The following is a 72,089-nucleotide window of genomic DNA, read 5'->3' as shown; positions in this document are numbered from 1 at the left end:
ATGACTTCTATCTATCCTTGACAAAGTTAAAGGTTAAAGGAAAGTTAAGGAAAATCAACGAGAGGAAATAGGTCCAAAGGTGAGAAGTAACTATCCAAAGATGCTACTCTGTTCAAACAGTTCATCATACTTTTAGTTTGTTTGTTTAGATGCACAATGGTAAACAATTCAGTCACCCTGCTTCTTACATCTCTTTGAGTGAAAAGTTGAACAGGACTACCTTGGTTACATCACTAGCTCATGGTCTTAGTAACAGTATTTTTGGTATTTCTACATACTCATTGTATTTATGAAAATATGTGAGTTAAAAAGCAAATATCAGATAAAATCGGTCACAGATTTTGCAACACTTGCCTGCCAATGCAGGAGATGCAACTGATATCCCTGGGTCAGAAAGATCCTCTGGAGGAAGGCAAAGCAACCCACAGTATTCTTGCCTGGCAGGCTACCGTCCACAAGGTCGCACAGAGTTGAACACAACTGAAGTGACAGTATGCAGCATGCAGGGTAAGAATGCACAGATGGAATAAACTTATTTACATAGCCACATAAAGGGAAGATTTAGGAAAATAGGTGAAATGAGTATCTGCACTTTTGAGAGTTAATCTGGTGTTTCAGGTGTAAAGGAATAGGGTTTGATCTCAGTAAACCACGGAGCTGTCTCAATACTTAACTGTCTATCAACAATACATGTCTTTAATCAATCTACTTCAGGAAGCATAATGCACATAGTGTGATTTTGGCAATAATTTTTTATTTATTTTATAGAGTTATTTACTATCCTCATAATGTTTATGGGATGAGTAGACCAGTAGTGATGAATTCTCCTTCATTTCTGATTTTTCTAAATTGCATCTTCTCTTTTCTTCTTAGCCTATTTAGAGTATCATTGCTTTAATTCATTTTTTTTAACAACCAAATCTTGGTTTCACTGGTTTCTTTTGCTATCTTTCTCTGAATTCTACATTTAATTTTTGCTATAATTTTTGTTATTTATTTTCTTCATGCTGCTTTAGGCTTGAATTGGTCTTCATAATATCTTTTTTAGTAAAGTAAACTTATTACTGCATACTGAGGATATCATAATGTACTTCTTGAGATTCACAAAAGATAAAAATCTACCTCCAGTAGATTTGAAAACTCTCCTTTGTCACTCTAATACACAGTGTGATCTGGAGTTGAACATGAAAGGAGACAAGTTTTCTGTGTCTAACTGAACTTGCTTTGCACTAACCATCAGAAAATTTGATTTAACTTGGTCCATAATCATCACCTTTTTATGGTCTCAAGGTCCTGTGAAATATCTCCAACTGCTAAATACCTAAAAAGCAGTCCTACTGCCAAACTGTCATTACTCTGAATAAAAGGCAAAATGCTTAAGTAAATATTGAGTTCCCTGATCTGTTACTTCCTATCACACCCTCTTTGTTTTCCCTTTTCAGACAGCTTCTGCAGAAGGATGAATGGATCTCCTGAATAACAGATCAAGTGTTTCTGAGTTCATTTTGGTGGGACTTTCTACTTCTCAAGGAACTCACATATTCTTTTTTGCAATCTCCTTGCTGGTCTATGTCGCCATCCTAGTAGGAAACCTCCTCATTGTCATCTCTGTGATAGCTGATAACCATCTTCACTCCCCCATGTATTTCTTCCTGGCAAATTTATCATTTTTTGATGTATGTCTTTCTTCTGCTGCAATTCCCAAAGTGACTTCAGACTTCCTCAGAAAACACAAGACCATCTCCTGGTGGGGTTGCCTGATCCAGATGTTCTCTATGCACTTCTTTGGGGGTGCAGAGATGTCTCTTCTGATAGCTATGGCCATTGACAGGTATGTTGCCACATGCAAACCCTTGCACTACAAGACCATCGTGGGTCACAGGGTGCTCATTGGGCTTCTACTGCTCTCATGGGTGATTGGGCTTATCCATACTACAAGCCAGATGGTTTCTACGGTGGGTTTGCCTTTCTGCGGTCCCAATGTATTGGACAGCTTTTTTTGCGACCTCCCCCTGGTCATCAAGCTTGCCTGCACTGATCCTTACATCCTGGAGCTCTTGGTGATCGTGAACAGCGGGCTCTTGCCCTGATCTGCTTCATTCTCTTGCTCGTATCTTACGTGGCCATGCTGCTCACCATCTGGCAGCACTCCTCCAGTGCACCCTCTGAGGCTCTGTCCACACTGTCTGCTCACATCACTGTCGTCACTCTCTTCTTTGGCCCTGCCATCTTCATCTATGCTTTCCCATTTAATAGTTACTCTGTAGATAAATTTCTGTCTATGTTGTACTCTGTCATCACTCCTCTCCTTAATCCAATTATTTATACTCTGAGGAATCAGGAAATGAAGGCAGCCATTAAGAGACTGAGCAACCAGTACATTGGTTCCTGGTTCACCCCCTAAATATTGTCTGCTGTATACGATCATTTTTTGTTCCCTGCAATTGGGGGGTTGTTATTGTTACTGTTTAGTTGCTCAGTGTTGTCTGACTCTTTGCAACCCCATGAATGGTAGCCCAAGAGTCTCCACTGCCATGGAGTGGATTACTATTTCCTCCTCCAGGAGATCTTCTTTATCCAGGGATTTAGCCCATATTTCCTACACTGGCAAGTGGATTCTTTATGGCTTAGCCACCAGGGAAGATCATTTAAATATTTCTTCAAATAATTGAAATCAAATGTTAAATAATATTAAATTTATACCTTACTAAATGTGAAGAAAATAAGGTATCTTTTTATTTTATTGGAAAATATTCTTAGCACAAATGTAATACATCAATAAGCTTGCATTCATTGCCTCCTTGAACTCCTTGTTTTAGAATTCAAGGGAACTCTTATGAATGTTTAAAATAAATGATACACACTCGTGGTTATCACACAACACTGCTCTCTGCCTTGCAGAGTAATGAGGAGGCATCCATATTAGGCGTGGTGATGTTAGAAGATCATGTTAAGAAGTCTTCACAGAAAAGCATTAAAAAAGCTAAAGAATAGACATGTGAGTGGGAAAAAGAGCATTCCAGGCAGAAGGAAAAGTTTATATGGATATTGTAAAGTGAGAAAGTCATATTAGGTACCAAAGACAGACGTTTATGAGGGAGGCTGATGACTAAAAGGAAGAAAGACACGTGCAGAGATTACATAGAAAGGTAGAGACCAGAGTATTTAGGCCTCCTGAATCCTAGTTTTTAGCAACATAAAGCAATTAAAGAGTTTTGAGAATGGGAGGTTTGAGAATAGATTCAACATACTTCTAAAGTGTCATGAAGGTTTGTCCTCTTAAGTGGAGAATAAATTGTAATAGAAATGAACACAGAGAAAATAGTGGGCTATTTGAGGTTACAAATCTGAATTTATTAATGATTCAGTGAGTTTATGGAAACATTGCAAAGAGTCTTTCTAAAGATGTATTGAAAACCTAAATTACGCAAACATCTTCAGGATCAACTCTTTTGATGTATTTTATTAACATATTGCAAAACAAGGAACCTGGAATAAGGCATATATTCTCTCATTTTCACCTTGTTTTTTCCCTTGTGTTCGATTGTATCTGCCTGTAGGGAAAAAGCAAATTAGCCAGGATGGCATGGTCAGGCTCTCTCACCCTACAGCCTCACGCTCTTGCCCCACATTTTGCAAATAATGATTATGTAACAGCTCTGATCACTTGGAGCGCTGTGCATTCACCTCACCAGGTGCTGCTGGCCTGTGGGCTACTTTGTGTGATACAGATATGTGAACTCCACCTAGAGAGCAGTGGCATTACTGCTGCATCACGGCTGCGTCCGTTGGGTAAGCCACAAGAGGAGAGAAGACAGCGTGACTGCTGCTACCACTGCCGCATCAGCCAGGAGAGAACACAGTTATGACCGCTGTGCCAGCCTAGAGAGAGGTTGTGCTGTCGTTTTCTTCCAGCTTCCCCACTTGCACCTTCTCTCCCATGGGTTCAATGAACAGAGAACATAGTATGAATTGGCATCACAAACAGGATGAGAAGCAATACACCGCCCTGTTTTAGTTTGACCTTAGACATTGTGCACCAAATATTTCAGTTTATTCTGAAAAATTAAATGTGTACAATCCTTAACAACTGGTATGGGTAATCTCATCTGGATATCAATATTGTGCTCATATTATCCTTCTAATTTCTATTTTTAAGAATGCTCGGCTCTCTTGCAAACATCTCCTCCAAGGTCATGCTATGTTGAGGTGTATATCTCCTTAGCTGAAATACTTTTCTAATAGCATTCTAATTGCTGGCAGTTGCCTGGAGAACTACATTGAAAAAAATTCTGAGGTTCAGTTAGAAAGAATAAAAAAATTATTAGCAATATTTACTATGGGCTTTGGAAATGAATCATATTTATCATATATTTACAACCCTCGTTTTCTTGTAACCTTTTCAAGAGGATTTTAATTGAGGAGACATGGCAGAGTTCAGTTCAGTTCAGTCGCTCAGTCGTGTCCGACTCTTTGTGACCCCATGAATCACAGCACGCCAGGCCTCCCTGTCCATCACCAACTCCTGGAGTTCACTCAAACTCACGTCCATCGAGTCGGTGATGCCATCCAGCCATCTCATTCTCTGTCGTCCCAGTCTCGTCCCACCCCCAATCCCTCCCAGCATCAGAGTCTTTTCCAGTGAGTCAACTCGTTGCATGAGGTGGCCAAAGTATTGCAGTTTCAGCTTTAGCATCAGTCCTTCCAATGGACACCCAGGATTGATCTCCTTTAGAATGGACTGGTTGGATCTCCTTGCAGTCCAAGGGACTCTCAAGAGTCTTCTCCAGCACCACAGTTCAAAAGCATCCATTCTTCGGCGATCATCTTTCTTCACAGTCCAACTCTCACATCCATACATGACCACGGGAAAAACAATAGCCTTGACTAGACGGACCTTGGTTAGCAAAGTAATGTCTCTGCTTTTTAATATGCTATCTACGTTCGTCATAACTTTCCTTCCAAGGAGTAAGCGTCTTTTAATTTCATGGCTGCAATCAGCATCTGCAGTGATTTTGGAGCCCAAAAAAATAAAGTCTGACACTGTTTCCACTGTTTCCCCATCTATTTCCCATGAAGTGATGGGACCAGATGCCATGATCTTCATTTTCTGAATGTTGAGCTTCAAGCCAACCTTTTCACTCTCCTCTTTCACTTTCATCAAGAGGCCTTTGAGTCCCTCTTCACTTTCTGCCATAAGGGTGGTGTCATTTGCATATCTGAGGTTATTGATATTTCTCCCGGCAATCTTGATTCCAGCTTGTGCTTCTTCCAGCCCAGCGTTCCTCATGATGTACTCTGCATATAAGTTAAATAAGCAGGGTGACAATATACAACTTTCACGTACTCCTTTTCCTGTTTGGAACCAGTCTGTTGTTCCATGACCAGTTCTAACTGTTGCTTCCTGACCTGCATACAGGTTTCTCAAGAGGCAGGTCAGGTGGTCTGGGATTCCCATCTCTTTCAGAATGTTCCACAGTTTATTGTAACCTCCATAATATTCTTTTAATATTGTTGAGCCATCATGAAGTTAAACATAATTGTAAGACTACATGAAATTCCAAATCTGCTAAACTCCATTAACTAATCACTTATTGAGTACCACAAATCATTTTGATCACCCTGGTGAAGGCCAGGGGTTTCCCTGGTGGCTCAGACAGTAAAGTGTCTGCCTTTAATGTGGGAGACCTGGGTTCGGTCCATGGGTCGGGAAGATCCTCTGGAGAAGGAAATGGCAACCCACTCCAGTACTCTTGCCTGGAAAATCCCATAGATGGAGGAGCCTAGTAAGGTACAGCCCATGGGATCGCAATGAGTCAAACATGACTGAACGTCTTCACTTCACTTCACTGGTGAAGGCCTCCTCTGCTTGTTCTAGCTCCTGAGTGTGTGTGCTTCTTTCTCTTTCTCTCTCTCTTATTCCCTTGCAGAGTAAAAGGAAAGTTTTCTCTGTGCTAAGAACTAGTCTATAGTCTATGAATTTTCTTACATGCCTTGCTCTGTGTGTATCTATTTATTTTAATTCTAATTGAATAAATGCATTCAATTATCAAATTATAAATATTCAGATTGTAAAGCCAAATGAATAGAATTATAGTTTTCTGAAGTCCATCATCTATGGTAGATCCATTTTCATAAATTTGCTTACCCTCTACCAACCAAAACACTTAATGCTTTTTTTCTGGAAAGCACTTATTAGGGAGACTCCACACAACTCATACACTTGAAGGATTCATAATCAACTTAAATAATGAGAGACTAAGTCCTTACTCTGAACTCTAGAGACAACTAACTAGCACCTTTACTCTAATAATTCCCTCTGGGCGTTAATCACTAATCTACACCTTATGTATGTGTTTTGTGTCCTTTTTCTTTCTGACCTGCAAATGATTGTCGTGTATATCCACAGAGGCATAAAAGATAAATATATATTCAGAATCTTACTGTGTCTACGTATCTTTGAAGAGGCCATTCCTCAGCTAGAACTGGTAGGTTTAAATAGCAGTGCTAATAACGTAGAGAAACTGTATACTTTAATAAAGGAGGAAACTTTGTATACAAAACCTAGAAATTAATGAAAACCAGATTATTCTGATCATGAAGGCAATGGTAAAATACAACTTGGGTCAGATAGCATCTGGACAAATTTACCCAGTTTTAATAAGAAGAAAGCCAGTCTGTGATGGAAAAATACCACTGACATACTGATCTAAAGGGTCAGATTTATAATTTGAGTTTGTATTTTGAGAACATAAATTTGAGTTTGTTTATTGTTTAACCACTATTGTATAAAAAGACAAAATAATTTAGAATGTGGTAAAATAACAAAAAATTAGTTTCATCCTTGGCTACATTTAACATCTTTAGCCAGTCCAAAATATAGTCTAATAAAAATTGCATATCAAGAAAATGTAAAACATTGACTTATTTTATTTTATGTTCATTTAATTCTTCATATTTTTACTTTCCTACATTGGATATTTACTTCAACTGAGAAAACACTTATGGAATTCTAAATTAAATGTGATTAATTTAAATGAATATCTAAAAGATTTCCCCTCAAGTCTATATTTATTTTTCTGAAGTAACAAACCTTCTATTCAATATGATTGTCTAATTATACTGCTAATATATTTGTTTTGGTGATTTTGTAACCTAAGGACTATTTCCAATTTTTCTAAACTTACCACCTTTTTCTACCTACATTTATAACAAATACATACTTTAATATTTTAGACTTGATATGGGAAAAGAGTTCTTTGGGCACATATAATGTTGGAACTTTTCTACCAACTGTGCAAGCTTATTTTTTAATTAGGAAAATATTTATAATGGTTATTTTGGCAGAAAATCTGACTGTTCACGTCAAACATTTTTTGTGATAAGTGAATATTACTCATGGGTTATCTAATCCATACACAGCTTAACACTATGAGGATAAATAATCATTAAAAAAATTCAAGATCAATACAAACTTCACAGCCTTTATTACTTAACAAAAGAGCTTCCAGTTACATATCTCCACATACATTAAGTGCTTTTATGAAAATGTGTAGAAAGGCTTTATTACTGAATATAGACACAGAATATTAAACATAGTTTTCTTTCTTCAAGTTTGCACCATAGATGAACTAATAATTCTTACTCATTTAGTCACATAAACAGCACAAAAAGAGCTAGGCTCCCCAGTCACAGGTAACCATCCCATTCTCAGAAATTTCTGCTAGAGAAAAACCAAACCTTGCCTGATTGAGCGTTATTCAATTATTTTTTCATTCCTTTTCAGTTCAATATTATTTGTATAAATACATACCACTCAAAAATTTAAACTTTTTACGTGAGTTTTAAACTGTGCCTCAAGTTAGCAATAACTGTATTATTTTTCTGATTCTAACTTATTTTTACCTGTGTCTGAGTAGAAGAGTGAGTATTTCAAAAATATTTCACATTTGATCATATGTAAAAATTGTAACGGAGAAGGCAATGGCAAGCCACTCCAGTACTCTTGCCTAGAAAATCCCATGGTTGGAGGAGCCTGGTAGGCTGCAGTCCGTGGGGTCGCTAAGGGTCGGACACGACTGAGCGACTTCACTTTCACTTTTCACTTTCACACACTGGAGTTAAGGAAATGGCAACCCACTCCAGTGTTCTTGCCTGGAGAATCCCAGGGACGGGGGAGCCTGGTGGGCTTCCGTCTATGGGGTCATACAGAGTCGGACAAGACTTGAAGTGACTTAGCAGCAGCAGCAGCAGCAGCAGCAAAAATTGTAAAAATGAATTATTTTGTATCATAACATATTTGAATCATGTTTATGTGCATTTAGATGGATATATTTTACAAATATGCTTGTAATTTTTTTAAAAGCATAAATTAATAAATATAATTTTTGCTTTTAATTTTCCAATTTTACATAATAAACTATAAAAATTACTTTTAGGATTCTCCTCAAGGTTTTCTTCTATTAGTATTTTGAGATCGAAGAGTGCATAATTTTGATAATTTCATAACTATATGTAGATTTTTTATTGCATTAAATATAATACCAATGATGATGACAACAACTCTTTTAAAATTATCACATATTTAATAAGGAAAATCATTTTCATTAACACTAAGTGTACTTTACCAATTCTTGCAGAGTAAAAATCCTCCTGTGGTCCTTATTGGTTTGAGTATCCTCACAATCACCAGGAAACAAGATAAAGTTAACGATAGAATTTGGGGAATGCACATAGGTATTTAGCACCTATGTGTAGAATAAAATAACACAAAAATAGATCAAAATCCTTCAAGCTAGTCTTTAACAGTATGTGAACCAAGAACCTCTAGATGTATAACCTGGATTTAGGAAAGGCAGATGAACCAGAGATCAAATTGCCAACATCCATTCAATCACAGAAAAAGAAAGGGAATTCCAGAAAAACATCTACTTCTTCTTCATTGACTATGCTAAAGCCTTTGCCTGTGGAAAATTCTTAAAGAGATGGGAATACTAGACCTTCTTAACTGTCTCCTGTGAAATCTGTATGCAGATCAAGAAACAACAATTAAAACTGGACAGGGAACAATGGACTGGCTCAATATTGGAAAAGGAGTATGTCAAGGCTGCATATTGTCATCTGGCTTATTTAACTTACATGTAGAGTGATAGTGACAGTGAAGTCACTCAGTCGTGTCTGACTCTTTGTGACCCCATGGACTCTAGCCTACCAGTCTGTAGCCTACCAGGCTCCTCCCTCCATGGGATTCTCCAGGCAAGAATACTGGAGTGTGTTGCATTTCCTTCTCATGTAGAGTACATCATGCAATATGCCAGGCTGGATGAAACACATGCTGGAATCAAGATAGCTGGGAGAATTATTAATAACCTCAGATATGCCAATGACACCATCCTAGTGGCAGAAAGTGCAGAGGAAATAAAGAACCACTTGATGAAGGTGAAAGAGAAGAGTGAAAAGGCTGAATTAAAACTAAACATTCAAAAAACAAAGATTATGGCATCTGGTCCCATCACCTCGTGGCCAATACTTGGGAAAAAAGTGGAAACATTGACAGACTTTATTTTCTTGGGCTCCAAAATCAATGTAAGTGGTGACCGCAGCCATGAAATTAAAAAATGCTTATTCCTTGGAAGAAAAGCTATGACAAACCTAGACAGCATATTACAAAGCAGAGACATCACTTTGCCAACAAGGTCTGTATAGCCAAAGCTATGGCTTTTCCAGTAGTCATGTATGGATGTTAGAGTTGGACCATAAAGAAGGTTAAGTACCAAAGAATTGCTGCTTTCAAACTGTGGTGCTAGAGAATCTGTTGCAAGTCCCTTGGATAGCAAGGAGATCCAACCAGTCCATTCTAAAGGAGATCAGTCCTGGGTGTTCTTTGGAAGGACTGATGCTAAAGCTGAAACTCCAATACTTTGGCCACCTCATGTGAAGAGCTGACTCACTGGAAAAGACTCTGATGCTGGGAGGGATTGGGGGCAGGAGGAGAAGGGGATGACAGAGAATGAGATGGCTGGATGGCATCACCAACTCGACAGACGTGAGTTTGCGTGAACTCCGGGAGTTGGTGGTGGACAGGGAGGCCTGGCGTGCTGTGATTCATTGGGTCGCAAAAAGTTGGACACAACTGAGCAACTGAACAACAAAAACAAGAAGTTGAAGAGTAGATATTATTTTATTTTTATAGAAAATTGTATCAATTTTGAAAAGAATTAATGAGTATGTTTCCCTGGTACATATTAGGGCAGGACTAAAATTTGGTTCTTGACCCTTGGTTCAGTGTTTTGTTTTGTTTTTCCAAGTTTTGATAACTGGACTAAGCAATAACTTCTGAATATTTTGTGAACTATAAAGAAAAAAAAGGGAAATTCAGAGTAAATTCTCCACATTCTGTCCTTGTACTCTAGAAATAGAACTTGGTATAAGCATATGTGTGTATATCTGTGATTCTGTCTCTGTGTCTGTGCAGCTGGTATGTGCCATTAATAGTTTTTTAAAGGAAAAAAAAAAGAAACAGGAAGATGGGGCCAAAAAATCTAAATCAAAGAGAAAAATAGACAAAAGTAAGCCACCAGTGCCCACTCATTGTGGAAAAACTGTACAAGTATCAAGGATATTTGAACCAGGAATTATCAAGAATCAGTCTGGACACAAGTTTGAAAAGTCAGAGGAAAGCAATCATCACCAAAAAGTAAGCATTTAGGAGCCAAGGGGAAAAAAAAGCACTACTTGTGAAAGACTTGATTGTTTAGAGATCATTTACACAGAGAACGCAAAGAGACAAGAAAGAAAACTCCAGCCAGGAATCCAGCAACAAGAGAGTCAGGGAAATAGACAAAAGGCAGAGGCTGAGAGTTTTATTCATGAACCAAATATGAGATACAGAACACAACTGAAAAAAAAAAAAAGGAAAGAAAGAAAATAGAAGGAAGGAAAGGAGAAAGGGAAGGAGGGAGGGACAGAGGGAGAAGGAAAGAACAAAGGAAGAGAGAAACATTAACACAGAAATATTTACGTTCTTGTGCAGAAACTTCGTGGGAAGCTTATTTTATTATTATCTGGGGGAGGTAGGGACACATGACAGACTGTAGCCAGTTTAAACCTTCAGGAATAAGTTAAAGCATTTGGTATATATATTTGAGATGAAAGGGAAGGGTGAGAATGTAGTATAGGTGAGAGAAGAAAGTACTGTAGCAATTTGCTATGAACATATCTGAATATTTCAAACTAGGAAGGTGAAAAGGGTAAAAGATTGAATACTAGTTGCCAAAAAGTTACATGACTATATTCTAATCCACTTGAATTAATTTATGACCAAAGACCATTTGATTATTACATGATCCATTAAACTCAGGGGTCACAAATTCATAAACTCATGGTAAAAACAACAAATAAATGTGAAGAGAAAAGCTATACCCACAAACTATATTTACAAAATTTTACAATAAATTTCCCTTTTGTGCCTTTCTGTTTGATAATAAATGCAGTAATGTGAAAGTATATATGGGAAATATGCTTGCATTAGTCAATTAAACTGTATTTTTCAGAAATATCTACCTTTTCTTTTTCTGTAGGAATCAAATACTACTTTCTATATGCCCATACCTTCAAAACTGTCACAGATTAAATCATCACTTTTTCTGGATTACCTTCATTTTAAAGACTTTCTGAAAACACGTACACAAACTTGATGAAAACGATGAATAGCTCAATGATATCTGAGTTTGTTTTGTTAGGACTCACTAACACTTGGGAACTTGAGCTTTTCTTTTTTTTCATATTTGTATTGGCCTATGCAGCAATTATGGCAGGAAACCTTCTCATTGTGGTCACCATAACCTTGGACTCTCATCTGCACTCCACACCAATGTACTTCCTCCTTGGAAACCTCTCCTTTCTTGATATGTCTATTTCTACAATCACAACCCCCAAGATGGTTGCAGATTTTGTCAGGGAGAATAAAACTATTTCTCTATGGGGCTGTATGGCTCAGATGTTCTTCCTTCACTTTTTAGGGGGTAGTGAGATGACACTTCTCATAGTTATGGCAGTTGATCGGTACTTTGCAATATGTAAACCTCTTCACTACACAGCCATCATGAACCACCGGGTACTCAGAGGCTCTGTGCTGCTGTCATGGGCTGTTGGCTTTGTGCATACAATGAGCCAGATGGTTTTTACCATCACCTTGCACTTCTGTGGTCCCAACATAGTAGACAATATTTTCTGTGACCTCCCGCTGGTTATAAAGCTCGCCTGCACCGAGACCTATGTTCTGGAGTTGCTAGTAATTGCTGACAGTGGACTATTGTCTTTCATCTCCTTCGTACTCTTGCTCATTTCCTACACTGTCATTCTGGTAACGGTTCCACATCGACCCTCTGGTGGTCTCTCCAAAGCTCTGTCCACACTATCTGCTCACATTACAGTGGTCACTCTGTTCTTTGGGCCGTGTATCTTCATTTATGCTTGGCCATTTAGTAGTTTTTCAGTGGATAAATTTCTTTCTGTGTTTTATTCAGTTATCACACCTTTACTGAACCCCATTATTTACACTCTGAGAAATCAGGAGATGAAAGCAGCCATGAATAGTCTGAGGACCCAACATATGAGCTCCAGAAAGACCTTCTAGGCAACAACCATGATGACAAAGATTTATGGACCATAATCCATATATAGTACCTCTTGGAATAAGTTGGTATTAATTTGTCTTTTGTGGTTTTTTCAATATTCATAATGTATTTTAAACCTACCAAATGCTCCATCATCATATCTCTATAATTTGTTTTATTGAAAGAATAATTTTTAATTGAATTCAATTCAGCTGGGATTAAATTTCTTAAATAAAGAAATAAGGAGGAAAAAAACAACTGACTCACTAACTATAGTGGGAAACCCAGAAATGTTCAAGACTGAACTTCATTAAATAAAGAGAAATCGAATATGAACTGGTCCACTTTTAAATTCAAAATGAGGGATCTTTCAGCTAAATTCTCCAGTTGCCCAAATGTGCATACAAAAGTATTAACTCACAAGCACATACACACATAAACTTACAATTTTGCATATAATACATATAAGAATTATTGCTTTTTTGACAAGGAAAATTTTCTATAAGTTGATAGATCAAAATAATAGCTGTCTTCTGCTGGCAAGAAGCACATATTTAATTCTTTTTTTGTTGTTGTTTTGTTTTTTTTTTTTTAGGTAATTAATTTATTTTTTATTGGAGGCAAATTATTTTACAATATTATATTGGTTGGTTTTGCCATACATTGATATGAATTTGCCCCGGGTTTACATAAGTTCCCCCTCCTGAACCCCTCTCCCACCTCCCTCCTCCCTTTATCCTCCCTCTGGGTCATCCCCGCATGCCAGCCCCGAGCATCCTATAATATGCATTGACCCTGAACTAGTGATTCGTTTCACATATGACAACATACGTGTTTCAATGCCATTCTCCCAAATCATCCCACCCTCACCCTCTCCCATAGAGTCCCAAAGACTGTTCTATACATCTGTGTCTCTTTTGTTGTCTCGTATACAGTATACTAACACATATATATGGAATTTAGAAAGATGCAAATGAGAACCCTGTATACGAGACATATTTAATTCTTAAGGAAAATAGAAATTCTACCCTAACATAATGACCAACCTTGATAGTATATTAAAAAGCAGAGACATTACTTTGCCAACCAAGGTCTGTCTAGTCAAGGCAATGGTTTTTCCCGTGGTCATGTATGGATGTGAGAGTTGGACTGTGAAGAAGGCTGACCGCCGAAGAATCGATGCTTTTGAACTGTGGTGTTGGAGAAGACTCTTGAGAGTCCCTTATACTGCAAGGAGATCCAACCAGTCCATTCTAGAGGAGATCAATCCTGGATGTTCATTGGAGGGACTGATGCTAAAACTGAAACTGCAATACTTTGGCCACCTCATGCGACGAGTTGACTCACTGGAAAAGACTGTGATGCTGGGAAAGGTTGGGGGCGGGAGGAGAAGGGGACGACGGAGAATGAGATGGCTGGATGGCATCACCGACTCTGTGGACATGAGTTTGAGTGAACTCCGGGAGTTGGTGATGGACAGGGAGGCCTGGCGTGCTGTGATTCATGGGGTCGCGGAGAGTCGGACACGACTGAGCGACTGAACTGAACTGAACTGAACATAAAAGTTACATACAGTTCATTTTACCTTATTCCATCATTCATGTTTGTATTCACAGGTGTTCTCATGTATCTATCAAGAGTCAAGTGAGAGCATTAGTACTATTTCAATCCACATGGAAAAGGAAAAAATAAAGAAACTCTCTATATTCAGTTATTTACTTCACAATAAAACAGAAAGTATTCAAGCTACTTGCATTGCATGAAGTGTGCCAATTTACAAGTTTGATAAACAGCTCGTGGGTATTAGAACACAAACACATTCTATGATCTCTTTGGCATCAAATTGAAATGCTCTGCTTTCCCCAGACATTCAGTGATCCTATTGTGGGTATCTGTCCAATACTTTTCTTCATTGCCTCGAAACAACTTGTTGTTGTTCAGTCATTTAAGGAGTATCTGACTCTCTGCAAGCCAAGGGACGGCAGCACCCCAAACTCCTTTCCTCCACTATCTCCCAGAGTTTGCTCAAATTCATGCCCATTGAGTTGGTGATGCTATCTAACCATCTCATTCTCTGGTGCCCTCTTTTCCTTTAGTCTTCAGTCTTTTCCAATAAGTCAGCTCTTCACATCAGGTGGCCAAAGCATTACAGCTTCAGCCTCAGCATCAGGATTGATTTCTTTTAGGACTGATTGGTTTGATCTCCTTTCAGTCCAAACTAATTATAGGCTAAAATGTGCTTTTAAAATGCTTCTCTACCCATATGTGCTTGATATATTTCACACTAAATTTTTATTTTAAAAAATGCTTTGAGGAGGGTTGGAAAGGTCCTTGGAGATCACTGGACATATTTGTATCTTTCCTATAATCTATTTCAATTGTAGAGTTTAATCTAGACACTGATATGGCATGTGGTTTTGTCAAATTTTTAACATTTTACCTTATTTATTTCAGATTCCTATTTAGTATAAAAGTGGATTATTAGAAATAATAAAAACCTCCAAGCAATCCTCTATATTCAATTATTTTATCATAGAAAAAAAATAACTATCATCAACTCCATGAGTATCACTCCCCTGTATATTTTTTAAAAATATTTTCCTCATTTTTGATACATTGTGAAAAAGTACATTTTGCACAGTTTTAACTTGATACAGATGGTACCTATATATTATTGCTGTTATTCTGAAATTTATTTTTTCACTCACTGTTTTGTTGTAGAGATTCATCTACTTAAATATATCCTGCTCTAGTTCATTCTTTTTAAAAATGTGGTTAAAATATAACATCTTAATTTTCAATTGTACAATAATGTTAAATATATGCACCTTGTGAAATAGATCTCTAGAAATTTTTCAAAAACTGAAACTCCATAGCCACTATGCAAGTGCTCTTATCACCTCACCTCACCCTGGCAACCACCAGTCTCCATTCTATTTCTAAGGATCTGAGTACTTGAGTCAATCAAGAAGTATTTTAATCTTCTTGAGATGGACTTATTTCACTTAGCATACTGTTCTCAAAGTTCACCCATGCTGTAGCATATGATAGGATTTCCTTCTTTTTTAATGCTAAATACCATTCCACTGTATGTACATGCCACATTTTCTTTATCCAATCATTCATCACTGGACATTTAGTTTGCTTCCACCCCTTGCCTATTGTAAATATTGCTGCAATGAACATAGGTGTGCAAATATCTCTTCAAGATACTGCTTTCAATTCTTTATAAATATATATATATATATATACACTTAGAATTCAAATGTGTGTTTTGAGTGGTAACTCTATTTTTATTCTCTGTTTTTAATTTTTGAAGAAACTCCATAATTTTTTCCTGAATGGTTGTCACATTTTATATTCCCACTAACAATGTGAGAGTTGGACTTGAAGAAAGCTGATCGCTGAAGTATTGATACTTTTGAACTGTGGTGTTGGAGAAGACTTTTGAGAGCCCCTTGGACTGCAAGGAAATACAACCAGTCCATTCTAAAGGAGATCAGACCTGGGTGTTCATTGGAAGGACTGATGCTAAAGCTGAAACTCCAGTACTTTGGCAACCTCATGCGAAGAGTTGACTCATTGGAAAAGATTCTGATGCTGGGAGGGATTGGGGGCAGGAGGAGAAGGGGACACAGAGGATGAGATGGCTGGATGGCATCACTGACTTGATGGATATGAGGTTGAGTGAACTCCAGGAGTTGGTGATGGACAGGGAGGCCTGGCGTGCTGCAATTCATGGGGTCAGAAACAGTTGGACACAACTGAGCGACTGAACTGAACTGAACTGAACTGATAGTACATGTTTCATAATTAATCTCCAAAAATATTTTATTGTCTTTACACTTTTTTATTATTTTAAACATTTATTTTTCAGTTATTTAATCCAACAAGAAATTAAATTTTGTATTGCTATATTAAAGGAATATAATTTATTTTAAATGGATATAAGTGATCATCTAAATATGATTTATTGAATAGATTTTCCTTACTGATTTTAATGTCATCTTCGCTATATATCAAACATTCATCTATGCTTGGCTCTGTTCCTGGACTCTATCATTCTGTCCATTAGTCATTTTATTTCTCAGATACAACAAAACAAATTCTTAAATATGGTTGGTACTTAGCACAATTAATCTATACTCTCCAGGTATGCTACTTTAAGAATATCTAAGTTTTTCTTGTCACTTAACTCTTACAGACGATTTTAGGATAAGTTGTCAAATTAGACAGTAACAATCTTAGGATATCAATTGAAACTGGATAGAATTTATAGATTAATTTGGAAAGAATAGATAATTTTATGATTTTGATTATTTTAATCCATAAACTTAGTATATCGCTATACCTAGTTACATTTTATTCTTTTCTTTTTAGTGATTTTGATTTGTTTGATTTGTTATCAGGTATTATATTTTCAAGCTACTAAATAGAAATATCTTTCGCTCTATATTTTAGTAGGTCATTACTCATGTAGAAAAACAGCAAATTTTCATATATTCATTGTATATTCATTAAATTTGTTGAAATTTTCTACCATTCATTTGTATTTTGTGTATAGATTCCTCTTAAAGTCCCAAGCCTCTAGTGGACCCCATTTTGTCAGAGCTCTTCACTGTGACCATCATCTTGAGTGGTCCTGCACAGCATGGCTCATTGCTTCACTAAGTTATGCAAGTCCCTTCGCCATGACAAGGCTATGATCCATGAAGGGGTACATAGAAAACAAATAGCAAGCTTTTCCTGATCTTTTCCAGACCAAGTTATTGTTTTCTGGATTCTTTCATATTGAATGGGTTGGAACCACCAGTACAGTGCTGAAGAGAAGCATTTTTTCCTCCTAAATATATAATGCTTGTTTCTAAAATACCATCATGGATGATACTTTTTTGAAATTAAGATATATCTCTTATATTAATAGATTTGTAATATTTTAATAATAAATGAATATTTAATTCATAAAATTTCTCTGCACAGTTTGAGATAATTATCCTCACTCATTTAATCTGTTATAATAATGGACTTAATTAACATTTTCAATGCTTTTTCTATTTTTCTCTTTTTCTAAGTGAAGTATAGTTTATATAGAATATTATGTTAATTTAAGGTGTACAAAATAGTGATTTTTTACATTTATGCAGATTAAATATTGACCACCACAATAAGTCTAGCAAACATGTCAGCATACAAAGTTGTTACAATATTTTTGGATATATTTCCCAAGTTTTAATCAAATTCTCCTGACTTCTCTACTTTATAATTGAAAGTTTGTACCACTTAATCTTCTTCACTTATTTTTCCACACCCCACACCAAACTCTTGTCTGGATATGTGTGTGTTAGTCGCTCAGTCGTATCTGATTCTTTGTAACCCATCGACAGTAGCCCACCAGGCTGCTACATCTATGGAATTCTCCAGGCAAGAATACTGGAGTGGGTTGCCATTCCCTTCTCCAGGGCATCATCTCAGCCCAGGGATCAACTCAGGTCTCCTGCATTACAGGCAAATTCTTGACCATCTTAGCAACCAGGAAAGCCTGAGTCTGGATAAAGTAGTCGTTAATTCTTAATGTTGCTGAAGCTGCAATTCTTTGTCCATCTGATGTAAAGAGTTGTCTCATTGGAAAAGACCCTGATCCTGGGAAAGATTGAAGGCAAAAGGAGTAGGGATGGAAGAGGATGAGATGCTTAGATAGCATCACCAACTCAATGGACATGAATTTGAGCAAACTCTGGGAGATAGTGGAGGACAGAGGTACCTGGCACACTATAGTCCATGGGGTTGCAAAGAGTTGGACATGACATAATGACTGAAAAACAACAAGTATCATGTACCAGATGAACTTAATAGATATATATATCCCGAAGATTCCACCCCAATACAAAAGAGTATAGTCTTTTCAAGTGCGCATGAAACTTTCTTCAGAATAAGTCACATGTTAGGCAAAAAAGCAACCTCAGTAAATTTAAGAAGATTGAAATCATATCAAGCATATTTTCTGAACACCATATTATGTAACTTGAAATCAATTACAAGAAAAAACAGGAAGAAACACAAACATGTGGTAGCTAAATATATGCTTGTTGCTGTTGTTCAGTCGCTGTCATGTCCAACTCTTTGCAACCCCATGAACTGCAGCGTGCTAGGCTTCCTTGTCCTTCACAATCTCCTGGAGTTTGCTCAAACTCATGTCCATTGAGTCAGTGATGCCACCCAACCATCTCATACTCTGCTGCCCCTTTCTCCCTCTGCCCTCAATCTTTCCCAGAATTAGAGTCTTTTCCAATGAGTTGGATCTTTGTATGAGGTGGCTGAGTATCAGAATTTCAGCCTCAGCATCAATCCTTCCAACGGATATTCAGAGTTGATTTCCTTTAGGATCGACTGGTTTGATCCCCTTGCTATCTAAAGGACTCGCAAGAGTCTTCTAGAAGAACCACAATTCAAAAGCATCAATTCTTTGGTACTCAGCCTTCTTTATGATCCAACAATCACATTCATACATGACTACTGGATAGGTTTGAATATATGAATATTTGTTGGCAAAGTAAATCTCTGCAGAGGTGGCAAGAATACACAGAAGAACTGTACAAAAAAGATCTTCACAACCCAGATAATCACAATGGTGTGATCACTCACCAAGAACCAGACATCCTGGAATGTGAAGTCAAGTTGGCCTTAGGAAGCATCACTATGAACAAAGCTAGTGGAGGTGACGGAATTCCAGTTGAGCTATTTCATTTTTTTTTAACTGATTAACATAAGGTATGTTTAATATCTTATTTTCCATCACATTTCACAATCAAAGCCTCCCCAGGTTAAACAGGCTCTATATTTTCTATTTGACATTTTCCAATGAGTCTACTTTCATTTTCTGATTGCAACATAATACAGAGTTTCATAAAGCTGCTGATACTGTAAACAAATGTGCACAAAGCAATAAATGCATCCAGAGCGTTTGTAATTTAAATGACAAAGAAAATAAAATGAATACCTGAATTTATTAGACATTATTCTAAAGATCAGGAAAGATTCTGTCCTCTTTTAACCAAAACCAACCTAAGACCCATGTCGATTATTCACAACTTGTAAATGTAAGTGTAATTTTCTCACATCCCCACCTAGTCCATGGATTGTGGAAGTGTCAACTAAAAACCTCAGATTTCATTAAATTTTTGGAGTCTCACATTTTCATGGCTTCCTTAGCATCTAAAACATTAATGACTAAAGAAATCCAGCCACTCAAAGAACATTGTAGGTGCTATAGGTATCCATAATTATTTGGCAACTGTGATAAAGTGTACATTGAATGATCATATCCTTGTTTCCCTGGTGGGTAAACACTCTTCTCAAAGTGAAAGGGAACATAAGAGATATTTTGAAGTGATTCTTTAATTTTTTTTTTAAAACAATTTTAGGAATCTTTACTTAAAAACCACCTTATCTTAAAATGGAGTAGCTTTGGTTTTACGAGCAGCAAGCAATGTACAGAAGCAAAAATGTATTATAGGAGCATTAAGTTCTACCTTAGGTCACAGCGTCTAATCTGAAAGCTTTGGCTATTAAAAAAATTTTTTTTTTTTACAATTAAAAGTTAAAATAGAGTAGCTATGGTTCAGACATCCTGGAAAATAACTATTTTCCAGATATCCTGAAAAATGATATTATGGGTGTGATTTCAGTTGAGCTATTTCAAATCCTGAAAGATGATGCTGTGAAAGTGCTGCACTCAATATATCAGCAAATTTGGAAAACTCAGCAGTGGCCACAGGACTGGAAAAGGTCAGTTTTCATTGCAATCCCAAAGAAAGGCAATGCCAAAGATTGCTCAAACTACCGCACAGTTGCACTCATCTCACACACTAGTAAATTAATGCTCAAAATTCTCCAAGCCAGGCTTCAGCAATACATGAACCATGAACTTCCAGATGTTCAAGCTGGTTTTAGAAAAGGCAGAGGAACCAGAGATCAAATTGCCAACATCTGTTTGATCTTCAAAAAAGCAAGAGAGTTCCGGAAAAACATCTATTTCTGCTTTAATGACTATGCCAGAGCCTTTGACTGTGTGGATCACAATAAACTGTGGAAAATTCTTCAAGAGATGGGAATATCAGACCACCTGACCTGCCTCTTAAGAAACCTGTATGCAGATCAGGAAGAACTGGACATGGAACAACAGACTGGTTCCAAATAGGAAAAGGAGTATGACAAGACTGTATATTGTCACCCTGCTTATTTAACTTACATGCAGAGTACATCATGAGAAATGCTGGGTTGGAGGAAGCACAAGCTGGAATCAAGATTGCCAGGAGAAATATCAATAACCTCAGATATGCAGATGATACCACCCTTATAGCAGAAAGAGAAGAGAAACTAAAGAACCTCTTGATGAAAGTGAGAGAGGAGAGTGAAAAAATTGGCTTAAAGCTCAACATTCAGAAAACTAAGATCATGGCATCCGGTCCCATCACTTCATAGGAAATAGACAGGGAAACAGTGGAAACAGTGCCTGACTTTATTTTTCTGGGCTCCAAAATCACTGCAGATGCTGATTGCAGCCATGAAATTAAAAGATGCTTACTCCTTCTAAGGAAAGTTATGACCAATCTAGACAGCATATTAAAAAGCAGAGACATTACTTTGGCAACAAAGGTCCGTCTAGTCAAGGCTATGGTCTTTCCCGTGGTCATGTATGGATGTGAGAGTTGGACTGTGAAGAAAGCTGATTGCCGAAGAATTGATGCTTTTGAACTGTGGTGCTGGAGAAGACTCTTGAGAGTCCCTTGGACTGCAAGGAGATCCAACCAGTCTATCCTAAAGGAGATTAGTCCTGCGTGTTTATTGGAAGGACTGATGTTGAAGCTGAAACTCTAATACTTTGGCCACCTGATGCAAAGAGCTAACTCATTTGAAAAGACCCTGATGCTGGGAGAGATTGAAGGGAGTTGGAGAAGGGGACGACAGAGGATGAGATGGTTGGATGGCATCACCAACTCAATGGAGATGAGTTTGAATAAACTCTGGGAGTTGGTGATGGACAGGGAAGCCTGGAGTGCTGTGGTCCATGGGGTCGTGAAGAGTCAGACACAACTGAGGACTGAACTGAACTGATAATCCGTTAATCATGTGTGTTATTTTTATAGAGAATTAATGTAATGCCATTTGGATACCATCACATCACTACTAATTCCCAATAATAAAACACAGCTCAATGTAGCTTCTCTAGCTGTGCATTCGAATAGATTTATTGACAGCTTGAATTGAGTCCTTTCTGTTAGTATATAGCACTGCTACACTAGAGGAAAACCAGCAGCTATAGCAAGTGGTATTTTTATACTATACCAAGTGTGTTTTTTAGCAGGGTGGAGTCCTGGTGATAAAAGATCAATACATGTTTGGGTAGGTCATTTTTATGTATCACTTGGCCATAATACAAAAAACTAGAATTTTATAATTATAGAAGACCTTGCAATTTTAAGGAAGACATTTCAGTCATTGGTAGCAACTCTGGTTACAGAGACAAAAAGAAGTAGGAAAACAATCCTGTGTATTCACTCACTGAAAACAAATAACCTGAAAAACACAACAATGGGCAAATATTTTGTTTACAAATGGCAAAAGTTGAGAACTAAACAACTATTACAATGGATAAGTCTTCATACTATGATCAGTCTACCTCAGAATGCATTTCTTATAAATTCTAAATTCTTTAGAGATTGTTTCCTTTTGTTCCACTGAAAAAATAAAGAAATATTCCCACCTCAGAGAGCAAATCAAAAGTTTGTGAATGATAACTGAAACAGAAGCAGTATGACATAAAATAACATATTTATTCTATCATAAATGCACACACTTCAATGTCTCCACTACTTTTCTCCCAGTCCAAAGATAAATATGCAAAAGGCAGGTAGAGACATATGAAAGATTTTCTTGGTCACTCACAACTATCTGAAAGTAGGAAAGAAGCCATGGCATTTAGAGAACTCACTGTATCCTACGAGGATCAGAGCTGTATTTGACAAGTCCACAAAAGATGGTCTTACCCATCTTCAGAGAGGAAGCATAGGGACAGCTTTATACACAGTCCACACACAAGTATACATACATTTGGTAAAGTTCAATAGTGCCTGGAAGAGTATTTTCCCCAAAATGTTCACTCATTATTACTTGCCACACATCCTAAAATTCCACTATTTTTGTCATTCTTTTACTGATAAAACCATTTCTTTAAAAAAAAAGTACTTAAGTATACAAAATTACAAACAGTAACATATTTGTTTGGTTTTAGTCATGCAAATCATATCATGAGTTGGTTTATCTCATTTATTCCACGACAACCTGCTGAGACCAAAGCCGTATGGAATTAGTGTCCAGTGGGTGTGGAGACTAGGAAAAGATAGAAGAAAAGGTAGAGAAAAACTGTTAAAAAAGACCTAGAAGCTCAATTTGTGTAACTGAAAAGCAGGTCTAACTGTAAGAAACTGCACCTGGAGATTTGGGGTTCTAGTTGGAGTTCCAGAATCTGCAGGAACTGCTATCCAGTGTTATTACATTCTGAAAGGAATCAATTATTGTCTCTTGTTCCACACAATGGCTTTGCAAATGTTTATAGCATTCAGTTCATAATATCAATACTTGAAATAACTCAATAAGCAAATTGTGATCTATCCATATGCTGAGGAATTAAAAAGAATACTATTGAAAACAATATGCCAATAAATTAGATATTTTACATGGAATGAGCAAATACCTAAAAAAAAAACAAGAAGAAATAGAGAACTGAAGACATAAAGAAAAAAGAACAGAATTAGGAATTATAAAACTTACTAAAATGAAAAATCCAGGCCCTAATGGCTTCATTTGTGCATTCTGCTGCTAAGTCACTTCAGTCGTGTCTGACTCTTCGCGACCCCATGGATTGCAGCCTACCAGGCTCCTCCGTCCATGGGATTTTCCAGGCAAGAGTACTGAAGTTGGGTGCCATTGCCTTGGTGCATTCTACCAAATATTTAAATAATAAATAATTCCAATTCTCAACAAACTTTTCCAGAAAATAGAGGAGTAGGGAATAATTTTACTCTGGTACAAAAGCAACACAAAAATAACACAAAATAAACTACAGACCAATATCTCTAATGAATATTGATGTAACCATATATTACATGTCAAACACACTTTAAATATAAAGATATGGATTAAAAATGAAAGGATGAAGAAGAACAACAAGGTCAGAGGACTGACATTACTAGACTTTAATTTAAAGCTACGGCAATCAAGGCAGTGTGATATTGGCTAAAGAATGGAAATATATATGTCATGGTATAAAAGGCCAAGAAATAGACATACGTAGGCAAGTTTGTCAATCAGTTGACAAAGAAACAAGCACAATATAATACACCAAAGATCTCGTTAGTGCAGGAACAACTAGATATCCACATGCAAAAATCCCAAGAATCTAAATATAGACCTTACATCTTTCACAAACACTAACTCATTATGGATCATAGATGTTTTGTAAAATGTAAGCTATAAGTATCCTATAAAATAATATAGGATAAACCATGCTTGGTGTAAAATTTTTTATATAATGGCATTAAAAATTTTTTTACACAATGAATGCAATTATTTTAATGATGAACTTAAATCAGTGTTAAAAAACTCAGTAATATATTGAACTGTGGTGCTGGAGAAGACTCTTGAGAGTCCCTTGGACTGCAAGGAGATCCAACCAGTCCATTCTAAAGGAGATCAATCCTGGGTGTTCATTGGAAGGACTGATGTTAAAACTGAAACTGCAATACTTTGGCCACCTCATGCGATGAGTTGACTCACTGGAAAAGACTCTGATGCTGGGAGGGTTGGGGGTGTGAGGAGAAGGGCACGACAGAGAATGAGATGGCTGGATGGCATCATCAACTCGGTGGACATGAGTTTGAGTGAACTCTGGGAGTTGGTGATGGACAGGGAGGCCTGGTGTGCTGTGATTCATGGGGTTGCAAAGAGTCGGACACGACAGAGTGACTGAACTGAACTGAACTGAATTGAACTGAATATTGCATATTTTATTTTTCTAAGGATTTCACTGGTGGCTCAGATGGTAAAGCGTCTACCTACAATGCAGGACACCCAGGTTCAATCCCTGGGTCAGGAAGATCCCTGGAGAAGGTAATGGCAACTCACTCCAGTACTCTTGCCTCGAAAATCCCATGGACGGAAGATCCTGGTAGGCTACAGTTCATGGGGATGCAAAGAGTTGGACACGACTGAGCTACTTCACTTATTTTTCTAAATTTATTGATGTATAGTTGACTTACAATATTATTAATATATTAATTTCAAGTGTATATTACATTTTAAATGGCCCAGTAAATTTAGAGTTTTTCAGGTTACTTCTATTTATTTTTTATGTATTTATTTACTTATGAGTTTGTGTTTGCTTTGTTGTCCCAGATCTCACATTACTGAAATCAGGCAGTATTTGTCATCTTCATCTGATTCATTTCATTTGGCATAAAACCTTCAAGGTCCATCCATGTTGTCACAAATGACAGAACTCACTCTCTTTTAGAGCCGGGTAATACTCCATTGTGTACATACACCACGTGTCCTTCATCCATTCATCCACTGATGGACACTAGTTTCTGTGTCTTGGATATTGTAAATAAGGGGACAGTGAATATAGGGGTGCATATACCTTTTCAAGTTAGTTTTTTGGTTTTCTTTGGATAAATATTCAAAATGGAATTGTTGTTTCATATGTTAGCTCTATTCTTAATTTTTAGAGGAGTCTCGATAATTCTTTCCATAGTAGCTACACTAATTTATAGTCCTACCAATAGTGTACAAGGACTCCATTTTTGTCACACCCACTCCAACTTTTGTTATTTCTTTCTTTTCAACAATAGTCATTCTAACATGTGTGAAGCAATATCTCATTATGGTTTTGATTTGCATTTCCTCAAGAATTAGTGGTATTGAATATTTTTTCATGTATTTGCTGTCTTCTTTGGAAAAATGTCTATTCAGACCCTCTACTCATTTTTAAATCAGTTTGCTTGTTAAGTTGTATGATTTTATATATTTTATAACCACCTGTCAGATATGTGATTTAGAAACATCTTCTCCCACTTCTTCAGTTCAGTTCAGTTCAGTTCATTTCAGTCGCTCAGTCGTGTCCGACTCTTTGCGACCCCATGAATCACAGCACGCCAGGCCTCCCCGTCCATCACCAACTCCCGGAGTTCACCCAAACTCATGTCCATCGAGTCGGTGATGCCATCCAGCCATCTCATTCTCCGTCGTCCCCGTCTCCTCCTGCCCCCAACTCCTCCCAGCATTAGAGTCTTTTCCAGTGAGTCAACTCGTCGCATGAGGTAGCCAAAGTATTGGAGTTTCTTAGATTCTCTTTTAAATTTGTTTATAGTTTTCCTTGCTGTGCAGAAGCATTCTAGCTATTGTAGTTTCATTTGTTTGTTTTTGCTTTTGCAGCTCTTGCATCAGAAGTCACATGCACAAAACATCAATAAAACTGATGTCAGTGTTCTTATGGCCTATGCTTTCTTCTAGGAATTTTATGGTTTCAGGTCTTACACTCATCTCTTTAATCCATTTTGTGTTAATTTTTGTGACTGGTGAAAGATAATGATCCAGTTTTATTTATCACATGTGCCTGTCCAATTTTCCCAACACCATGTATTGAAGTCTATTTTTCTTCAGTGTAAGACCATTCCTCTTGCAAAAAATTGTTTATATTCATGTGGGTTTATTTCTGGACTCTCACCCCTGTTTTACTAATCTTGTGTGTCCGTTTTTATGCCAGTACCAAAATATTTTGATTACTATAGCTTGATAGTTAAAATCAGATAGTATGATACCTCCAGCTTTATTCTTCTTTCTCAGGGTTGTTTTGGCTATTGAGGATTGTTTTTGATTTATACAAATTTTATCGTTATTTGCTGTAGTTCTGTGAAATATACCTTTAGAATTTTGATAGGGATTGCACTGAATCTGTAGATTCCTTGGGTAGCAAGAACATTTTAACAATATTAATTCTTCCAATCCATGAACACAAAACATCTTTTTAATTTGTATCTTCTAATTGTTTTCATCAGTGTCTTATAGTTTTCACTACATAGAACTTTAACCTCTGTGATTATATTTATTCTTAGGTTTTTAAATTCTTTTTGATGAAATTTTTAATGGGTTTGCTTTCTTAATTTACCTTCCTGACAGTTTGATATTAGTGTGTACAACTGCAACAGACTTCTGTAAATTAATTTTGTACTCTGATTTTACTAAATTATTAGTTTTTACAGTTTTTTGGTCAAGTCTTTAGAGCTCTTTATATATAATACCATGTGATCTTTAAATAGTGACATTTTTACATCTTCTCTTTGGATTTTGGTTGGTTGGTTTAGTCACTAAGTCGTGTCTGACTCTTGTGACCCCACGGACTGTAGCCTGCCAGGCTCCTCCGTCCATGGGATTCTCCAGGTAAGAATACTGGAGTGGGTTGCTTTCTTTCTCCAGAGGATCTTCCCTACCCAGGAATTGAACTTTGGTCTCCTGCATTGCAGGCAGATTCTTTATCAGTGAGCCACAAGGGAAGCCCAAAAAGACTGGAGTGGGTAGCCTATCCCTTCTCCAGCAGGTCTTCCGAACCCAGGAATCAACCCAGGGTCTCCTGCATTGCAGGCAGATTCTTTACCAACTGACTTATCAGGGAAGCCCTCTTCAGATTTTGATGACTTTCTTTTATTGCCTAACTGCTATGGCTAGAACTTCCAATACTATATTAAACAAAAGTGGTGAGACTGGTCATCCTTGTTCTGTTCCTGATCTTAGAGGAAAATATTTCAAATTTTGTTCAGAGTTTTTATGGTTAATGGATGGTGGATTTTGTCAAATGCATTTCTGCTTCAGTTCAGATAATCATCTGATTTTTATCCCTCTTTTTGTTTTTGTGATAAATCACATTGATAGATTTGTGAATACTGAAACATCTTTACATTTCTGGAATAAATAATACTAGATTGTGATATATGATTAAATTAATTAATTGTTGGATTCAGTTGCTAAAATTTTGTTCAGGAATTTTGCATCTATGTACATCAATGTTATTGGCCTATAATTTGTGTGTGTGTGATGTCCTTGTCTGGTTTTGGTATCAAAGTAATGCTGGTTTCATTAACGTGTTTGGAGAATTTTCCCTCTCCAAGTTTTTAGATAGTTTGAAAAAGATAGGAATCAAATCTTCTTTGACTATTTTCTAAACAGACAAGTAATCTTGCCATCACATGAGGATTTTCTATTTGTGGTCATATATCACACACTAGTCAGGATACGGTTTCTTAAAACTTGAGTTAAATTTTAATTGCATCTGATTATTTAGATCTAGTTAGAGATTAAGACTGCAGAACACATCTTAGTACTTGCAGGTTAAATAAAAAGCAATTTTAAAACTTCACTATTCTTGGCTGCTTTATGTGTGATTTTTCTTGACTCCCAGTTCCGATTTCCAAAATATGCAAAAGTTACTGCTCTTAACAAAATTGTCCTTAAGAGATGTAAATTATTAATAATAATAATGTAAATTATTTTCATGATTCTTGTTCTGTCCAGAACAGGTAATAGGAAAACTTCACCCAAGGGATTCCTTCCAGTGGTGAATATATGTCAGGCTGAGGGAAATTTCTCCCACAGATACTGTTTCCACTCCATAGTGGATGTTATCTCAAGCATATATCAGAAGAGAAGAGTAAAAAGTAATCTGGTCTTAGAGAAATCTGGTCTTAGTAAGTTATCTCATATTCTTTAGAACTTTCTTCCTTAAAATAATTTAAAAAATATTTCTATGTATCTGTTTTCATGCATGCCCACTATACTTAGAGTTAAGTATGACTTGTTTAGCTTCCTACCTTTAAAGAGATAATCAGTTATCCTACTGGAATTTTCATGGTCTCTTTAATAACAGTGTACATACCATCATAATGCCATGCCTCAGAGGTGCTCTCAAGTCTGCTTCGAGAGATCACAGTTATTTGAATATTATAACAACTACTTGATTGTGAGCAACTTCCAGCTATCCTGGCTAAATGGTCCTTCCCATTTAAAAGATAAGAGTTTTATATCAGAGAGAGTACTACATACTAAGGTAATTTTCAGTATAAAGATAGAAGAAAAAATAATTCTATACCCAGTGAGAAGTGATGCAATACTAAGTTACTGTAGGGTTAATAGGATTCAACAGGAGTAAAACTCATAACCTTAAGAAGAAAAGAGGGCAGCTTTAGGTAGAGAAAGGAACTTGGACAATTTCCCTGTGTACTTTCCCTAGTGTATACCTCAGACACTCTGTTAAATTCTCTGTGTCCAAGTTTCTCTTTGTAAAATTAAAACTGTTGATAATCACAGTTTTAGAATTGCTATTATAAAAAAAATAATAGGAGGTCCTTGTGTCTAGATGGGGATGAAACATACTTAGCTGTATTTTACTACTCTAGAAAAAGTAACTCAATTTGTCTCCTTTCCCTATTTTTTTCATTTTCACTAATCCCGAAGTTATAACTACCTCTTCCTGTGAAAACTGACCCTAAGTTACAGGATTTAAAGGTACTCTAAAAAAAAAAATGTACTATTCTCTTGAAGGCTTTCTTAAAATACGAAACACTTCCTAGATAGAAAGTGAAAAGTGAAGTGAAGTGAATTGAAATCTCTCAGTCGTGTCTGACTCTTTGCGACCCTGTGGACTGTAGCCCACCAGGCTCATCCATCCATGGGATTCTCCAGGCAAGAATACTGCAGTGGGTTGCCATTTCCTTCTCCAGGGCATCTTCCCGACCCAGGGATCAAACCCAGGTCTCCCGCATTGCAGGCAGACGCTTTAACCTATAGAAGCAGATGTCAAAAGTGAAAAACTTGTTAAGCTCATGGAAAGCAAGAAGCAATTCTTGCTTCTTGATATTTCCTTTGCATCCACATCTTATAATGTTGCTTAATGTAATTTAAAGAAAATGTAATCAGTTATTATTTTAAATAAAATTTACTTTATATATTTTGGTTACAAAAGGTGGTTGGCAGTTAACTAAGATTGTTTTTTGAAATCTTTGGAAACTGCAGAGTTTTAAGTTACATTTTAATCAATAAGGAGGGGGAATAACTAGTATTTATTAAACATATGCTGAATACCAGATAACTTTAAGTAATTTCTGTATGTTTTCTGATTTGAAGACAAGTCTATTAGATTGGGGGGCTTCCCTGGTGGCTCAGAGGGTAAAGCATCTGCCTGAAATGCAGGAGACCTGAGTTCGATACCTGGGTCAGGAAGATCCCCTGGAGAAGGAAATGGCAACCCACTCCAGTATTCTGGCCTGGAGAATTCCATGGACTGTATAGTCTTTGGAGTAGCAAAGAGTCAGACAAGACTGAGCGACTTTCACTTTCACTTGAGATACACAGTTATATTTCCACCATTCAGCTTGAGAGGAATTCTTAACGTACTTAAGGATTAATATAAGCTATATCTTTATTCTATTTAGAGGTCAGTAATTGATGATCTCTGAAGTTTTAACTTCATGTTCATTCAGTACTAACAAAGACATACTTTGCTTACACATGTCTGTAGCTTATTGTAATCTTAGAAAATATTTTTATACATTTACAGTAATATTTCAAAACCTAGGGGTTTCTTACCATCTACTGATATAATTGAAAGTAAATATTTTCTATTCATAAGCTCGAGTTATAGGGAACGTTCATTCAGATGTCATCAAAACAGAACCTGAGTCTGAGTTAACCTCCTTTTCTCACATAATTCTCCAGACATTTTTTCTAATAGATTTAGTTAACTAAATGAATTCTATTGACTTGTGATCTTAAACAATGATAAATTATGTGCTTGTTTTGCATGTGAATTATCATGCCTGGTATTTATTATACGGCTTTTCTCCTAAAGATTTTTCCAATATATAATACAGAGAAATAAGGTAAAAATTTAATTGAATGATGTCTTATAGAAGACACTCAAAAGAGGCTTAAAGAAATCAGTATGCATAATAGAGAGAAACTGTAATTTTGTGCTCTGGCATTTGTTCTGGACTTCAGCATCAGTTCACCATCATCTTCCTAAGCAGACTACTCAAATCATAGTTATTACAGTGTAACAGTCGCTGGTCCTGCACTCAGATTCTTTTCACTGGGGAAGCAGACTGAAACTAGTTTCTAGGTGACACTACAATCTTTTCTCAGCCTTTCATTTTGCTATCCACCTTTCTCACTTCTTTGTGGGAATGTCTTCTTAATTAATCATTTATAAGAAGTCTATCTTGGAAAGCAAATTTTAGGCCTTTACTTCTCTTTTGGTCATAATACTAGGAGTATTTTCCCAATATCTGTCTTCCCAATTAGATATTCACTTTCAGGTATAGATGCTAATTTTCTATGAATTTAAACTTCATTGAGATAGAATTTCAACCAGTTTCTAAAGATTAAGTATTCTTTCCCATCCCACTAACTGAAAAATCTGTCTTTTTCTCCTGGTTATTTTAGAGGACGTGCTGAATTAAATGGATGCAGGAAATCTGTCTGTAGTGTCAGAATTTGTGCTTCTGGGACTTTGTCACTCATGGACTATGCAGGTCTTACTCTTACTGATATTTTTTATGCTTTACCTGATCATTGTATTTGGAAACATTGCCATCATAATCTTAATCATCACTGACTCCCATCTGCATTCTCCCATGTACTTCTTATTGGCCAACCTTTCCTTTGTTGATATGTGGCTTTGCTCAGTGACCACTCCTAAGATGATTACAGACTTTGTCAGAGAGAACAAGACTATTTCCTTTGGAGGCTGCATGTGTCAGGTCCTCTTTGTGCATTTTTTTGGAGGGGGTGAGATGGTGCTATTGGTAGTAATGGCCTATGACCGCTATGTGGCTATCTGCAAGCCACTTCACTATTTAACCATAATGAACCTGCAAAAGTGCATTGGGCTTGTGGCGACTTCCTGGACCATTGGCTTTGTGCATGCCATGAGTCAAATGGCAGTGATTGTGCAATTGCCTTTCTGTGGCCCCAGGGAAATTGACAGTTTCTTCTGTGACATACCACTGGTAATCAAGCTTGCCTGCATAGACTCTTATAACTTGGGAATATTAATGAATGCTGACAGTGGGGTTCCAGCCATGACCTGCTTTATAGTTTTGTTGATATCCTACACGTATATTCTTCTTACTGTTCGCCAAAGCTCTAAAGCTGGTGCATCCAGGGCACTCTCTACCTGCACTGCCCACATCACAGTGGTGTTGCTCTTCTTCGGGCCCTGCATCTTCATCTATGTGTGGCCACTCAGCATCACCTGGGTGGACAAATTTCTTGCTGTGTTTTACTCTGTTATTACACCTCTCCTAAATCCAGCCATTTATACCCTGAGAAATAAAGAGATAAAAACTGCTCTGAAGAGATTCAGAAGCTACTACATACATCCCAAGGGAAATATTTAATGCCCAGAAACCTCACTGGAAGCAGTTCAAATTGACAATATACTGACCTTATAAAAGAGGTTGAAAATTCTAGGCATTCAATTTATATCTACATTTTATGCCTGTCTCTAAGTATAGGAATAGGGTTAATAAAGTTCATGGAATTTCAACATTTACTAATCAACCAGTAGAACACCACAGAATGTTTCCCTAACATTCAACACAAATGGTTCTTCTTTGTGACTGAATTATCTAATCAGCTTTCCTATGCCTTTAACTGTATTAAGTGAGAAGCTAAAATTCATTCAACCAAGCTATACATCCATTCTGATGGATAGCATCTTGATAAACTTCTTTAGAATTTTCTCCTAATTCCATTTGGAAGGTGTTTCTGTAACACTGACTCTTTCCCTCAGACTTTTCACTTGACCTCTTGTCAACTGAATTACTGTTTAGCTTCACTCTCTACCCAAATACTAATGGAAAGCAGTAGGAGAAAAATAAAGAGAGAATAACAGTGGTACAGTACTAGGGAATGACAGTGGACACTAGAATAATAGAAGAAGCTATTCTGTGTTTGGTTTCCATTAACTCAATAAAAGAAAAAAACCCAAATAATATTTCCTTTGATTATCTTAGTCTCAAGGATTAACATTTATACTTTGAATTACATTAACCATTGGTTTAAAAGTCCTGAAATTGTAAATTCCTTAATGGTAGGGGCTATGCCTTACCTGGTTAATTCTTGAAACTGCAGTACTTAATATTTGTAATCAATATTTTTAAAACATATTTTAATTTATATATAAAAGGATATTTTTTATTCAAATATCAATACCATTTATCAATCATGGCGTATTTAAGTACAGTCTTTTTTCATGAATTAAATATTCCTAAAAATTTTAAATAATAAATAAAATTTCCTTTCCTTTAGAGGTATAAATTAAGTAAATTAAAATTCAGTTGTAAGAATCAATAATAAAAGTCCTAAAATAAAAATATGGTACATATAGCAATTTCATTCCTCTTTACATGGACACAAAAATAGAAAAATGGCAGAATAAAAGTGATGCACTTACATAACAATGAAGTATCAGAAAATGAAAGCAAAAAGAAATTCCATTTAAAATATTGTCAAAAGTAAAATACCAAAAAAAAAAAAAACCTAGGAATAATTTTAACTGAGGTGAAAAATCTGTATGCTGAGAACTATAAAACACTGATAAAGGAAACTGAAACTTATTCAAAGGAATAGAAAGATATCTCATGCTCATAGACTGGAAGAATTAATGCTGTTAAAATGGCTATACTACCCAAAGCAACCTACAAATTTACTGTGATACTTTTCAAAACATTCATAGCATTCTTCACTGAACTAGAATAAACAATCCTAAAAATTTTTTGGAACTACAAAAGAACCAGAGTTGCCAAGCAATCCTGAAGAAAAAGAACAAAGCTGGAGACATAGCCCTTCTAGGATTCAGACTATACTATAAAGCTACAGTATCAAAACAGCATGGTATTGGCACAAAATAGACCTATAGGTCAATGGAACAAAATAGAGAGCCTAGAAATAAATGTAAAGCAATCCCACTCCTGGCCATATATCCATAAAAAATGAAAACTCTAATTTGAAAAGATACATAAACCCCAATGTTCATAGGAATTATTTACAATAGCCAAGACATGGAAACAAATCAACTGCTCATCAACAGAAGATTGATTTAAGAAGATGTGATACATGCACACACACACACACTTACTGGAATATTACTCAGATACAAAAAAGAATGAAACATTTTCATTTTTAACAAGGTAGTTGAATATAGAGAAAATCATACTAAGTGAAATCAGTCATACAGAGAAAGAAAAATATTATATGCTATTACTTCTGTGTAGAAATGTGTAGAATATAAAAATAATATAAATGAATCTATACACAAAACAGAAACAGACTCTCAAAAGAAACATACTTAGGGTTACCAAAGGAGAAAGGATGGGATTAGGGATAATTGAGGAGAATGGAATTGGCAGATACAAAGTACTATACATAAAATAGATAAGCAACAGGGATTTATGTATGTCACATGGAATTATATTCAATATCTTGTAATAACCTATAATAGCTGAATACATATACTGAGTGTATATATATATATATACACATATACAGCTGAATCACTTTGCTGTATCCCTAAAACTAATACTGTATAATATTATAAATCAACTATGCTTCAACTAAAGTGAAAAAATTAAAACAATTTTAGCAAAAAAAATAGTACTTATCATCCTTGAATGCCTGCTCTATACCACTGCTATGTTTATTATATAAATGTACTATTATTCCCAAACTATGGATAAGAAAATGAGACTCAGAAATATGAAATACAGTTCCTCAAGATAGTACAATTTAATTTTTTCTTCACTTAAGGGTTCAAAGGTCAATCTGATTTCAAAAATTATTCATTTATTATATGACACTACACAGTACAATAGAAAACTATTCCTGAGAGTAAAAGAATAAATTACGCCAAGAATAAAATATTAGAGTGTCTCTATCAATATAACTGTATAAAAAACATTGGGAGTAATATGATTTGCAAGCTAATTTTATCATGGAGTGAAAGTTGGGAATGAAAGAAACATCACCAAGACATGCCTGCACAGAGGTGGAGCCAAAGGACCAAGAGCCAACCGCATGGCTGTCTCTATTTCGGGTGGTCGCCTCAGTTTTTTCTCATGGGTATGCCCATTCATTTGCTGCATTGTCACCTCTGTATTTTTAAAGCATCTTTTACCCTGCCTATTATAATGGGTATCTTTTTACTTCTCTCAGTCCTTAAAAAATAAACCTCTTAAGTACAATTTGTATGAATTTTCTAATATTCTGAAGATAGAAGGGGATAGGATGAAAAAATGAAACTTATATTGTCTTGTAATATAATTTGCCACAACAAATGCAAGTATCACATGCTCTCAACTCAAACATTACAGTCATTTTCATACTATCTGACATTATTTTTCATACACTTATCACAAAGGCAAATTCTCCTTAATTCTCACTGGTTTCTTTTATATTCATCCTCACAGATATTAATCAGTGGGATGCATATTTTATACATTCTCTAGCCAAACTTAAATGGACAGTAGTCAGTCTTAACTTCCAAGTTAGTGAAGATACTATTTACTCTGGTGGAAGCGTTCAAAGTGGTAGGTGGGAAGCAAAAATTTTGTGAGTGGGTTATGAAGCATCACAGTGTAAGGATTAACTATCACTTCCACATTTTGATTCCAGAATCAGAGAATGAACATATTATCTCCCAAAAGACTCATCAGGAAGTCTTTAGTATGCCATTCTACTATTTATTAGATCAGCTATTTATGGGTTATTAAGTACATGTTCCGCAAAGACAATGGCACCCCACTCCAGTACTCTTGCCTGGAAAATCCCATGGATGGAGGAGCCTGGTGGGCTGCAGCCCATGGGGTCGCTAAGAGTCAGACACGACTGAGCGACTTCACTTTCACACATTGGAGAAGGGAATGGCAACCAACTCCAGTGTTCTTGCCTAGAGAATCCCAGGGACGGCGGAGCCTGGTGGGCTGCCGTCTATGGGGTCGCATAGACTTGGACATGACTGAAGCGACTTAACAGCAGCAGCAGCAAGTACATGTTATGGTCTATAACCATTGTTGCTAATTGCTTTGCTATAAAATAAACTTGATCAAATGCAGTGTTTAGCAATACATGATTTCTGACCATGGTTATTTTGTACAAAATCCCATTTAGAAAGCACCGGAGGTGGCTGGAAAATTAGGTTAGCATTTATAGAATTTATTAGTCTGCTACTAAAGTTTCCTCTATAATGGATACCCTTTGGTAAGAATACATGAGACACAGATTTTTCATAATCTGTGCCTCTTCTGAGAGATCAATTACCACCAATTCTCCCCCAGGAATTCTTTGCCACCAGTCTTCCAATTCTATTTACTTTAAGCTCTGACCATCTAACAGAACCATTAATAACTTTTCATGAATCAGTATATATGCATGCTTCTAGCCAAACAAAGCGGACAACCAAATACACTGCTTGCATTTCTTCCAAATGGGAGAATTTCTTATTAGTGTTTTTCAGGATCATAGTCAGAATACTGACAATGTGCATGCTAAGTTGCTTCAGTTGTGTTCAACTCTTCGCAGTCCCATGGACTGTAACCCACCAGGCTCCTCTGTCCATGGGATTCTCCAGGCAAGAATACTGGAATGGGTTACCATGCCCTCCTCCAGGGGCTCTTCCAAACCCAGGGGTCGAACCCGAATCTCTTATGTCTCCTGAATTGGCAGGTGGGTTCTTTGCCACTAGCACCACCTGGGATGCCCAAATACTAACCACAACTAAGTTATATTCAAACACAATATTTCACTAAATTGAGACTGTAAACCTGTAGCCTTTTACTCCTAGTTGCGACCAACATAACATGCAAAAACCATCTGCGTGTTCAGGCCCAAATTTTCAATTTTCATTCTACTCATTATAAGGAATTCTCTGTGTTAACTATAGGTGTACGTTTGGGGCAAAGGAAGGCAAGTGGACAGTAATAGTTGTTGAATGAATTGAGTCATAAATTAATGTAACTTCTCTATGCCTGTGGACCTAAACCTAATCTCTTATGTATGCTTTCCACTTAAAATGCTCTTTTGCATCTCAATTTAAAGACTTGAATAGTAAGATAGCATCCTCTTCATGATGGTGTTGAGGAAGATCATCACAAAGAAGTAATCACCATTTGGACTGACAAGCTGGACCCGGTCAACTGGAGGCTTTTTATCCCCTCCTCTGTCCTTCCAATATATGTATCCCACTTGTTTGGCTCAGACGGTAAAGTATCTGCCTGCAATGCAGGACAACTTGTTTCAATCCCTGGGTTGGGAAAATCACTGGAGAAGGGAATGGCTTCCAACTCTAGTATTCTTGACTGGAGAATTTCATGGATAGAGGAGCCTGGTAGGCTATAGTCCATAGGATCACAAAGAGTCAGGCACTACTGAGCAACTAACACTTCAAGTTCCTAGGGAAACATAGTCCAGACCCAAAAGGTTCCCTGTAAATCAAGAAACAATCAAGGTATATGAAGCAATTCAAGCAACTTGGAATGAAATACTAACTTCCCTTTGGAAAGGCTGGCACCTGTAGCGGTTCAGCAAATGCTTGCTGAATTGAAAACAGAAATGTAGAGTCAGAGGAAAGAGGGAGTAGGAGATTTGTTGTAACGTCGCAGAGGTGCTCTGCCTTACCCATATAAGAAAAACAGCTGATAATTTCAGCAGGCTAGTCACTTATATTATACTGGCCCATATAATCTGACCTCTCAAAAAAAGGAGCTCAGAAAACAATATTTTCTCTATAATTGAACCTTTTAAGAAATGTTTTCCTCTTCGATCTCTGTGGTTAGTGCTCCTTAGAACCGCTCCAGGACTAGCAACAATTTTTTGGTGACCCCTTGTAACTGGAAAAGGTTAATTTTGAATTTATGCTGTATCTGCTTCTGTAACTTTAACCCTCATCTTTCCACTTTTGTTAGCGTGAATAATGGACTGCCTTGAGGAGATAACCTGAGCTGCTTGCCTGTGAAGGACCACAAGGAAGTGAAACCAACACATTCCCCTGCCTGAGGCTTGGTATTCTGGGGGACGTTTGCAAGGATTGAAGAGTATTACTTTGTCTCCTCATCTCCCCACCCCATCTCTGATCCATAAAAGAACCAGGCAACCAGGCCCTGACAAGATGATTATTTTGAGGCTCTAGCACCATCTTCTCAGTCAGCCAGCTAGCTCCTGATAAAGTCTCTTGCTGATCCCAACACCTCGTCTCTCAGTCATTGATTTACACTGTGAAGAGCAGAGCAAGCTTGGACCCTTGATGATTCAATGAACTGAGTCCCCCGGCCATTTATTATGAGCTCTCTACTTTGAATTCTCATGACATTAAGAGAAGAGAAAATTATTAGAACTTTGGCTTAAAAAGTATATGGAAAACAAAGGAATCTATGTCTAATAAAATATGACAGCAAAGTATCTTCAAGGAAAACCAGTATCTCCTAACATTTTAATGCCTATTGATAAATATCATTTAGACCAATACCAGTGAAAAAGGAATACCTATTAACAAACACATTAGTAAAAATTATTTAGAATTCCGTTGGAAGCATATCCATGTAGTATCCTTAAAAACACTAAACCTGCTTTTTACCTCATAAATACAATTACCATGCCCATTTTAGAGATACTAATATTAAATGATATGGAAATTTAACATGCTGGCAAAAGTTAATATGCTGAAGTCAGATCCAATATCCAAACACAATAATTTTCTGATTTCAACGTCCATGGATTTAATTCCTATGCTATATGTTCTCTCTTTTAGATCATTGCAGAACATATAAATAAGAGCTCACAAGTCTACTTAGTTTTATGCTTAGCTGAGTATTTTTGCCTATATTATCTCATTTATTATTTCTAATAAAATGGTGAGATGGAAACCCAATATTCTTCCATATCAGATGAAGAAATAAGATTGTGACAGATCAGTTAATAGAAGAAAAGGTAATAGAATTTGTGTGCTTTGGTATTCAGCCCTGTGATTTTTTTTCTATACATTAACTAAATTCAGACATACTGAATATCTCTAACTCTCTAATGCTATTCAGAAAATCCATGTGCACATACAGAAGACCAAACGTCACCATTCTTATCTTATTTAACACCATTATTTTGCTGTTTAGTTGCAAAATCATGCTTGACTCTTTGCAGCCCCATGGACTAGTAGCCCCTCAGGCTCCTCTGTCCGTGGGATTTCTCAGGCGAGAATTCCCGAGTGGGCTGCCCTTTCCTTCTCCAGGTCTTCCTGACACAGGGACTGAACCCTGGTCTCCTGCACTGGCGGCAGTTTCTTCACCTCTGAGCCACCAGGGAGCTCCACTTTAATACATTGTCCCCAGTTTTTGATTTCTGTTAGTTAAACTGCTATGATCTCATTTTATAAAAATTTAGACTAATTTCTACATAACATCTAGCCTGGAGAGAAATGAGCAAAAACCTAGTGTGTGAACTGCAGCATTCTCTTTTACATAAGAATTATACATTTACCTTAAAAAGGGAAAGGTACACATAAGCCAAGTATGATTTTGAAAAAAATAAGATAAAGTCGATAACTGAAGTCTTTATTCATAATGGAAAATTATATTTTCTCATTTATCTTTTTAGTATTTAAATTTTTGCTATTTTATCATAGAGGTAAAATTCACATCATGTGATGTAAATCATTTGAAGAGTACAATCCAATGGCATTTAGTATATTCACAGTACTGTTCAATCATCATTTCTTCCCAATCACTGTCCACTAATAAGCCCCTGGCATTTATTAGTCTGCTTCCTGTCTCAATGAATTAACCTATTCTGCATATCGTATACAAAAAGAATTAAAACAATTATGTTACCTTTAGTGTCTGGCTTCTTTCATTTAGCATGTTTTCAAGTTTAACCATATTGAAATGTGTATTAGTGACTCGTTCCTCTTTGTGGCTGAATGGTATTCCTTTGTATGGATTATCACATTTGTTTATCCATTCATCAGCTGATGAACATTTGGATTGTTGCCACCCTTGGTCATTGTGAATAGTTCTACTCTAAACATTTGTGTACAGTTGTTATTTCAATACCTGTTTTTATTTCTTTGGGATTAAATACTAGGAGAAAAATTGATGGGTTGTTGCCTGGATGGCATCACCGACTCGATGGACATGAGTTTGAGTGAACTCCGCGAGTTGGTGATGGACAGGGAGGCCTGGCCTGCTGTGATTCATGGGGTCACAAAGAGTCAGACACGACTGAGTGACTGAACTGAACTAAACTGAGGATAATTGTATGTTTAATATTTTAAGGAACTGCAACGTAAGAAGGATACCATTGTATTGACATTTACTTGGCATTTTTCCCATGGTTACACCAGAATCATGGGCTCAGTGGAGGAACATCACAGGTAAAGTCCTGTTTTCATCACCTCCTATCAAGGGTCTATACCATCAACACGATTTATACTGCTAATGTTGCCCTTAATCATCTGACTGAAATGTTTGTCAGTTGCTTCATTGTGATGTTTCTTTCCCTACTATCCACAACGCACTTTTTGGAAAAAAAAAGTCTTTATACTTGGCCAATACTTAAGAAATAGGGAGCTAAGTTCCCCTTGGATAGGACAGCATAATTTTTCTGTTATTCTTCTACATGGGTGATTTCTCCTCTACCTCATGTACTAATTTATTCAATCATTTATATCTGTATGAAATCATGGATTTTATTTTATACTTTGGATTATAATATAATACTGCTAATTATAATATATATATATTCTATGTTTATATATATAATTATTATTATAATCTAATACTGGGAGATTTTTATTTGCCTCCTAAGTCCCTTTGATATATATCCACATCAAAGTTTGTGATTTTATGTATGTTTGAGCACTTCCTTATATTCTAAGATTAAAGGATGCTCCAAGATTATTTTTCACCATTCTTCCCTATTCCTACAATAGCCATTTCTCCAAAGATCCTTGGCTCCTTTTACTGGATAGTGGCTTTAGAAGCAAATTTGCATTCATTGTTACTACAGTGTCATTCCTTTTAGGGCCTCACAAAAGATGCAGCAAATGTCTAAGTCCATATATCCCAAACTACAGCATCATAAAAAGGAATTTCACCATACTAAAATCTCCTATGCTTCAGCTATTCATCATCCCCCTGAATCCCTGAGAATCACCCATACTTTCACTGTCTCCATAGTTTTGCATTTTCTAGCATGTCATATATGGGGAATCATATAGTATGTAGACTTTTCAGATTGGCTTATTTCATGTAGCAAGATATTAAGGATTTTCTATATCTATTCATGACCTGATAGATTACATCCATTTATTGTTGTATAGTATTCCATTATAAGGATGTATCACAGTTTGTCCACTCACATATTTAAGGAAGTATTGGTTATCTCTAGTTTTTTATAATTAGGAATAAGCTGCCATAAACATTCAAATTCAGGTTTTGTATGGACAGAATTTTTAACTCAATTTTGTAAATACCTAGGAGTACTAGTACTTTATCATATGGCAATAGGATCTTTAGCTTTTTAAGGCACTACAAAGCTGTCTTCCAAATGTATGTCCTTATTTAGAATTATATTAATCAGGCTAGAGATTTCAATATATTATTATTTGGTTGGCTGCCCCATTTAACTTCTTTGCTTAAAAGCTTCATTTCCTAGAAGCTGTCGGAGTATAAAAATAATAGTCTTGTTACCTTGATTTATAGATACTGAATAGAATCTTGTCACCATCCTCCTCTACTGTTGTGTCACCTAAAAACTTGGTGAAGCTGAAACATGGGGTTCATTTCTTCCCTAGAATACATAGATGGATTTACCAGGTAGATAAGACAGTGACTATGAAGTTTGTATAAATGCTTGGAATCTGTCCAGAGTCCCCATCACTCGGGAAGAGTGAAATGTTTCTTTATCAAAAGTTCTCTAACAATGAGAAGGAAAGGAAATGAACAAAAGTCATCCTGCAGATATGCTGCATTATTGCCACCCTTTCTTTATGAGTTTATGTGGATCTGAGATGAAGTATTTTGACTCTGCCTCCTCCATATTCAAGGATATTTTAGTATAGTTGTCATATTTATGTGTTTGTGCTATCCTATGTTCAAGAATACTGGACTTGAAGTAGTTTCCTGATTTACCTTGGGTTTCCATTCTTTAAATATAGTCAACTGTACTTTAATGCACAGATGTTCTAGGCTATATGTCAAGACAGAGGATCTTCCTATGCCTGATCATCCATCAAGTTGACCAGTGGTGGGTTGACATCACTGACACTATCCACATAGTTAATGTCAAGCCCAATAATCCCATCTTTGTACCTTATTGTCTTTTCACATCTGCTTTCCAAACCACAAGAATCTATTCCTAAAGTGTGAAGAAAACACTAAAAATGTGTTGCTACATAAATTTCTCTCTTAATTTCTCTAAGAGCAAAAATTTACATTGACTGACAGATATTTAAGCATAAATTGATTTTAAATAAATTGGAATTTAAAGCACCGTTACATGTACTATATATTCCACAAAACAAATAAGACTCCTCCATAACATGTATGCTAACATATGCATATGTAATTGCATGGAATAACCACCAAACATGGATAACTTTTTTTCTGGTGAAAAAAGTAACAGAGGTGGGTGGAGACAGACTATCACATTTCCTTCTCAAGCTTCTAAAATGTTGGAATCTTGTCAATAATACTGAATTTATATAATAGTCCCTAAAGGAAAAATAAATGTAGGCTTCCTTTATTGCCTTTTATCTTGTAGAATATTGATAATATTTCCCTTTACTCAATGTTAGCATCTCCCCAGATGGCGCCGTGGAAGAATCTGCTTGCCAATGCAGGAAATACAGAAAAGACATTGTTCGATTCCTGGGTCAGGATGATGCTCTGGAGTAGGAAATGGCAACCCCCTCCAGTATTTTGCCTGGAAAACTTCAAGGACAGAGGAACCTGGTGGGCTACAGGCCATGAGGCCATAAAGAGTCAGACATGCCTGAACAACTGCACATACACACTACTCAATGCTAAACCAAGATCATTGCTCAAATAATCAGAAATTTTTGATACTTTATAATGTTTCTAATCTTCACTGAAACCCAACAAAACCAGCAGTTAAGGCTGTTTCACCATGGACATAGGTGGTGAACAGCAGTGACTAGGTCATCTCCCTCTGCGGTTATCCCCTGTCCACCCACCCAAGTCATCTGGAACTAGACATGACAACTTCGTTTTGGAATAATGTTTTTCTTTTTTAAAACAGTAAGCAAAGAGATGTTTTAAAACTGTGCTTAACTTCCACCATCAGAACTTTTATCATTGTCCCCACAGGTCTCTTTCTGACCTGCACAAAAGGAACACTTTCCAGGTGAACTCTCAATTCAGAGAGACTCAGAATAAAGTGGTCCCGAAGGAACAGAGCTTGAGAGTCTCCTATCCCAGAGGCCAGTTTCTACACTAAATATATGTCTCACAGTCTCCCATGAATGCTGATCACAACAGAAAGCAGATTCTGTTTTGACAAAGTAATGATTTTATTTCAGATTCTAGTCAAGAATATAAACAATGCTTTATTCTTGGGAGAAAAAGTGATCAAATATGCTGTCTCTCTGGTAAGAATATAGTCTATATTCTCTGTAAATATCTTAATTTCTCCCTTAGTTCCCTTCCTCTATCACATTTAAGAGAATGCTTCAGTATCATATTTCCATACGTACTAATTAGGATGGTTTGGAATTGCTGCATACCTTCCAATCATAGCATGGATTTCTTCTCCCAGTTACATGCTGGGACTTCTGGACTCCCTTCAGCATCAAAAGGAGTACAGCCTTCAGTTCAGTTCAATTCAGTTCAGTTGCCTTGCTGCTGCTGCTAAGTTGCTTCCGTGGTGACCTACTCTGTGCAACCCCATAGACGGCAGCCCACCAGGCTCCCCCATCCCTGGGATTCTCCAGGCAAGAACAGTGGAGTGGGTTGTCATTTCCTTCTCCAATGCGTGAAAGTGAAAAGTGAAAGTGAGGTCGCCCAGTCGTGTCCGACTCTTAGTGACCCTATGGACTGCAGCTCACCAGGCTCCTCCATCCATGGGATTTTCCAGGCAAGAGTACTGGAGTGGGGTGCCATTGCCTTCTCCGTTGCCTTTCAGCTCCCTAAATGTCCTTTTTGAGGATGTATTCAAGTCCTCACAGAGCCACAATCATTGGTGTCTACAGTTTCCCTGAATTAAGGGAAACTGTGTTCTAGACACAGATATGTAACTGTAATTAACTGAAAGTTCTGAATATTGAGAAAAGTGATTGCTATTAATTTAGTTCAGGAAGGAAAATGACCAACAAAGAGAAATCTCTTAAAGCTTGTAACAGTCAATAGTTACCATGTAAATAGAATTCTGCTCTTGAAACTGAACAGAAAGATACACAGAATGACAGCACAAAGGAAGGACTGCATCAGAGAGCACTGGGATTGACTCCAGTCATGCCGTTTCTCAGCTCTGAGACCCTCACAGGCTACACTGATGGTCACACTCAGAATAAGATGTCTTTCATGGGCTTATTGTGAAGATAACTTTAAATAATGTGGGTGAAAATTTCTAGCACGGGGAGCTAGTCAGAGAGAGAGACAGGGAGATACAAAGAAACAGAGACACGTAATTTCTGTGTGACCCTAAAAATAGCAGCTTAAAAAAAATGAGAATTGTCTCCTTTTCTATTTTTAATTATCTTAACTTTTTATTCTTTTTTGTGAGTCCTGCTTTAACTCATTTGATTTTACAACTGTACTCTTAAAATCTTTAGATTTACTTCTCCATGTAGTATTTACTTGAAAATTAAATACAGTAGCTCAGCTTGTAAAGAATCCACCTGCAATGTGGGAGACCTGGGTTCAATCCCTGGGTTGGGAAGATCCCCTGGTGAAGGGAAAGGCTACCCACTCTGGTATTCTGGCCTGGAGAATTCCATGGACTGGAATGGCCCATGGGGTCACAAAGAGTCATACATGACTGAGAAACTTTCACTTTCATTTTTCATAATCAATTTAGCAGTGATATTTTATCTTTTGTAATTCAACTAAAATAATATTAACAACATTTACGGCAATTAGGTGAGAAAGTAGGCATAACCTTTTACTTCTTTTTCTTCTAATGACTGCAATCCACTTTTCTTTCACTGAAGTGCTCAAAAGTTATTGCAGTTCACAGTAAGAAAGTATTCAACAAATTCCTGTTTACCCTATCATAAAAAATTAAAAATCCCTTCTACATATAGTGTTTTCTAAGTCTGTTCTTATTTTCATCCCTAGTATGTGATAACTGTGTGGATTTAAACAACAAAATATAATCAATAACAACTTCAATTACAGAAAACAGGGAGAGTAAACCAAGACTAAAGGAAAGCAAACCCAGAAGCAATGAGTGCCAAGAGCAGTAATGCAACTTCATACAGTTTGGGAAACACGCATCTTCTTATCTCAATTACAGGCTATATGGCTTTGAATTTCATGAACAGAATACATTTGTTCCAGATGCTTGTGATTTACTCCTTATGCCTGTAACATGTATTCTTCCACACTATCCTTGATTAGCTTATCTGCTCTTACACATAGTTAACTATGTTTCTTGGTAAAAATATTTTGTCATTTTATCAAAACTAGTATTAATATCTCTTTTTTACTGGATCCATTCATTTAAATTACTATTAATCTTCAATAATGTGTTAAATATTGTTTGAGCTTTTCAAATTTATGTATAATATCTTTTATCAGACAGCTTCAAAGATATTAATAAAATGTCACTTTTTGTATTATTTTTTAGATTCCACATATGAGTGATGTCCAACAGTACTGGTCTTTCTCTGGCATTTCACTTACTTTATAAGTCCATCCATGTTGCTGTAGATGGCAGAATTTAAGTCATTTAATGTAAGTCAACTATACTTCAATTAACAAATACAAATGCCATTTTTCTGAAACCACTATTTAACTCAGGTCTGCTGTATTGAATAGATCATAATTCTTGATTCAGAGTATATTCTCCTAATTTTTCCATGTCCATTTTGAGTTTGTTTGCTTGTTTACATAATAGTAAAACTATACTTATAAGACATTGCCCAGTCCAAGATCTAAACAGATGATAATAATGGACAACTGCTTATGTGTTCATCCTCACGCAGAATCTTGGCTTCCCACAATTGAGGTTACATTTTGGGACATAGTTTTATTACTTATACAAGTTCCTGAAAAATATACTATTATTTTTGTACTGCTCTTCATCTTATAAAATTTATGCCGAGAGGATCTATTTGAGGCTTTTTATTTCTTTATTACTATATTTTACTAACACACATTCATGTCATTTTATATAGTTGTACTTTGTTAAGATTCTATCACTATGTTTATAGGCATTGCATACATTTTCCTTGTATACAGATACAAGAGTTTACATTGAGCATACAAATGGGAGTGAAATTGCTGCACCATAGAATATATGTATATTGATCATTAAAAGAGAAAGCCAATTGCTTTTTACAGTGATTATGTAAGTACACGCTTCCATTAGTAGCGCATAAAAAACACACTTGATGCACAGACTGTTTATTTATAAAATCTATTTTTACATTTTTTCTTCAGATAAATTTAGAAGACACTGAACTGAATGGAAGAAGTAAACCAGTCTGTGGTGTCTGAATTTATTTTTCTTGGGCTGTGTGACTCATGGGACCTCCAGGCCTTCCTCCTAGTGGTATTTTCTTCACTTTACTTGATCACCATTTTAGGTAATGTCTTCACTGTGCTCCTAGTTATTGCTGACCTTCACCTCCACTGCCCTATGTACTTCCTGTTAGCAAATCTGTCATTCTCTGACTTATGCTTTTCCTCAGTAGCCACCCCTAAACTGATCACAGACTTTCTGAAAGAAAATAAGACCATCTCCTTCAGAGGCTGCATGTGTCAGATGTTTTTCGGACATTTTTTTGGAGGGGGTGAGATGGTGCTCCTAGTGATGATGGCCTATGACCGCTATGTGGCCATCTGCAAGCCACTCCATTACTCCAGCATCATGAATACAAAAATGTGCATTCGACTAGTGATGACATCATGGATCATTGGCTTTGTGCATTCAATAAGCCAACTAGCTATAATTACACAACTGCCCTTCTGTGGACCCAGAAAATTGGATAGCTTTTTCTGTGATATTCCATTGGTGATCAAGTTAGTCTGCATGGACACTTATATTCTAGAAGTGCTGACAGATGCTAACAGTGGGGTACTTGCAACTGTTTGCTTCATTCTGTTGCTCATCTCTTACTCTTATATTCTCCTTACTGTCTGCCACCAATCAAAGGGTGGGGCCTCCAAGGCGCTCTCCTCCTGCACTGCCCACATCACAGTGGTCGTGTTATTCTTTGGGCCTTGCATCTTCATCTACCTATGTCCACTCAGCATCACTTGGGTGGACAAGTTCCTTGCTGTATTTTATGCGATCATCACACCACTACTAAATCCAGTCATTTATACTTTAAGAAACAAAGAGATTAGAAATGCCATTAAGCGGCTATGATGACTTAGATTTCTTTTGGTATTTCATCATTTCCAATTATCAGAATGTCGACTGTGAGTGCACTAAATTGGCCACACCTACCCTGTTACTTAAGCCTGGGAAGAGTTCCCCGATTCACATATTGAAATCATGTGTATCTCTTGATGAAAACTGTGTGTCAATTCTTTAGGATTCTAGAATTGCTAAAATGAGTTCCTGTTTGGGAAATTTGGCCAGTCTTTTGAAGTATGATTTTGATTGTTCTCAAGAATGACTTGAAATTAGTAAGAATGTTAATACTTTATATCACTACTGTTACTATTATTTCAACACTGACCACCATATCAGGGAATTTTCTATTATCCTATGCATTTCTTTTAGCAGAACATTTCACATAGACCTTCTCTAAAGTTTTCTTTAATAAGCTACTGCATCATATTGCTCTCTTTTACAAAACAATAGTCACCAATTAGTTAACATTCTAATTACCTTCCATAGACATATCTATAAAAGTAATCATTAAGCATTCCTAATCATATTCAAAAAGTTGAATCATAATCATAATCTGTATAGAGCTTTGTTTCTTCAACATCATGTTTTATTTGTGAAACACTGTAATTGTCTTTAAATGATGTATATGAGATACAAAGATGGCTATATTAACAACCTTTAGAGATTTTGCTTTTTTCCTTCCAATTCATAAATAGATTAGGCAGTTCATCATATAGGTAGGTAAAAAAATTTAGTTTTGTAATAAACTATCCATTTAATTCATTTCAGTGTTCAAATAGTCTGTAAAAACAGGATTATATACAAAGTTTGCAAGTTACTCATTACTACATATAACAAAACAAAACTTTTCTTCAGAAATCTTCCTCAAAAAATCATACAAGTTTGCATCCATTTATCTGAACCCATGGATCTAGTTATATCTCAAATTTATATCTCAAATTAGTGACATGTATGCTAGTCACTCAGTCGTGTCCAACTCTGTGACTCCATGGGCTGCAGCCTGCCAGGCTCCTCTCTCCATGGAATTCTCCAGGAAAGAATACTGGAGTGGGTTGCCATTCCTTTCTTCAGGGCATCTTCCTGACCCAGGGATTAAATCCAGGTTTCTCACATTCCAGACAGATTCTTTATCATCTGAGGCTCCAGGGAAGCAAAAGATGACATGGTTCTGTGTATTTTGTAACATTTCCAATAGAAAATCTCAGGAATAAACCCTTATATAAAAGAATTGCTATTTTCATATGCGTATGTATTTTGACTTTTTGTTCTTTTAATCTCTCTTTACTCAGTTTGGATAGTATCTATTGACTTGTCCTTGAAGCCACATAGCCTTTCTTCTGCTGTGTCCAGTCTGTTTTTAAATCAAGCCCCCTTAAATTCATAATTGCACATATTTAATTTTATTTCAAAACATCCCTTGGTTCTCTCTTAGATTGTTTCTCTGTGAAAATGTTTTCAGGTTTTCAACTTCTTAATGTCGCTTTAGATTGTATGAGTTATACTCTTTGCTAATGTCAACAATTGAGCCATCCATAGTCTACTTCTATTATTTTCCTCTTAATTATCAGTTGCATATCCCTGCTACTTATATATCATATTTTTTTCTATTTTGAATACTGTGTATAAAAGAATATTTAGCTCTGGCATGATATGTGTGTGTGTTAGTCACCCAATCATGTCTGACCCTTTGCGATCCCATGGACTGAAGCCCACCAGGTTCCTCTGTCCACAAAATTCTCCACAAAAGGATACTGGAGTAGGTTGCCATTTCCTTCTTCACAGGATCTTCTTGATCCAGGGATCGAACCCAGGTTTCCTGCATTGCAGGTGGAATCTTTTCCATCTGAGTCCCTATTCCTCCACAAATTATCTACTCTCCCTTCTGTGAGGCATAAAAGAATAAGGTGTGATCACTTCAATCCAATCAAGGACTAAAGCCTGTTTGAATCTGGACTGTAAATTTTATAAGACTTAGTACACCTCAGGTTTGTTCCTGTTCCTTGGATAGATCCCTTCCAAGTTTGAATGATGATTCTACTAGATCTTTTTCTCCTCAGTCTGAAAGAATTCAGGTGATTCAGTTTTGCCCTTCAGAACTTTTATGCTTAGAACTTTAGTCTTCTTCCTTCTCTTGCTATTTTCAAAAAGTATGGAAAATTACCCAAAGAGAAATCTGGCTTTACTTAAGGTACCTGACAAGAATCCATTCAAAACACAAATAAAAGCAATGAAATAATTGTGAACAGGAAAAATATAAAATGTAGAACTGATTGATAATCTTAAATGAATCTTGGATCACAGTACTCAAACATAGGGTCCTTTCATAGGTTTGCAGGAAATTTGGTTCAGTCTTCTAGTTATCAAACTATAAATTAAATTAGTTTTGTTATTTATACAGGTTATACACAATAACATATAACTGAGACCCATGTTTTGACACAAAAGAGTTATATAAGATGAGTTATTAGAGAAAAATAGTCAGCAAATGATTTGGACAGAATGGCTGTTAGCTAATGATAATACCAGCCAGGCTATGGTCAGACCAACATGTTCCAATGTTGGAGGAATATTCATTGATGGATTAAGTCATAATTTCAGAAAATTGTAAAATAACAACATATTCATAAATTTCCCTGTCCAAAGCCAATTGTAGATGACTTGAGTCCGAAATTGAGACAAGCTAGGGTGAGATTAGTAGCCAGAGGCCAAGCTTATGAAATAGATTATGAGGCTCTCCCAAATGCTTTTCTTCTGCCATCTGTCAATCTATCTTTATTATGCTACCTTATCCATCTCCTGTCCACTCCACTGCTATTACCCTGTTTTGTTTCTGCAGGTTGTAAATCCTCCCTCACACATTGTTTTGTCTTTCAGAAAAAATATGATTTTTTCACATCCTAGCTTTAAATCAAAGGAGAGTTAGATATTTCACAACTCCCTCAAACTTTTGACAATATTCGTTATAAGTTAATTCAATTAATTGAAATAAATTGATTAATTGAATCCAAGAAATGTGATGTATAAGACCATACACTCGGGAGATTCGAAGTGTATAACTGACACTTTTTCAAAAATTTCTACCAAGCAATTCCTGGGATTAATCTGGCTATCAAACAACTTGCTACCTAAAGAGTTCAATGTAACCTCATAATAAATAGTCTAGGCTGAATACTATAAAATGGTGACTTTAGAAAAAAAATCTCCAAATTTTATATATTTATTTAAGCATTTTTATTACATGAAGTTGTTTGAGGAAACTGGGCTTCCATGAGTTACTTAGGAGATCTTCCTCCAAATCAGAAGCTGACTACACAGTCACCTCATAGCCATCTTCATGTCCTTGTTTCTCAGTGTATAAATGGCAGGATTCAGGATGGGTGTAACCAAGAAGTCTAAAATGGCAAGAAACTTATCCACTGGGACCGTGGGAAAAGGCCACATGTAAACAAAGATGCATGGTCCAAAGAACAAAACCACCGCAGTGATGTGTGCTGACAGAGTAGAGAGGGCCTTGCGCAAACCACCTGAAGAGCGTTTCCATACAGTGACCAGAATGAAAACATAGGAGATGATCAACAAGAAGAAATTACCCATGGATATGAACCCACTGTTGGCAGTGACCATGAATTCCATTTTGTAGGAATCTATGCAAGCAAGCTTGATAAACCAAAGAAGGTCACAGTAAAAGCTGTCAATTTCACTAGGACCACAGAAAGGCAAATGGATCACAAAGCTAACTGGACCACTGAGTGAATGAGGCCAATAGCCCAAGCACCACACACAAGCAAAAGGCACACCCGTGGGCTCATGATGGTCAGGTAGTGCAGGGGCTGACATATGGCCACATGTCGGTCTAAGGCTGTGGCAGTGAGCAGCACCATCTCAGATCCACCCAGGGTGTGAAGAACAAATATCTGGGTGACACACCCCTGGAAGGATATGGTTTTGTGCCCAAAGTTCAGGTCAGAAATCATCTTAGGAACTGTTATGGCAGAAAAACACAAATCAATAAATGAGAGGTTGGCTAAAAGGAAGTACATGGGGGAATGTAGATGAGGGTCAAAGGTCACTGTTAGCACAACAAGAAAGTTCCCTAGAACAATTATTACATAAAACACTGTAGAGAAGGCAAGGAGGAAATGCTGCACTGGTCTAGAGGTAGAAAGTCCCAGGAAAACAAATTCAGACACAGAAGTGTCATTTGCTTTACACATTGGCTTGGTCTGGCGATACCTAAAGACTAGAAACAAAACATAACCAAAACATTTAAGAAACATTTTTATTTAAAGAAACAGATTTAAACTTTTATCAAATATGGTTTTAAATCAGAAATCTTCACTAACAGCCATTAATATATTCTGAAAATATAATGCATTAATTTATTTCTTCAACTAACTCAGCTAATGAGTGTAACTGATATTCCTAATGAGTATCCACTATATTCCAAGTTCAATGTCAGGTTCTGAGGTGAAACAGTAATTCTGACTTTGAGAGTAAATGGACTAGATCTAGATGGGTAACTACAGGTAGATACATAGATTTAATGAATTTAAATACAGATACATCTCTGACAACTGATTTCTGGGAAAAGAACAGAGGGCTGTGAGAACAATATGACACATCACCATCATACTTACTCAGGCTCTGCTAAATATGAGTTATTTTCGAAGAGTAAATACAGTAGTCCAGACTTTGGAATGCCATGTGCAAAGACCCTGAGACACGAAGGCCAGTGAGGAAGGAAGGTGATTGATTGAGCTCAGGAGGAGAGACAGGCCAGACAGGATGGAATCTTGTATCCATGATATGAACTTTGTTTTTTATCCTAAGAGTAGTAGAAAATCTGGGGGATATTCAGTTGCAGCTGATAATTTTTTGCTTTCAAACAGTTACAAAAGCTTCAATGTAAAGAATGGAAGGAGAAGGTAAACTTAGAGTGACTTCAAGAGACTATTGAATAATCATTTTCATCCGTAGACAAGTTGAATTATTCAACCAATAGTGTTGGCACAACAGATAAAGCTTGGAAACATGTAGATTATTGCCTCATCATAAACTCAAAAAGTTTCAAAAGGATATTTAAACATCAAAAAAGGGTAACAAACCAAGAGAAATAAAAATAATATTTAAGCAAACATTTAAGGTGGAAAATTCATCTAAGAATATCTCTTATTAACAAATGAGGGAGGAAAAATAGTTGGCACTATCCAAAATATTCAGTCTTGTTATACTTAGGTATAGGTGGATATACAAAATTTTGTATAAATATCTACATATAGATATCTTATATGGATATATAAACACTATAAAATAAAAAACACACTCTGAAAAATAAGTTATAAAATATCAGACAGATGACTAACATTTCTATTATGGAATCAGTTCCTCCAGAAAGATAAAGAAAGGAAATGTGATATACAAATTTTAAAATGAGAAAAACATATAAGACAACCAACTCACAATAAGTCACAAGAGTTGATTGTCATATGAAAGTAAATTCTCACTAGTAATCAAAGAAATGTAGAGAAGATTGCTCTGGGTGCTATTCTGTACTAACAAATTTCAGAGGTTCAAAAAATTGATGACATCATGGAGGAAGCTGTGAGGAGAAAGTCATACTCATACACTGATAAAAAGAATGAAAACTGATGCAGTTTCTTTAGAAGGCACATTAGAAATAGATACCTAAACTTCAAAATTTTCCTTATATATGACTAAGAATCTCAATCAAGAAAAAATAACACATACACATTACTATATATAAAATAGATAAACAGCAAGGAACTATTCTATAGCAAAGGCAACTATGTTTAATATCTTTAACTGCTTATTTAACTTATATGCAGAGTACATCATGAGGAATGCTGGGTTGGAAGAAGCACAAGCTGGAATCAAGATTGCCGGGAGAAATATCAATAACCTCAGATATGCAGATGACACCACCCTTATGGCAGAAAGTGAAGAGGAACTAAAAAGCCTCTTGATGAAAGGGAAAGAGGAGAGTGAAAAAGTTGGCTTAGAGCTCAACATTCAGAAAAGTAAAATCATGGCATCTGGTCCCATCACTTCATGGCAAATACATGGGGAGACAGTGGAAACAGTGTCAGATTTTATTTTTGGGGGCTCCAAAATCACTGCAGATGCTGGCTGCAGCCATGAAATTAAAAGACGCTTACTCCTTGGAAGGAAAGTTATGACCAATCTAGATAGCATATTAAAAAGCAGAGATATTACTTTGCCAACCAAGGTCCGTCTAGTCAAGGCTATGGTTTTTCCCGTGGTCATGTATGGATGTGAGAGTTGGACTGTGAAGAAAGCTGAACGCCGAAAAATTGATGCTTTTGAGTTGTGGTGTTAGAGAAGACTCTTGAGAGTCCCTTGGACTGCAAGGAATCCAACCAGTCCATTCTAAAGGAGATCAATCCTGGGTTTTCATTGGAAGGACTGATGCTAAAGCTGAAACTCCAATACTCTGGCCATCTCATGTGAAGAGTTGACTTACTAGAAAAGACTCTGATGCTGGGAGGGATTGGGGGCAGGAAGAGAAGGGGACAACAGAGAATGAGATGGCTGGATGTCATCACCGACTCGATGGACATGAGTTTGAGTGAACTCTGGGAGTTGGTGATGGACAGGGAGGCCTGGCCTGCTGTGATTCATGAGGTTGCAAAGAGTCAGACACAACTGAGCAACTGAACTGAACTGAATAATTTTTAAAGCAAAAAAATCTGGAAAAGAGAATATATAAATATATATATAGATATGTGCTTCCCTTGTGGCTCAACTGGTAAAGAATCTTCCTGCAACGCAGGAGACCCTGGTTTGATCACTGGGTTGGGAGGATCCCCTGGAGAAGGGAAAGGCTACCCACTCCAGTATTCTGTCCTGGAGAATTCCATGGACTATATAGTCCATGGGATCGCGAAGAGTCGGACACGACGGAGTGACTTTCACTTACTTACTTATATATAGATATATACAAACATATATGAATGAATCACGTTGCTGTATACCTAAAACTAACACAACATTGTAAATTAACTATACCTCAATAAAACAAGAAAATTTGCCTAGTGTATTGAAACTAGATAAGCTAAAACAAACTACAAGGGGCACTGATGATAAAAAAAATTACAGAAAGAAAAATAATGTAATTAGCAGCAGAGAATATTCATAGTTAAATGAATATGAATTAAATATTCATAGTTCTTCCATCTGAAGAAAAGCATTATTACTCATATACAGAACAAAGTTCAATCAATGAACATATGAATAACAGACATTTTAATAAATGAGATATTTACAAGAAGGATATATAGGAAACCCACTTTCCTACAAAGTCTAGGGAAAAATAGAAAAATGTTTATCTTTAGTTCTTATCAGTAAGTTGCTCATCTCCAGGCTTATATGCATTTATTAGTTTGAGTCATAAGAAACTGTTCCATCAGTTAGTTCATATTTGGTCAAATATCAATTTTATAGAATTCAATCTAATATATAAGCTATTTATTCATACATGATCTTCTAAACAACTTTAAGCAAACCAAATCACTGATGTTTGTTCCACATCTGAATTGAATACCAGGAGTCCCCCACTTGCACTGCTAAACTTTCCTCCAGGCCCCACACCACTAACAACCATGCTGTCTCTTGTCACTCCTCCCTGGCACTCCACACCACGCCTGGGCTCTCCCGTGGGCATAATCCTCACGGCCTCAGAGAGAAAGTAGCATAAGCCGGTTGGAGCCCCTTGAAACTATTATAGCCGAGAATAGACATGCAGGCAGCCGGGCCAGTCGGGAAGGACACTGTGAGGGTAATGGATGTGAAGCGGGCCTTGTAGCCAGAAGAGAACACTGCAGGGGTGGTGCCAGAAGGCCCTGATACAGGGGCAGTGAGTGGAGGATTTTATAGCCAGTAACAGAAAAAGAATTGGCCAGAACAAGAGAGAACGAATGGAACAGTCAGCAGAGTTAACTGCGACGGGTGTGGCGTTTCAAAGGAGCTGTCATCAGGCTTCTGTCTAAGGCTTTGATCATGAAACGTGTAGATTTTAAAACATACATTGTCTGGTATACAAAACAATGCACATTTACCTTGTTTCCAAATGTAAAAAATAAATTGTTTCAAAGACCAAAAGAAAGTTTAGTTTAAAAAAATACTGATAAATATTTGTATTAGTATTAGAAAAACTAGGTGATTATTTTTTTCCTGTTTTTCTCTTTTCTAAACATTAAAAATCCATTAATAATACACTCTTCATCTGTTATAGTTCAGTAAGAAAGGCAAAATATTGGCATTAGTCAAACAAAAGATTACATTTGATGCAGAGGTCAATATAGTAACTGGGCAAGGAGAGTAAGCTTGAAAAAGTGGCGATGTGCACAGGCACTGCAGCAGGAACAATGACAGCACGTACAAGTGACCCAGGAACATACTGACAGACGCCTAGCCCCAGTAGCAGAGTGATTAGGAGGCTCACAGTCATCTGTTCACCAACTGACAGGGAAAAAAGAAAGAGAAAAAGAGACAGATGAAAATGAATTTCCAATATTATGAAGCTATAAAAATTAAATGAATAGTTCTATATATTTACAGATCTGGAAAGATTTTCAATTTAGGGGACACAAGAAAGTACATGAAAATAACACTATGCCTTCCATTTTGGAAAAAGTATTGAGGTTCTCAAAGCATTAAAATTACATCTTTTCATGTAACAATTTCACTTCTTATATATGCAAAGGAAATGGAATCAGTATCTTGAAGAGATATTGACAGTCCCATGTTCATTGCAGCATTACTCACATTAACCAAATTATGGAAACAGACATAATTTCTGGTGATGAATGAACAGTTAAAGCAAATGTGATATACACACACAACACAACACACACACACATACCAAAATATAATTCATTCTAAAAAAAAAAAAATCCGGCCATTTGCAACAAGGTGATTAAAAGCGGAGAAAAGTGTAATAAGCCAGTCATAGAAAGCAAGACACTGCATTGTATCACATATGAGACATCTAAAAGAGTCCAATTCATGGAAGCAAAGAGTAAAATTGTGGTTTTCGGGGCCTAAGGGGAGGGTGAAATGGGGAGATGTTGGTCAAAAGAGGCAAAATTTCACATATCAAGGTGAATAAGTTCTGGAGACCTAATGCACAAGCAAGTTGTGTTTATACTTGAAATTTGCTGAAAGGTAAATCTGAAGTGTCTTCACACACAAAACAGTGGGAACTGTGCCAAGCTGTGGATACATTCATTAGCTTGATTGTGGTAGTTATTTGACAATTACTGGTAATCATTTGTCATATATAATATAGACATATAACAAAAATTATTTGATATACACAATGTATAATAGACCTATATCAAAACATCAAGTTGTACACCTTAAATACACAAAATATTTGTGACAATTATACCTCAATTTTTCTGAAAAAATAAAAATCTGTTATAGCCACTTGCATGAAAGTTTTTTGTTACTGCATAATAACATTGTAACCTATCTGAAAAAGCCTATATTAATCATCATTTGTTGGGGCTTGTGCAGTCCTAGAAAAAGAGCTTTGCAACCTTGGCAATTCAGGAACTAATCTAGTTAAATTTGATGTTACATGAAAATTGAGGTCCTGTTCTTATGAGTAATAATATTATCATCACCTATGTGCAAAGTCTAAAGTATTAAAGATATCTGTGTATGTATATTCATAGCTGGCATTGATTCCTGCAAAAATTGTTACATGATGACCAGTACTATGTCTTAAATTGGTATAATGTTGATGTCAGTTTATTATATTTATTCAAGTACCTAGAAACCATCCAAATACTAAACTAAAGTGAGAACCTCTAACAGCAAAAAATTATTTTTATGAAAATACGTTTGTGCTTGGAAAAAAGTTCTAAGACTGCATATTAAATATTACCAATAGTGAATCCTAAAAAATAGGACTACATATGGCTTTTATTTCCTCTGGCCTATATTTCTGTATTATTTAAATGGTCTAAAACAACCTGATATTGGCTTTTGACTTAAAAATGAAATGTATTGATAAAACACAGAGTAAGAGGCTCAGATGAACATGCAACCCTTCAAATTCAGACTGTAGTGAAGGCAGTACCATTTTGTCAAATATTTAAAAATTAGTTTTACAAGTGAGTAAACAACTGCTTACTCATAAAAAAAATCACAATAGCTCCTTAACAAAAAATGTTCTCTACAAGAAATCAAAGACCAAGTTAAAACCTTCTATTTGTGACAGTCTACTGCTAGTTTCTTTTTTTCTTTTTAAACATGTTTCAGTGCTATTTTCTCAAATCATCCCACCCTCGCCTTCTCCCACAGAGTCCAACAGTCTGTTCTTCACATCTGTGTCTCTTTTACTGTCTCGCATATAGGGTCATCGTTACCATCTTTCTAAATATATGCGTCAATATACTGTATTGCTATTTTTCTGACTTACTTCGCTCTGTATTAATAGGCTCCAGTTTCATCCACCTCATTAGAACTGTTTCAAATGCATTCTTTTTAATAGCTGAGTCAGAAACTGCTAGTTTCTTTAAAGCATATCTATCGTTTAGCTGACTGGTGCTAATCAGGAAGAAGATGAAAGGAAAAGGAAAGAAAAGAGAGGAGACAGAAAAGACGAGGACAAGCAGAGGAGAGAGACAGAGAGAACAGAAGCAAGCAGGATACCGTGACAGCTGAGAGGGGAGCAGGAGTTGCAACAGCGTTCTAGGGAAGGTTCCTGAGTCTTTTTTTGCCTGCTCATGGCTACAAACCCTCAGTAACTTCTGTCTTCACAACGTCTCAACAAGGCACATAATGGGACTGTCGACAGTTCATTGTCCCAGCCCCTTATCTCACCTCTCTGCCTCACAAACCTGAACTACAAGGACACGTGTTCTTTCATTAATATCAAGGTTACCCGTATTTTTGTTCTGTACTATAGCTTTCCTTTTTCATGCAGCTGATTACTTTTTGTTCTAGAAATTCTGCCAATTGTTACTCAACAATGTCCCCCTCTCTCCTCCAGTCTTCCTGAGATATTCCTCCATTTTGCTATCACATCTTACTACTGAGAGTCTCATATTCTTTTTTATGTTATAATTTACAATTGGCTAGTCGCTCTGTGGGTTTCCCGGGTAGCTCAGCTGGTAAAGAATCTGCCTGCAAGGCAGGGGACCTCTGCTCGATTCCTGGGCTGGGAAGTTCCCCTGGAGAAGGTATAGGCTACTCCCTCCAGTGTTCTTGCCTGGAGAATCCCCACGAACAGAGGAGCCTGGTGGGCTTCAGTCCATGGGTTCGCAAAGAGTCAGGAACAACTGAGTGACTAACCACAGTTGCTCTGTCTCCACTGCTAGGAGTATGAGCTTCTTAAGAGCAGGAACTATGTCTTAAACAGAAATCCTGACCAGATGAAGTTTTGTGGATTTAGGAGAGAAGGCAAGGGTTTGGATGGCTGTGGGTGTGCACATACATATGCCTCGAAAATTGACAATAATAGTTTCTTATTAAACACAATGATTTTTTTATATTATAAGAAAACTCATGCTAGTAGAATTTTTTAAAAAGCAATTGTCATTCTAGAAATTTCCATGAGCAACATGTCAAAGATGATTCACATCAAAATCAATTCCCAAGGTCCTTTCTAGTACTTAGTGAAATATAATCCATGTCCAAAAATTTCCCTGTAAATTAAAATACAATTTAGGTGTATGAAGAGCTGCACACAACCTGAAATGACAACTTGAATTTACCTTTGGAAAGATTGGCACTTGTGTATTCAACAAGGTTCAGCAAATGCGTATTGAATTGAAAAACAGATAAGAAAGAGCTGGAGGCCAGGTACATGGGGAGAAGTTTTGTAATGTTGTAGTAGAGTTGCTGTATTCTGCTCATATAGGGGAAAGAGCTGGTGATTTTAACAGGTTATTCACTTAAATTATACTCTCTCCACTTACCTGACCTCCCCAAAAAACAAATCCCAAGAAACAATATTTTCACTATAATAGAATCTCTTAAAAACTGGTTCCCCCTTTGATCTCTGTGGTTAGTTCTCCTTACAGTTACTCCAGCTTTAACAACAGCATTGGATGACCCTTTGATGACTCAGTGACCTGAATTCCCAGGCTGTTAATTATGAGATCTCTACCTTGAATTCCCATAGCATTAAGAGAAGAAAAAATATTAGAAGTCTGATTGAAAAAGTAAATGGGAAACAAAGGAAGCTATGGTTAATAAATGATGACAACAGCATCTTCAAGGAAACTCAGCATCTCCTAACATTTGAATATCTATTAATAAATTAAATATCACTTAGACCAATACCAGTGAAAAAGGAATGCCTATTAAGACACTCCTGGACTATTCCTAGAAACCCTATACCTGCTTTTACCTCATTTATATAATTACCAAACACATTTTAGCACTTCCCTAGTGGCTCAGAGAGTAAAGCGTCTGCCTGCAATGAAGGAAACCCGGGTTCGATTCCTGGGTCGCAAGATCCCCTGGAGAAGGAAATATTAACCCACTCCAGTCCCCTTGCCTGGAAAACCCCATGCACGGAGAAGCCTGGTAGGCTACAGTCCATGGGGTTGAAAAGAGTCGGACACGACTGAGCAACTTCACTTCACTTCCACTTCACTTCCAAACACATTTTAGCCATAATAATATCTAAGAAAATAGAAATTAAATATGTTGGCAAAGGTCAATATGCTAAAGTCAAAACTAATATTCAAATGAAATAATATTCTGAATCAGGAATTTAATCCCTATACCGATGCTGCCTCTTTTTTGGATCAATGCTATAACATATTAAAAAAAATGAGCTCATATGTCTATTAAGCTTTTTGTTTTTCTGAATATTATACCTATACTATCTCATTTATTATTTAAATGGTGAGATGGAAATACAATATTCTTCCCCATCAGATGAAGAAATAAAGTTGTAATTTACCAGTTAATAGTAGAAAAGGGACAGACTGTGTGTCTTAGCATTCAGCCCTGTGTAATCTTTATTCATGAACTAAATCTAGACATACTGAATGTATCTAACTCTATAACGCTGCTCAGAAAAGTAATGTGTACACACAGAAGACCAAATATCACAATTCTTATATCATTTAACATTATTATAAGAGCTCCATTTCAACAGATTGTTTCAAAAAATTGATTTTTGTTAAACTGCTATTATTCTCATTTTACAAAAAATTAGACTAATTTCTACATAACATCTAGCCTAGAGAGAAATAAGCAAAAACTTTATGTTGGAACAATAGCATTCTCTTTTATATAAGTACATATTTCCCTATCATGATTTTTTAAAAATGAGCTTAAAAAAATGTGGAAACTAAAATCCTAATTCATAATGGAAAATAATATTTACTCATTTATCTCTTTAGCGTTGCATTTTATATATGGAGAAGAAAATGGCAACCCACTCCAGTATTCTTGCCTGGAAAATCTCATGGACAGAGGAGCCTGACAGGCTATAGTTCTGGGGTCGCAAAGAGTCGGACATGACTGAGCAATTTCACTTCACTTCACTTTTATCTTATCAAGGTAAAATTAACATAAGGTAAAATCAATCATTTGAAAGCTACAAACTGATGGCATTTAGGCTTTCATTATATTGTGGAATCATCACTTCTACCTAGTAATGTTCACATACAAGATTTTGTTTTAATACTTGTTTTTAATTCTTTGGGATTATAAAATAGGAGCATAATTGATGAGTTTTATGGTAATTCTGTTTAACTTTGTGAGGAGCTGCAAAGTAGGAAGGGTATCACCCCACTGAAATGTATTTGGCATTTTCTCATGATTACACCAGTTATGGGTTCAGTGCAAGCATACCACAGGTGATCTGCCATTTTGACACCTCCCATCAAATGTCTATATCATCACCATGATTTATATCTGTTGATGCTGACCTTGGTCACCTGACTGAAATGTTTCTCAGGTTGCCTCATTGTAGATTTACTTTCCTTACTCTCCACACTGCATTTTGAGGAAAGTCACTACACTCAGCCCATACTTAAGGAATGAGTAGCTACGTTCCCCTCGATTAGGGTAGTGTGCTTCATAATTTATCTCTAATTCTCCTGCATGGGTGGTTACTCTTCTACCCCATGTACTAATTTATTCAATTATTTACATCAGTATGAAATCATGGGTATTTATAATTTGGATTATAATCTGAAACTGCTCTTGGGAGTTTTATTTTCATTAGGCTCTTAAGCTTCTTTGATGTATACCTGCATCAAGTATTGTGAGTTTATTTATGTATGTTTCCATTCCCTTCCGTTCAGTCGCTCAGTCGTGTCCGACTCTTTGCAGCCCCGTGGACTGTAGCCTACCAGGCTTCTCCTTCCATGGGATTCTCCAGGCAAGAATACTGGAGTGGGTTACCATTTCCTTCTCCAGGGGATCTTCCCGACCCAGGGATCGAACCCGGGTCTCCCGCATTGGAGGCAGACGCTTTAACCTCTGAGCCACCAGGGAAGCCCTTATGTATGTTTGATCATCCCCTTATTTTCTGGGACCAAAAGATGCTCCTGGCTTATCTGGCATCTTTATTTCCTATTCCTACAATAGCCATTTCTCTGAAGATCCCTGGTTCCTTTAACTGGATAACAGTATTAGAAACAAACACGAGCTCGTTGTTGTTAGGCTGTCATTCCATTCAGGCACCCACAGAAGACACAGAAAATGTCTTAGAAAATATATTCAAAGTTACAGTATCATAAAAAATAATTTCACTGTACTAAAATCTCCTGGGTGTAACTTATTCATTCATTTCCCTTAAGCCATGAACCCCTGACAACCACCTAACCACCACCTAACCACCTAACACTGTATCCATAGTTTTGCATTTCATACAGGTGGAATCACACAGCACACAGACTTTTCAGATTGGCTCCCTTTATGTAGCAATAGACACTTAAGGATCCTGTATATCTTTTCATGACATAATAGATTATTTCTGTTTATTACCAAATAATATTCCATTGTACAAGTGTACCACACTTTACTTAACCACTAACAGATTGAAGGATGTCTTGGATGGCTCTAGTTTTTGGTAATTATGGATAAAGCTGCAACAATTGTTCAAATGCAGATTTTGTATAAACAGAATTTTTAACTCAGTTTGGTAAATGCCCAGCAGTACTATTACTTTATCATATGGCAATACTATCATTAGCTTTGTAAAGCTCTACCAAACTGTCTTCCAAATGTTTGTCTTTATTTAAAGTTGTTTTAATCAGGCTAGAGGTTTCTTTAGATTACTCTTTCATTGGTTGCCCCATTTGGTTTCTTTAAAAGCCCCATGTCCTAGAAGTCACAGGAGTATAAGAATAACAATATTAACACCTTGATTAATTGAACAGAATGTCCACCTCCTCCACTTGTGTCTCCTAACTCGGTGGAGCTGAAACACAAGATTCATTTACTCCCTAAAACATATAAATAGATACACTAGATAGAGAGGAAGTAACCGTGAAGTTTAGATAAACCCTGGGAACCTGTCCAGAGTCTCCAATCACTGAGAAATAGTGAAATGTCTGTTTAGCAAAAAAATCTCTAACAATGAGAAGGGAAGAAAATGAATAGAAAGTCATCCTGTAGATATGCTGCATTTTAGCCACCCATTCTTGATGAGCTGATGTGGAGCTGAGATGAAGGTATTTGACTCTGAGCTCTCTCAACTCCATGCTGCTGCTGCTAAGTAGCTTCAACCGTGTCTGACTCTCTGAGACCCCATAGGTGGCAGGCCACCAGGCTCCCCTGTCCCTGGGATTCTCCAGGCAAGAATACTGGAATGGGCTGCCATTTCCTTCTCCACCCAACCCCATATTCAAGGTTATTTTAATGTAGTTATCATAATTAAATGTTTGTATTCCCCTATGTTAAAGATATTCATACAACAGAACCTAAATAAATGGCTTGAAGGGTTATCATCTCTGGTTTCCATTCCTAAACATAGTCAGCTAGAGTTTAATGTACAGATGTTTCGAAACTGTGTCAAGACAGAGGACCCTCCTTTGCCTGATCATCAACCAAGTTGACCAGTGGTGGATTGACATCACTGACACTATGTACATGGTTAATGTCAAATGTAATAATCTCACTCTTCTACGTCACTGTTTTCATGTCTGCTTTCCAAACCCTAACCATTCATTCTCAAAGTGTGAAAAGAACACTAAAAATGTGTAGTTACATAAATTTTCTCTTAATTTCTCTAAAAACAACCATATACATTGAACAAAATATATTTAAGCATATTATTTTAGAGTAACTGGAATTTAAAATATCCGTCAATACTGTATATCTATCAAAGAAAAAGATTCCTCCATATTATATATTTAAAAGTGCCCATGTTGGTATGTAACTGCATAGAAAACAAACTGAAACCATAACCACCGATATGTGAACAAGTTTATTCTTCTGACAAAAAGTGACAGCAATGGGCAGATAGAGACACACTATCATGTTTCCTTCTCAGACTACTAAAGTGTTGGATTCTTGTCCATAAGACTGAATCATATAATATTTTATAAATGAAAATAAGAGGTAAGCTTCCCTTATTGTTTTGTTATTTTGAATAATACTGTTAATATTGCCCTTTTGTTATGAGAGCGCTTGGTTGTGTCGAACTCTTTGTGACCCCATGGACCATAGCTTGCCAGGTTCCTCTGTCCAAAAGACTATGCCTGCAAGAATACTAGAGTTAGTTGTCATTTCCTATACTAGGGATCTTCCCCATCCACTATCATACCCATCTCTCTTGTATCTCCTGCATTGGCAGGAGATTCTTTGGGAGCCACTTGGGAAGCCCCAATATTGCCTTGTGCCCGTTTTTCAATCATGATCATTGCTCACATAATCAGAGAAACTTTTAACACTTTAAAATTTCTCTCTATTCTTCCTTAAAACCCCAGTTCACGACTGACTGCTCTACAGTGGGCATGCTTGGTGTTCAGCACTGAGGGAGCCACTGAGCACGCACTACCAATTCCCTCTCCCTCTGCTCATCAGCCCATATCCACTCACCCAAGTCATCTGGGACTAGGGACGGCAACTTAGTTCTGGGATAATGCTTTTCTTTGTTAAAAAGTTAATCAAAGAGATGTTTTAAAACTGTGCTTAACTCCACCATTAGAACTTTTATTGTTGTCCTCACCAGTTCTCACCCTAACCTTGACAAAAGGCACACTTTCCAGATGATGTTCTTAATTCAGAGAGACCAGAATCAAGTGGTCTCAAAGGAACATAGCATGAGTAGCTTGAAAAATTTCCTACTCCAGAGGCCTCTCTCTGTACTAAATATATGCCTCACACTCCCCCATGAATGCTGGTCACAGCAGAAGGTAGATTCTTTGTTTTGATGCAATATGATTCTGTTTCAGATTCTATTTAGAATATGGACAATGTTTTATTCTTGGGAAGAAATGTGGTCAAATATGGTGTCTCTCTGGTAAGGAGATACACTCTGCACCTTAAATTTCTTAACTTCACCCTTAGTTCCCTTCCTTATCATATTGAAGACAATGTTTTAATGCCATATTTCCATGCACACTAGTTAGAAAGGTTAGGAATTGTTGCATAACTTTCAAAAACATCAAAGATTTCTTCCAAGGTATTGGTGAACCTTCTGGACTCTCTACATAATCAAAATGAGTACACAATCTCACAGCTATGTAGATGCCCTCTTTGAGGTAGTATTTAGGTCCTCACAGATCCACAGTCATCAGGTCCTTCAGTTTTCTTGACTTCAGGAAAACTATGTTCTAGGCACAGATCTGTAACTGTAATTAACAGAAATTTCCAAATATTGAGAAAAGTGATAGTTACTAATTTAACTCAGGAAGGAACCTGATAGAGATTATGGAGAGAAATCTTTCAAAGCCTATAATAGTCAATAGTCACCCTGGAAATGGAATTATGCTCTTGGAACTGAACAGGAGACACAGAATGACCGCACAGATGAAGGACTGGCATCAGAGAGAATCAGGATTGCGCTCCAGTCAAGCTATGTCCCAGCTCTGAGACTCTAACAGGTTACACTGGGAGCCAAACTCAGAATAGTAACAAATATTTCACTTATTTTATTTTATTTGGTTATTGTGAAGATTACTTTAGACAATATGGGTGAAAATTCTAGCATATGGGAAGTATTCAGAGAGAGAGTGACAAAGAAAGAGAAAGGTTTAGCTTTCCCATGACGTGAAATTAGCGACTCAAAGAAGAAAATAAATTGTCCCATTTATTTTTATTTTTAATTGTCCTAACATTTGATTTTTTGTGTGTGAGTTCTGCTCTAACTCATTTGATTTTCAACTACGCTCTTAGAATCTTTAGACTTACTTTTCCTACTTAGGGTAGAGTTGAAAATTACATACCTATTTCATAGAATTATTTTAACAGTATTATTAATACAGTTTTTATATAATTATGTTAGCAGTAATACTTTGCCCTTTGTTATTTAACTAAAATAATATTTACAACTTATTACGTTACGACTAGGTGAAAAAGTAGGCATAAGCTTTTATTCTTTGATAAATCATACACCACCTACAATCTATTCCTTTTTCACTGAAGTGCTCAAAAGTGATCACAGATCATAGTAAGAAAATATTCAATAAATTCCTGTTTACCACACTGGAAAAAATTAAAAGCCCCTCCTACATCTATTATTTTCTAATTTTCTTTTTATTTTCATCCTTGGTACCTGATAAATCAATGGATTTAAGCCAAACTTGAATAATCAATAGCTTCAGTTACAGACAACAGGAAGATTATATTCAGGTAAAACCTCAGGGCCACAGCATTGAATTAATCATAATTCTTTATTCATAGTATATTCACAAATTCCTCAATGTCTATTTTGAATTTGTTTGCTTCTTTATTTACAAACAAAACTATAGCTATAAAAACATGACTAATATAAGACCTAAATAGCTCATAATATCATACAGCTGATAATGTGTGCATACTCATCCTGATCCTTACTTCCCCACAGCTGGAGTTACTTACATCATTTATAATACTTACTTTATACATAGAAGTCCCTACAAAATACACCATTTTTTATTGCTGTTCACTTTATAAAAATTATCATAACCTCTTTTTTCTTCATTACTATGTCTCAAAAAGCTACATTTCTGTCATTTAATATAGTTGTATATTATATGTTGTTTCTGAATAATATTCCACTGTCCTGTTTATATGTATAATTATAAATATCTCCATATATACAGTTGTAAGAATTTATCTCAAGCATGCAAATGAGACTGAAATTGCTGGACCACAGGATGTTTGAATGTTGAGCTTTACAAGAAAAGGACAGTTTTTTTCCAAATTGACAATGTAAGTAAATGCTTCCATCAGCAATAAATAAGAAAACTGCTTGATTCAGAAAATATATTTTTATGTTTTTTCTTCAGATAAAATTAGAATAAACTGAACTAAATGGAAGAAGCAACAGCCTGTGGTTCATGGGGTCACAAAGAGTCAGACACGACTGAGCGACTGAACTGAACTGAACTGAACCAGTCCATAGTGTCCAGATTTATTTTTCTTGGGCTGTGTGATTTATGGGACCTCCAGGCCTTCCTCCTAGTGATATTTTACTCACTTTACTTAATCACCATATTAGGCAATATCTTCAATGTGCTGCTAATTATTGCTGACCTTCGTCTCTACTCCCCTGTGTACTTAATATTAGTCAATCTTTCATTCACTGACTTATGCCTTTCATCAGTAACCGCTCCTAAACTGACCTCAGACTTTCTCAAAGCAAACAAGACCATCTCCCTTAGAGCATGCATGGGTCAGATTTTTTGGGGGGGACATTTTTTTTGAGGGGGTGAAATGGTGCTGCTTGTGTCCAAGGCCTATGACCTTTATGTGGCCATCTGCAAGCCACTCCATTACTCTAGCATCCTGAACACACAAATGTGCATTCAGCTAGTGATGACATCATGGATCACTGGCTTTGTGCATTCAATAAGCCAACTAACTATAATTATATAACTGCCTTTCTGTGGATCCAGAGAACTGGATAGTATTTTCTGTGATATTCCATTGGTGATCAAGCCAGCTTTCTTGGACACTTATGTTTTAGAAACGTTGATTCATGCTTACAGTGGGGTACTGGCCACCATCTGCTTCATTCTACTGCTGATCTCTTACTTTTATATTCTGCTCACTGTCTGCCATCAATCCAGGGGCAGGGCATCCAAGGCTTTCTCCACTTGCACTGCCCATGTCACGATGGTCATGTTATTCTTTGGCCTTGTATCTTCATCTCTCTTTTTCTACTTAGCAACACTTGAGTGGGCAAGTTCCTTGCTATATTTTATGCTATCATCACACCACTACTAAATCCAGTCATTTATACTTTAAGAAACAAAGAGATTAGAAATGCCATTAAGTGGCTATGATGACAGACTGGGGATTTCTGTTGGTATCTTATCATCTCAAATTATCAGAATGTCTTCTGTGAGCACCCTAAATTAGCCACACCTATCCTGTTACTTAAGACTGTGAAGAGTTCCCTAATTCACATATAGAAATCATGTATATCTCCTGAAGAAAGTTTTGTATCAATTCTTTAGTGTTCTAGAATTGCAAAAATGAGTTCCTATTTGAGAAATGTGGCCAGTCTTTATAAACATGATTTTGATTGGTCTCAAGAATGACTTGAAATTAGTAAGAATTTTAATGTTAATTATTTTGATTCTTACTATTTTCAACACTCACCACACTATCAGGAAATTTTCTATTCAATGAATTTCTTAACAGAGCATTTTACTTAGGCCTTCTCTAAAGTTTTCTTTAATAAGTTAGTGCATTATATTGCTATATTTATCTTTATAAAATGATAAATTAGTCTATCAATTAGATAACATTCTATTATCTTCTATAAACATATATATATAAGTAATCACTAAATATTTCAAATCATATTCAGAAAGGAAATTGAATCATAATCCTGATCTGGAGAGTTTTTTCTCTTTCATCATGTTTTAGACGTTTGTGAAACAGTGTAATATCTTTAAAAGATATGGAATTTAGAAAGATGGTAACAATAACCCTGTGTGAGAGACAGCAAAAGAGACACAGATGTATACAACAGTCTTTTGGACTCTGGGAGACAGCGAGGGTGGGATGATATGGGAGAATGGCATTGAAACATGTAAATTATCATATGTGAAACAAATCGCCAGTCCAGGTCCGATGCATGATACAGGATGCTTGGGGCTGGTGCACTGGGATGACCCAGAGGGATGGGATGGGGAGGGAGGTGGGAGGGGGATTCAAGATGGGGAACGCATGTACACCCGGGGCAGATTCATGTCAATGTATGGCAAAACCAATACAATATGTAAAGTAATTAGCCTCCAATTAAAATTAATAAAAAAATAAATAATAAATAAATAAAATCAGATTTAAACCTGAAAAAAATACAAGTGAAGTGAAATTCACTTAGTTGTGTCCAACTCTTTATAACCCAATGGACTATACAGTCCGTGGAATTCTCCAGGTCAGAATACTGGAGTGGGTTAGCCTTTCCCTTCTCCAGGGAATCTTCCCAAACCAGGGATTGACCCCAGGTCTTCCACATTGCAGGTGGATTCTTTGCCAGCTGAGCTATCAGGGAAGCCCAGTAAATACAAAGATGTCTGTATCAACAACCTTCGGAGATTTTGCTTTTTTCCTTCCTAGTCATAAATGGGTTAGGCAGTTCATCATTCAGTTCAGTTCAGTTCAGTGGCTCAGTCCTGTCCGACTCTTTGCGACCCCATGAATCACAGCACGCCAGGCCTCCCTGTCCATCACCAACTCCTGGAGTTCACCCAAACTCATGTCCATCGAGTCAGTGATTAGGTAGGTGAAAAAATGTAGCTTTGGAATAAACTATCCACTTAATTCAGTGAAGTGTTCAAATAGCCTGTAAGAACTAGATTATGTTCAGAACTTATAAATAATTTATTACTACATTAAGGAAAACTTTTCTTCAGAAATCTTCCTTAAAATCTTATACAAGTTTACATCCATTTATATGAAATCGATGGATCTAGAAATACTACCAATTTCCTATTCCTTTCTAAAGATGACATGATCCTTTGTATTTTGCAAATTTTAATAAAGAATCTCTCTTAAATTCATAATATTGCACATTTCCTTTTCATTTCTAAAATCACTTGGTTCTTTCTGAGATATTCTGTTCCTCTGTGTAATTTTTTTCAGTTTTTCACATTCTTAATGTCTTTTAACTATATCTTTTAACTTATTTTATGCTCTCTTCTAATTTTAGAAATTGTGTCTTATGTGGTCTGCTTCTCTTAACTCATTACCCACTAATTATCAATCACATATCCCTGCTTCTTGCATATTCCACAATTAATTTTTTCTATGTTACACATTGTATATAAAAGATCATGTAGCGTTGATATAATAAATCCTTCAGAAATGATCTACTCCTTCCTCTCTGAGGCATAAAATGTTAAGGTGTGATCACTTCAGTCCGATCAAGTACTACCCTATTGATTCTGCAGTGTAATTTTTATAAGACTTGGTACATTTAAGGTTTGCTCCTGTTCCTTGGATATATCCCTTCCACATTTGGATTATGATTCTAATAGATCTTTTGCTCCTCAATCTGATAGAGTTCAGGTGGTTCAGTATTGCCTTTCAGAACTTTTGAGCTTAGAACTTTAGTCTTCTCCATTCTCCTGCTACTTTCAAAAGTAAGACAAATTCCTCAATCAGAGTTCTGGCTTTATATTGTACTTTCTAATTGAATGTACCTAAAAAGAATCCACTAAAAATATAAATCAAAACAACAAAATAATGTGAACAGGAAAAATATGAAATACAAACTGATTGCATAACCCTGAAAGAATTGTGGATCGCAAATACTCAGGACACAGGGTCCTTTCATAGCTTCACAGTGAACCTGGCTCAGTCTTCTAGCTGTCAAAGCAAGCCAAAAATTAAATAGGCTTTGTAATTTACACAGATCATACACACTAACACATATTTAAGACCCAAGTATTGAGACACGGTAGAGTTATATGAGTTACTAGAGAAAACAGTCAGCAAAAAATTTGCATAGAATAGTTGTTGGATAATAATAATACCATCCAGGCTATAGTCAGATCAACACATTTTGATATTTGAGGAATATTCATTGATGGATTAAGTCACAGTTTCAAAAATTGTGAAATACCAACATATACATAAATTTCCCTGTCCTAAGTCAACTGCAGATGACTTGAGTCCATTTGAAATGAAACAAGCAAGGGAAGCATATTTTCAAACTCATAAAACATACTGTTTATGAGGTTCTCCTTCTTGTTTTCCTTCCCAGTATCTGTCACAGCATCTGATCCATTTTCTCTCTACTCCACTTCTCACTTGCTGTTTTTTACCCAGGTCATAAATACTCAAAGACACATATTTTTGTCTTTCAGAAAGAAAAATAAATTTAATTTATGATAAATAATTATGAATTTAATTATTTAATTATTCATATCCAGCATTTAAATTGGAGAGTTAGATATTTCACAACTTTCTGAAAATTTGCATAAGTAAGTTCTACATTACTTAATTGAATTAATAAAATTCAGTTGATTAATTGAATATAGGCAGTCTGATGCATAAGGCCATACTTTCAGTAGACACTAGTCTCTAATCATTGTTTTTTCAAAAATATCCAGATACTTATTGAGGCTTTATTTTGGCTGACAAAGAAATCTTTATCTAGAGAGTTAACATGATAATTCAATGTAACAACATAATCAATGGTCTAGTCTAAATTATAAAATGGTAACTTCAGAAAAAACAGCCCCAAATTTGTATATAACCACTTGTATTTCATGAAGTTGCTTGAAATAACCTGTGCTCCCATGAGTTACTTAAGAGATCTTCCAACTCAAGAACTGACTGCACAGTCTCCTCATCGCCATCTTCATGTCCTTGTTCCTCAATGTGTAAATGGCAGGATTCAGGACGGGTGTAACCGAGAAGTCTAAAACGGCAAGAAACTTATCCACTGTCACTGTGGGAAATGGCCACATGTAAACAAAGATGCATGGTCCAAAGAACAAAACCACCACAGTGATGTGTGCTGACAGAGTAGAGAAGGCCTTGTACAAGCCGCCTGAAGAGCGTTTCCATACAGTGACCAGAATGAAAACGTAGGACATAATCAGTAAGAAGAAAGTGCCCATGGATATGAACCCACTGTTGGCAGTGACCATGAATTCCATTCTGTAGGAATCGATGCAGGCAAGTCTGATAAACCAAGGAAGGTCACAGTAAAAGCTGTCGATTTCACTAGGACCACAGAAAGGCAAATGGATCACAAAAGCTAACTGGACCACTGCACTGAGTGAATGAGGCCAATAGCCCAAGCACCACACACAAGCAAAAGGCACACCCGTGGGCTCATGATGGTCAGGTAGTGCAGGGGCTGACATATGGCCACATATCGGGCTAAGGCCGTGGCAGTGAGCAGCACCATCTCAGATCCACCCAGGGTGTGAAGAACAAATATCTGGGTGACACACCCCTGGAAGGATATGGTTTTGTGCCCAGAGTACAGGTCAGAGATCCTCTTAGGCACTGTTAAGGTAGAAAGACACAAATCAATAGATGAGAGGTTGGCTAAAAGGAAGTACATGGGGGAATGTAGGTGAGGGTGAAAGGTCACTGCAAACACAACAAGGAGATTCCCTAGAACAACTGTTACATACAGCA

The 72,089-nt window shown here is 36.5% G+C and overlaps 3 protein-coding genes and 3 pseudogenes across 3 annotated transcripts; 4 read left to right on the top strand and 2 right to left on the bottom strand.

Moving 5' to 3' along the window:
• Positions 1–1,463: 1,463 nt before the first annotated feature.
• LOC148776858 (olfactory receptor 4K13-like) lies at positions 1,464–2,404 on the top strand (annotated as a pseudogene).
• A 9,291-nt stretch (positions 2,405–11,695) lies between these two features.
• LOC148776857 (olfactory receptor 4L1-like) lies at positions 11,696–12,637 on the top strand. The gene has a single exon (XM_088840092.1). It carries the CDS (start codon positions 11,696–11,698, stop codon positions 12,635–12,637), a length of 942 nt encoding a protein of 313 aa, XP_088696218.1.
• An 18,540-nt stretch (positions 12,638–31,177) lies between these two features.
• On the top strand, positions 31,178–32,122 carry LOC148776856 (olfactory receptor 4F4-like). The gene has a single exon (XM_088840117.1). It carries the CDS (start codon positions 31,184–31,186, stop codon positions 32,120–32,122), a length of 939 nt encoding a protein of 312 aa, XP_088696243.1. The 5' UTR covers positions 31,178–31,183.
• A 14,293-nt stretch (positions 32,123–46,415) lies between these two features.
• Positions 46,416–47,321, top strand: LOC148776855 (olfactory receptor 4K3-like). Its single transcript, XM_088840105.1, has one exon. The coding sequence runs from the start codon at positions 46,416–46,418 to the stop codon at positions 47,319–47,321; it is 906 nt and encodes a 301-aa protein (XP_088696231.1).
• A 3,267-nt stretch (positions 47,322–50,588) lies between these two features.
• Positions 50,589–51,526, bottom strand: LOC148776854 (olfactory receptor 4F6-like; annotated as a pseudogene).
• Positions 51,527–71,245: 19,719 nt separating this feature from the next.
• LOC129563394 (olfactory receptor 4F6-like) overlaps positions 71,246–72,089 on the bottom strand; it is a 941-nt pseudogene continuing 97 nt past the window's right edge.

The sequence above is a fragment of the Moschus berezovskii genome, chromosome 9 (genome assembly GCF_049115385.1).
Source record: "Moschus berezovskii isolate FMDL1 chromosome 9, NW_MosBer_1.0, whole genome shotgun sequence".
NCBI lineage: Eukaryota > Metazoa > Chordata > Mammalia > Artiodactyla > Moschidae > Moschus > Moschus berezovskii.
This window is presented reverse-complemented; position numbering and strand designations above follow the sequence as displayed.

Excerpts from the sequence above, each read along its gene's own strand:
- LOC148776857 (XM_088840092.1), top strand. The coding sequence starts at position 11,696 with ATGAAAACGATGAATAGCTCAATGATATCTGAGTTTGTTTTGTTAGGA.
- LOC148776856 (XM_088840117.1), top strand. The coding sequence starts at position 31,184 with ATGGATGCAGGAAATCTGTCTGTAGTGTCAGAATTTGTGCTTCTGGGA.
- LOC148776855 (XM_088840105.1), top strand. The coding sequence starts at position 46,416 with ATGGAAGAAGTAAACCAGTCTGTGGTGTCTGAATTTATTTTTCTTGGG.